General features: G+C 38.4%; 2 protein-coding genes across 2 annotated transcripts; both read right to left on the minus strand.

The window, feature by feature from the left end:
- Nucleotides 1–29093: 29093 nt before the first annotated feature.
- Nucleotides 29094–31397, minus strand: LOC110895042 (polygalacturonase 1 beta-like protein 3). Its single transcript, XM_022142300.2, has 2 exons — nt 31237–31397; nt 29094–31129 (listed from the first exon to the last, which is right to left on the minus strand). Exons 1-2 carry the CDS (start codon nt 31303–31305, stop codon nt 29294–29296), a joined length of 1905 nt encoding a protein of 634 aa, XP_021997992.1. The 5' UTR covers nt 31306–31397; the 3' UTR covers nt 29094–29293.
- Nucleotides 31398–60418: 29021 nt separating this feature from the next.
- Nucleotides 60419–62889, minus strand: LOC110892936. The gene is made up of 3 exons (XM_022140067.1): nt 62753–62889; nt 61402–62636; nt 60419–61293 (listed from the first exon to the last, which is right to left on the minus strand). The coding sequence occupies exons 1-3, from the start codon at nt 62887–62889 to the stop codon at nt 60419–60421; spliced, it is 2247 nt and encodes a 748-aa protein (XP_021995759.1).
- Between the last annotated feature and the right edge of the window lie 9200 nt (nt 62890–72089).

Genomic DNA, 72089 nt, shown 5'->3' on the forward strand with positions numbered 1-72089 from the left:
GCATGCTAGTGATTCCATTGCTTTGACTGTTGTTAGTGTAAAACTTAAAGGGACAGAAAACTATACGGTTTGGTCTAATGCCATGAGTCTGGCTTTGAGAGTCAAAAACAAAACTGGGTTTATTGATGGTACTTTTGCTAAACCTGAGGGAAATGCAATTCTTGAAACACAGTGGGAAAGATGTAACTCAGTTGTGTTAACTTGGATTTTAAACTCTGTTTCAGAAGACCTTTATTTAGGTCATGTCTATTCCAAATCTGCTGCTGATGTTTGGAAAGAATTAAGAGATACATATGACAAAGTAGATGGGTCTGTAGTGTTTGATCTTTATCAAAGAATTAATTCATTTAATTAGAGTGGTCTAAATGTGGCTGAGTATTATCACAAGTTAAATATTATGTGGATGAAACTTGATCAAATTGTTCAGATTCCTACGTGTACTTGTAATGCTGCTACACAATATAACAATTTTAGTCATTTAGTTAAACTCATGCAATTCTTAATGGGGCTTGATAGTGCTTATCATACTGTTAGAACAAGTTTGCTTATTCGTGAACCTCTTCCTAGTGTAAAAGAGGCCTTCTCTATTGTGTCAAGGGAGGAGTCTCATAGGAACTCGAATGTTAATGTGTCTCAAGATCAATTTATTGGTTTTTTTTACTAAAACTGTATCTAATTTTGATAACAAGAGGAAGTTTTGTTAAAGGTCAAAATTCAAACTTAAAATGTTCTAACTTTAATAAAGTGGGTCATTCCATTGATAAGTGCTTTGAGCTTATAGGATATCCCTCTTAGATGAAACCACCAAGAGGGAATCCAGGAAAGAAAGCAGGGTCTAGTAACGATGTTTGTGTTGAAGAGTCTAGTGTTCCTGTTACTTCTCTTTCTACTGATCAGTTGTCTAAGTTGTTAAGTTTACTAAAGTGGTGTTTGTTTTTTCAGAGGTAAAACGTCTGCATTCTGCGGACCACATCTGCAGACGTCTGTAGAAGAAGAGGTGGACCAAACCTCTATAGTCTGTAGGGAGAAGACTGTTTGTTTTTTAACTTCTGCAAAATACCACCTAAAATTTAATAACTAAAATCAGTAAAATACCACCAAATACTGAAATTTAACACCTAAAATTAGCAAAATAGTGTCAAATTTCTGAAATTTAACCCCAAAAATCATCAAAATACCACCAAATCATCTTAATATTCGGATTATGACCAAGTTATATTGGAACCTGATTGTATAGGCAATCTAAAAATAAACAAAATTCAACACAAAAACAATCAAATATTACAAACCAACAAGTTAAATCACATGGGTCTATGCAAAATCAAACATTAAATTCTTGAAAAAACAACCTGGATCTGGAGAATAGTCGGAGTACCGGAGATCACACGACGAAAGACCCATGGTTGAACAAAGGATCGAACTTTGTGGGTGACATGAAACATTGAAGAAGCAACGATCCATGTGAAAACCCCTGACAAAAACACATTTGTTATTCTCCTCTGGATATTATGCTCTCCATTTTCTCCTCTGGTTATTTGTTATTCTGTTCCTTTCAGGGAATTAAAGGATCATTGAGGGTGAATCATGGTGGATTTTGGTGATGAAAACTTGGGGATGAACGTAAGGGGCGGTGGAGGTGGGTGTCGACTGGAGATGGGTCCGGTGGGTTCGATGGAGATGGAGGTCGACGTGGGCGGCAGCAGAGGAAGAGGTGGAGCTCGACGTGGGCGACGGCGGAGGTGGAGATGCGGCTGGAGAAGGTGAACATTCGCTGGAGAAGGAAGCTAGGGTTTGAAGAATGTGTTTTGAAGAGTTTTGAAAAGGTAAGGCCATGTCTGCCCGAGGAAGTGCTTCAGCAGACATTTTTTAATGAATTCTCTTCTAAAAAACAAACAGGCTGCAGGCCTCAACATCTGCGCGTGGTCTGCGTGGGGCAGAAGAGGTTCTAAAGTACTTTTCGACAAAAACAAACACCACCTAAGGGATAGGACACCTGAAACTCCACAAAGCTGCAATGTTTCAGGTGGGTTATTTTGTTCAAATGTGAAACCTGTTTATCAGTTTAGAAAAGGAACAGGTTGGATTATTGATTCAGGAGCCAACAATCATATGGTTAACTCTGAAAAATGTATGTCTGACTTTGTTGATGTAGCAGATTTAAAAATACAGGTCAAACATCCAAATGGAACTAGTGCTTTTGTAACTATAATAGGAACTCTAAACGTTGTTAGTGGAGTAGTATTACATGATGTGTTTGTGGTTCCTGAGTACAGTGTCAACTTGATTTCTGTTCGTAAACTGGTGAAAGATAATAAGTTGTTTGTAGGATTTGATGAACGCAAATGTTATATACAGGACTTGTTAACAAAGAAAGTCCTGGTGACTGGTAAGCAGCTTGAAGGATTGTATGTGTATGGTAATGTTGTTGTGAGTGATAAGGTGTGTTATAGTAGTGTCAATTTGTTCAAATTGTGGCATGCTAGGTTAGGTCACCATGCTCATCAAGCTGTTAGAGCTATTGATGATTCATTTAAGATTAGTGTTAAGTCTGGGCCTTGTGATGTGTGTCACAGGGCTAAGCAACATAGGGATCCTTTTCCACTAAGTGAAAACAAAAGTTCACATATTGGAGAACTGGTTCACCTGGATGTTTGGGGTACTTATAGAGTTGCTAGTAGAGAGGGACACAAGTTTTTTCTTACTATAGTTGATGACTATTCCATGGCTGTGTGGGTTTGTTTAATGAAAACCAAAACAGAAGTTTTTGAAAATATTCAAGACTTTATTAATATAATTGAGACTAAGTTTAAACAAACTGTCAAATGTTTTAGAAGTGATATGGTTCAGAATTTATTAATGGTCAAATGAAAATGTTATGTAAAACAAAGGAATAGTTCATCAAACCTCTTGTGTCTATACCCCTCAACAAAATGTAATTGTTTAGAGGAAACATAGACACTTGTTGAATGTTACTAGAGCTTTGCTGTTTCAAAGCAATTTACCTGTGAGATTTTCGCATGAATGTGTTCTTACTGCTGCTTATCTTATAAATAAGACTCCTTATTCCGTGTTGGGTGGTAAAACTCCTTATGAGCTTATTTTTGGTTTTAAACCCTTCTTGAATCATTTAAGGGTGTTTGGATGTCTGAGTTTTTGTACAGTTCTGAATGAAAGTGATAAGCTTAATAGTAGGGCTGAAAATGTGTTTTTATAGGATATTCTCATGAAAAAAGGGGTATAGACTGTTTAGTCTTGATTCTAAAACAATATTGTTTTCAAGAGATGTTAAATTTTATGAAGATGTATTTCCATTTAAACAACAACCTTTTTCGAAATGTACGATGCAAATCAAGATAAAATGGTTATTGCTCTAATTTTTTTTTACCTGTATGAAGAATCAGTATCCAAATAAAAACCTGTGGATGAACCCGATGATGATAGAAGGGGTTCAGGTGAGGTTGATATGGGAACACATGAATCTCAGCAATCTGAGATACATGGTACCCCCACTATCGGGGCTGATGTTCAGCAGACAAGTGAGTTAACTGTATCTGCAGATAAGGCTGATCATGTGAGTACTATAAATGAAACTATTGACACTTCTGAGGGATACACAGGTGGATTTGAGTCTGTTTTTGTGCCTAGAAGAACTTCTAGAACTACTGTTTTACCTAGAAAACTTGGTGATTATGTAGTTAATAGTAAAGTTAAGTTTGGAATTGACAAAGTAGTATTTTTTTTCTAATTTGTCTATTGATTCCAAATGTTTTGCTTCTACTTTAACTAAAAGTTTTGAACCTAAACATTATAAAGAGGCTATTACTGATCCCAAGTGGATTGATGCTATGAATAATGAGATTCAAGCGTTACATAGAAATAATACTTGGAATGTTGTTAATAGACCTAAGGACAGGAGTATAGTTAGTTGTAAATGGATCTATAAAGTCAAGTATAGATCAAATGGAGAGATTGAAAGATATAAAGCTAGGTTAGTAGCTAAAGGTTTTAGTCAAAAGGAGGGAATAGACTATGAAGAAACATTTTCCCCTGTTGTTAAGCTTGTCACGGTTAGGCGTATTGTGTCTTTAGCTATAAAGAATAACTGGAAACTTTTTCAGTTAGATGTGAATAATGCTTTTCTATATGGTGACTTAAATGAAGAAGTTTATATGAGTTTGCCTGAAGGTTACGGTGTAAATGATAACTCTAAAGTGTGTAAGTTGAATAAGTCTTTATATGGGTTTAAGCAAGCCCCTCGAATGTGGAATGAAAAATTAGTAAGTGCTTTACATGAATTTGGATTTGTGTAAGTAATTGTGATACATGTTTATTTGTTAAAAATGTTAAGGATGCTTTTGTTGTGTTGTTGGTTTCTGTTGATGACATAGTGTTGACTGGAAATTCACTGGATGAAATTAACAAAGTCAAAGAATGTTTTAAATCCAAACTTATGATTAAAGATCTTGGTGTTTTGCAATATTTTTTAGGCATTGAAGTCTTTTGTAGTGATAAAGGTATTTGTATGTCACAAAGAAAATATTGCACTGATCCATTGGCTGAATATGGAATGCTGGCGTGTAAGCCTGTTAATTATCCAATAGAACAGAGTCATAGTGTAAGGGGCCGTTTGGCAACCTCTGAATGGGTAAGTGTTGAACCAGTAAGAGGTCTGAATGGGTAAGAGACTCTGAACCAGGAAGTGCTGAACCAAAAAGTGCTGTTTGGTTGGACCTCTGAATGACTATGCACAATGACTACTTTACCCCTCTGAACTATTTTATGCTGAATGAAATGTATCTGTTTGGTCAGTGCTCTGAATGACGGTTCTGGAAGATTAATAATAATAAAATGAAAACACATAACATTATAGAAAATCCAAATTACATATAAATCCTTCAAAATTCTTAAAAACATACTAAAATTCAACTAGAAATTAATAATTTGCGTAGAATTTTAATTTTAAATATTTCAAATTAGTTGACTAGCTATCTGGTTACACAAAGTAGTCATATACTCAATGTCTTGTGAACCCCATTCTATGTCGTGAACGAACTGCCCAACATTTTCTCCACCTTGTATTTCAGAAAACACAGAGTTCTCGCCATACTCCACAAATAATTGATCACGAATATTGCATTTCCTTATAAAATTATGGACGGCGAAACAGGCGATCACTATGCCCCTTTGGATTGGAAAAGAAAAGGGAGCCATTTGCTTTAGGATTGGGAATCTCGCCTTCAAAACACCATATGAGCGCTCAATAACATTTCTGAGTTGTGCATGGGCATGATTGAATTTTTCTTCCTTAGTTAACGCACGTTGTCGTCGAAAATCGGCTAACCAATATCTCATATTACGGTAGGGAGTCATAAATCCACGAGTGTTGGTGTATGCAGCGTCACAAATATAATATTTATCTGTAAACACCAGTATCAAAACTGTTACATAAACAATAGGTAATTTATAAATAATTAAAGTTAAAATGATTAAAAACCTAGTGGGCGGAAGGAAAACCTGGAAGTCGGGTTAAATGCTACTTCTTTTAAAACTCGTGAATCATGTGCAATCCCCTCCCATCCGGCCCATACAAACGTGAATATCATATCAAAATCACAAATTGCTAAGACATAACAATTATCCACAGAATCATCTAAAAAACATGTAACACCCGTCTAATCACTACTTGAATTCATTATAAATTTAGCGATTTAAGCTAAAGGGTGTCTAATTAAAACATAAATTCCAAAACATAGTTTAAAAGTAATCCACACATTAGTCAACCACTGACTAATTCAGAAATTCATAAGTTGTTTAACAAGAGTTTACATTCCAAAACATTGTTTATCAAAGTTAATTTAACGCGGAAGCTCAAAAGTGAGTGTTCGGTTCTTCGACATCTAGCTTGACCGCCATCCGTACGATCCAGTTCATCACCTGGGGTCATATCCACTAAAAACATTAGTTTTGACCTTAATATAATACATAAAAACAAGTTCCGACATCAAGATGTGAAAAAGAATAAACATTCAAAGTTTTCTGGGCTCCACCGTAACTTACGGTACCCACCGTAAGTTACGGTGGATTCTGAATGATTCTGTCTGCCGTAAGGCAGTAGTGAATCACCGTAATGATTTGTTCTCTACCGTAAGTTACGGTAGGTACCGTAACTTACGGTAGCTCCTGTAACTTTGCTATTTTGACTATTTTGATGATTTTACCCGAATCCGCATGTCGTTTTAAGTGATTCTTTCTCCTATATGCCTGTAAATTAGTTATCAATGTGCCTATTTCAATCTTCATACCAAAGGTTTAACCTACGGGCCGAACAACTAAAAGTCGCTTATGAAATTATTCGACCCATTTCAACTTCACACATTTAACTACCATTTGGCTAGTAAATTTATGGAACTTTATACCCAACATCCGGGGCTTATTATCACCTGCATTTCTTTACCAATCAGATGGTTTAATGCTCTTGTGATTGCCATCGCCATTTTGACTCTCAAGATCACTAGTACAACAATTTACACAACAATTCGACCCGTTTGGCTCATCTTGTGGAATCCTCCTATATGATGACTGATGTGTGTAAAATGCAACATATAAATCACATCAATTAAGGCATAAAACTAACCCTTTTTAAGTACTAATGTTGGAAAAAGAGTGTTTTTGTCTTTCTTTTGTATTTTCAGGATGAAATGAGCTCAAAATCACAAAAGAAGCAAAAAGACAACTAATTCTAGCATAAATACAAGAAAAGGAATAAAAGTAGACCGCCCGGACCCTCAACGGCACCTCCCAAGGCAAAGAAGAGAAAACAGAAGACTGAACACGCCCCCTGTCCAGCGAACACGGGGCCGTGCCCAAGAAGCAGCAGAAAAGACAAGCCAGTAGAAGCTTCCATTGCCCACCACGGGGCCGTGTCCAGCGGGCACGGGGGCGTGGTGAAAGTACAGCAGGCGCATTAATTGTAATTGCGAATTACAATTAATGAAGAGAGAGAATGTCAGACGGGCACGGGGGCGTGTCCAGCGGACACGGGGCCGTGCCCAGCCTTCTGTTCAGCCTATAAATAGGGGTGCTTGGTTTCATTCCATCTCATCCCTTGGCACACCACCTCTCTCACACTTCATCCACCACCCACCACCACCATAACACCATCATCCACCTCCATCATCCATTGTCCATCATAGAGTGTGTGAGTCGTCTCGGGATCCAAGATTGATCGTAAGAGTTCTTGACAATCAAGGCCATGTTTGCCTAAGTCTCTTACATCACTTGGTGAAGACAAGTGTTTAGTATAATACTTTTTATTTTTAATCTTTTGCACTTTTTATTTGGTTTTGTATTAATGACTTTAATAACTAGTTACTTATGTTGAAGGTGATCTTTCCTTATCGTTTGTCCGTGGTGTCTTGGCATTATTTTACTGTCTATATAAAATAAAAGATTTTCACCATTCATATCTCCACGGTCTATATGGAGGTATGTTGGCTACCTGGTCGGGGGTTAAGGGAACGGTTTGGTAAGGGTCTTGCCCTTGTTCAGCGTTTAGAGGTCCTGCTTGGGACCTGGGTCAAATTTAGTAGGATCTCCTTCAATGCCCATAGGTATTGGATGGCGGGGATCCAAACTCTTTGACCCCCTCATAAGTTAACTACTATTAATACTATAACCCGGCTATTTAGGACTGTATCCCTGCTGACTCAGACTACTTAGCCGAGGGTAACGTCACCGCCGAAAGCTGGGCCTACCACAATTTGCATTAATAACTTAATTCATTATCTTTCAATAATCCGACCCTTTAGGATTGTATCCTTGCTGACTCAAACTACTGGGTTGAGGGTAACGTCGCCTTCAAAAGAGGGGCCTACTACAATAACTAAGATAATCTCTTAAACAAGTGCAAAAGTGCGAAAATAATCAAAGGTTATACTAACACACGTGTCGGATCCAAGTGATTCATCTTGTCTATCTGTTTTTATTTTATTTTATTTTTCAGCATTTAGTTAGTTTTTATTTTTCTTAGTTTAAAACATTTTTCTCACTTTTTGATTTGATTAGACGTTGAGGATAAACCGGTATTAAAAGCTCTTGTGTCCTTGGACGACCTCGGTATCTTACCAACACTATACTACGTCCACGATGGGTGCACTTGCCCATATGTGTGTTTAGTGTTAGTAAATATCGTGTTTTATAAATTTAAAACTTGGCTAAAAGTGTAAAAAGGGGCTTAAATATACATCTAAAATATATTACACTACACACGCATCAAGTTTTTGGCGCCGCTGCCGGGGACACAAGGATTTTAAGAAAGTTAGGAATCAACGGCCTAATCATATTTTTATTTTTTCTTTAATTTTTAGGATTTTTCTTAGATTTTCAGCTTCTGCAGAGCTCAACACGGGGCCGTGCCTGCTGAACACACCCCCGTGCTCAATCATTGGAACTGGCAATCCTGTTTTAAGTCAGACAGTAAGCTGAACACGGGGCCGTGTCCACTCAACACGCCCCCGTGCCCAAGATTCTCTTACTGAAAACAGAACCGTTAGATCCCGGCGGTTGGTAATTTCTGACACAAACATGAGTGATAGTAATTCTTTTTTCTTTCGGCACTCTTATGGTATGTGGTGTCGATTATGTGGAGGCGAACATGAGGAATTAAAATGTTATTTTCTCAATTATAGGCCCCACTATATAGACCCACCGATTCCTTGTAACCTTAAGAGGGGCGAAAGTAAAAATAAGCACTATCTCTCCTTCGAATGCGCCCAGCCAGATATTCTAGGAGAAATGCTCCTTGACGAGTTATTTCAACTAGAAGAGCTAATTCTCAATTGGTCAAAAGAACTTAGGAAGGATTTTATAGATCCATCCCAAGATAATGACCATGAGGAAATGTTGGAACCGCATTCCGACAACCTCGTTGCTCCCGAAAATACCTTCATACCTAGAAAAGACATGGACGATAGTCGTCCCTGTGTCGATTGTGCCGTGAAGGACTCCCCATCGACTTCGTTTGATGCATACATAGACCTGAGCGATTCGGCATACACCTTCTTTAACGAGAGCCCGGAAAAGGGTTGGACTTGTCCACCTAGAATGAAAATAGGAATTACCCTCACCGATAACCTCTTGCGTTCTCGCCTTAGTATAGGACAATTAAGGTATCTTAGGCACTTTGGGGTTGTTCCCACAAATCAAGAACCACCCGATATAAATAAGCTCCTTAGTAGCAACAAACAGCCTCCCAGCACGGGGCCGTGCCCGGTCAACACGCCCCCGTGTTCACTCAGAAGATTCTTTGCTGATTTTGTCAGAATACGGACAAAATGTGTCAGGATTTTCTCTGCACACGGGGCCGTGTCCAGCGGACACGGGGCCGTGTCCAGTGTGCTGTCGTTTTCTTTAAATGCAGCCTGATTCCTGCTCATTTTTGACCACTTCACTAAGCAGAGATTCCTGGGATCTTCACATATACCATCCTAGGTAAGTGCTAAAAGAAGGTTCCCAAGGACCATCTTGTCTTTTCCACTTTTGTTCATTTCTCCTTCTTCCAAAATTTTTCAAACATCTCCTCCATAAAAGCTTGGAAACCCCATGATTCCAATCTTCTATGTAAGGTTTGTAGGATTTTTGGCTACGGATTCTTGTTTAAAGTTAGTTCCATAACTTTGTTTTAAATTATCTAAGCTTAAACCACAGTAAAAGAATGTTAAAATAATTTAAAACCCAAGAATCGTTAGACAAAAATCCTGCAGACCACTGAACACGGGGCCGTGCTCAGTGAGCACGGGGCCGTGTTCAAGGTACTGTTCTGCAAAAGTTTAGTTATCTTCGGTTTCTTTCACAGAAAATGGCCAGCAGGAATAGCGGATCATCTTCACGAAATAACCGAAATGGAAGAAGGTCATCCACGGCAGAAGATTCCCTAGTAAACTATGTTTACGCTTTGAGGGAAGCCATAGACGAAATGACGGGAGTAGAAGAAGCATTAGTGGACCGTATTAATCATCTGACGGTAGGATTGGAGGGCTGTCTTCGAGAAGTAAACCTCCTGCACCAGAGGTTAAACCTTCTCGCTTCCCCACCTTTGGTTCCCGTGATAACCCAAAGAGCGTGGAATGTAGTACCCGAGGTCATCATTCCGGCCGAATGGCACACCATGCACCAAATGCCTCAACCAAGGGTGGTGCAAGGAATCCCGGTGAGCGTTCCGCCTCAAGACACCGAAGAGAATGAAGCTACCTTCTACCTCCCAAGGGAGATAGAAGAATGGCTTTGAACAAAAACCGAGGAGCCGTCGGCTAGAGAGTGTTACTACATCGGGAAGCTATTCCCGAAATTTTCCTAAATAAGTAGAACCCTTATGATAACCTCATGTATCCCCTAGTTATTTGGCTAAATTTATGTAATATCTCTCTATGTTTGCAATGTTATGATGGTTTTTAAGTTTGATGGTTGTTTAGCGAATAAAACACACTCATGGTGGTAATGGATGAAAAAGGGGAACGAGAAAAATGGACCCATGCACGAAGAACAGAGCAACCCGAAACAAATCTCCATCACAGAAGGCTCAACACGGGTCGTGCCCAACCAACACGACCCCGTGCTGAGCCACCTGCAGAAAAACACCCAGTTCAGGTAACTGGACACGGGCCGTGTTCAGCGGACACGCCCCCGTGTCCAGGCTTCTGTTTTAATTCTTTAATTTTCGTTACTGGCACCTGACCACGGGGCCGTGCCCGGTCACCACGGGGCCGTGTCCAGGATGCCAGTAACATAAATCTTTGCTTTTTAACCTACTTTTACACATTCTAATCAACCAAAAACCTTATTTTTGGACACATTGAGGACAATGTGTAATTTAAGTGTGGGGGGAATGCTAAAACCTTGAATTTTGCAAATCCTAAATACAAGCCTTACACAAAACTCTATTGGAACCGCTAAACACCCCAAATTTTTTCAAAAAACTTTTTCATTTTTTTATCATTTACTTGTCTTAGTTTAAGTTGGGAATAACAAGTTCTGAAAAGGTTATATTTTTACAAATTTACAACCGATAGCGTCGTGATAACAAAGAACCAACATAAGAAAATTACGAAACGGCATAACAAGTTTAGTTAAAAATTCGATTATATATACTTGATCACATTAAAAACCCATTCCCACAAAAGTGAGTTTTGAGCCTTTATTGAGCATAAAGATATACATATTTAGACTAAATGCTCATTTTTCGTTTCTTGTGTGAATAGCCGCTTGGTTCTTACAACTCTAGAACTTGCCACGACAATACATTCCCGGTCCTTACCAACTTAAACCCAAGTAAGTAAGTGATGGAGGCATTAGGACTAACCATATTTTTCTTTCTAAACCATTATTTTTCATTTTTTTTTACCACCTACCCAAAATCCCCCTAGATAGCCCCTTTGAGCCTAAACCTTTCATTTCATTACCCCAAAACCCTTTTTACCCATCAAAAACCCTTTTTATTTTTCACCCTTTATTTTAGTAACAAGCTCGGTTTTTCGTAAACTCGCCTTTTTTATGTGATGAAAAAAAAAACAATGATGAAGTCAAAAACAAACAAAAGCTATATAAAAGCTTGTTTGGAGAAATACTTCAAAATAAAAAGTCACTAAAAACAAGGTATGTCACGAAAACCGACGCTTTTTACGATTTTCGCCCTTTTTTCTAACTAACCCAACCAACCACCTTTAACCCAAGCCTAACCCTTCACCCCAAAAGTCCTCTTGATAATTACAAAGGTAAAAAGTTAAAAAGGAGGAGGATTGATTGCTCGGCAAGCCTATGGAAGGCGTAAGTTCCATGCCGCTCACGAGTGATTCACTAAAAATCTACACCTTCGGCCGAGTGTTGAGTGATCCCCCGCGAGGTATGTGAACTTGTATATAAATGGAATTTTAATAAGGCATGCTATGCCCAAATAAGTAATTTATCTAATGAAACGTTCAAAATAAATCATAACGAATAGGATTGTAAATAAATAAAAATAAAACTTACAAAGACCTTGGATTCCCGACACTCTAGGACAAGCTAAAAACTTTCTCTTCTACCTATTCCATTTGGGAGTGTAAGCCACATTTAAAAGAGTTTTGCTTGAGGACAAGCAAAAGTTCAAGTGTGGGGGTATTTGATGTGTGTAAAATGCAACATACAAATCACATCAATTAAGGCATAAAACTAACCCTTTTTAAGTACTAATGTTGGAAAAAGAGTATTTTTGTCTTTCTTTTGTATTTTCAGGATGAAATGAGCTCAAAATCACAAAAGAAGCAAAAAGACAACTAATTCTAGCATAAATACAAGAAAAGGAATAAAAGTAGACCGCCCGGACCCTCAACGGCACCTCCCAAGGCAAAGAAGAGAAAACAGAAGACTGAACACGCCCCGTGTCCAGCGAACACGGGGCCGTGCCCAAGAAGCAGCAGAAAAGACAAACCAGTAGAAGCTTCCATTGCCCACCACGGGGCCGTGTCCAGCGGGCACGGGGGCGTGGTGAAAGTACAGCAGGCGCATTAATTGTAATTGCGAATTACAATTAATGAAGAGAGAGAATGTCAGACGGGCACGGGGGCGTGTCCAGCGGATACGGGGCCGTGCCCAGCCTTCTGTTCAGCCTATAAATAGGGGTGCTTGGTTTCATTCCATCTCATCCCTTGGCACACCACTCTCTCACAATTCATCCACCACCCACCACCACCATAACACCATCATCCACCACCATCATCCATTGTCCATCATAGAGTGTGTGAGTCGTCTCGGGATCCAAGATTGATCGTAAGAGTTCTTGACAATCAAGGCCATGTTTGCCTAAGTCTCTTACATCACTTGGTGAAGACAAGTGTTTAGTATAATACTTTTTATTTTTAATCTTTTGCACTTTTTATTTGGTTTTGTATTAATGACTTTAATAACTAGTTACTTATGTTGAAGGTGATCTTTCCTTATCGTTTGTCCGTGGTGTCTTGGCATTATTTTACTGTCTATATAAAATAAAAGATTTTCACCATTCATATCTCCACGGTCTATATGGAGGTATGTTGGCTACCTGGTCGGGGGTTAAGGGAACGGTTTGGTAAGGGTCTTGCCCTTGTTCAGCGTTTAGAGGTCCTGCTTGGGACCTGGGTCAAATTTAGTAGGATCTCCTTCAATGCCCATAGGTATTGGATGGCGGGGATCCAAACTCTTTGACCCCCTCATAAGTTAACTACTATTAATACTATAACCCGGCTATTTAGGACTGTATCCCTGCTGACTCAGACTACTTAGCCAAGGGTAACGTCACCGCCGAAAGCGGGGCCTACCACAATTTGCATTAATAACTTAATTCATTATCTTTCAATAATCCGACCCTTTAGGATTGTATCCTTGCTGACTCAAACTACTGGGTTGAGGGTAACGTCGCCTTCAAAAGAGGGGCCTACTACAATAACTAAGATAATCTCTTAAACAAGTGCAAAAGTGCAAAAATAATCAAAGGTTATACTAACACACGTGTCGGATCCAAGTGATTCATCTTGTCTATCTGTTTTTATTTTATTTTATTTTTCAGCATTTAGTTAGTTTTTATTTTTCTTAGTTTAAAACATTTTTCTCACTTTTTGATTTGATTAGACGTTGAGGATAAACCGGTATTAAAAGCTCTTGTGTCCTTGGACGACCTCGGTATCTTACCAACACTATACTACGTACACGATGGGTGCACTTGCCCATATGTGTGTTTAGTGTTAGTAAATATCGTGTTTTATAAATTTAAAACTTGGCTAAAAGTGTAAAAAGGGGCTTAAATATACATCTAAAATATATTACACTACACACGCATCAATGACTACCAAACGGTTTCTTGTCACTCTTAGCCTATTAATTCAAGAAACGATCTTGGTCGCTACAATCGACACCATAACTACCCTACAACGAGACTTCGCATAATTTAACAATAGTTTGTTTAACGTAACGAGTCAAGTTACATACCTTCAAAGTGGACCCTTCAAACGCAAGTTGCCACTGGCTTGTCCGCTTGATGCTCCGGTGTCCTTTCCTATAGAGTTCAATTATGGCATATTTAGAACTCTCTTTAAATCACATGTCGTATAATTTGCCGAAACATCGTAATTATGCGTTTTAACTTAAATTCTCAGTTTTAAGCCTTCTTTGAGGCATTTATGCAAACACTTTATGGGCAGAATTTTACATGATTTATTAACAAGTTCATAGCTTGTCATATAGCCCCGATTTTCAACAATCTAACTATCAATCATGAATATTAACTTCTATAATTCTGGATTCACTTAACAAAGTTTCAATTACACTAGAACAACCACTATAATCCTAGTGTTTATCAAGTTTCACAAAACCCACTTATCACTTTAGGTGGTGATTATGAATTTTACACAAAATAAGCACAATTTCATCAAGTAATCGACTAGGGTTTGTCCTTTGACACTATGGGGTTCTTAATTCATCATAAAACCAACATGCAACCATAAATTTCAGAAATTCTCAATTTCATGAGAATTTCAAGTTGAGAGTTTTCATCAAATTTTACATACCTTGTAATCCTCTTGTGATGAGGATCACTAATCTCAGCTTGAATTTCGATTTAGGACAGATCTTGACCTTTAATTTGTATGATTTAAGGGAGTTTAGGGTTTGAAGGGGAGCTTGGGTTCGCCCCTGTCTCCTGGTCGATCTCAACAACACCAGACAATGGTGTTGTGAGTTAATTGTTATGTTTTAGTATTCTTAGTTTACATCTAAACACAATTGGTCCCTCAACTTTAGTTTTTTTTCCTCATGTTTTAACCCTTACTACTCATAGGTAATTAACTAACTAGGTTAGTCCCATCCCTAGTTATTTTATTTTACTAATTTATTAGTAATATGATTGGAATTTAAGAGTTTTGTATTTTCGGGATGTTACAAGTCCACCCCCCTTAAAAAGGGTTTCGTCCCCGAAACCAAGGTACGTACAAAACAATGTAGGGTAGAGACGTCTCATTTCTTCTTCGGACTCCCATGTAGTGTCCGAACCTTTCCGATGCTCCTACTTGACCTTGACTTGATCGATTTGTTTGTTTCGCAGATGTTTGACCTTTCGATCTAAAATCTCCACCGGTCTCACTGCATAATTTAGGCTATTGTCCACCTCGATATCGTCATAATGAACATAAGCTGTTTCGTCCGCTAGACACTTTCGCAACTGCGACACGTGAAACGTGCCATGTATTCCATTCAATTCTTCCGGTAATTCTAGGCAATAAGCCACCTTGCCAACCCGTTCGATGATTTTAAATGGCCCAATAAACCTCGGGATTAGTTTTCCCCTTTTTCTAAATCTGATAACGCCCTTCCATGGGGAAACCTTTAGCATAACCATTTCACCTAACTGAAACTCAATCGGTCTTCGTCTTTTATCGGCATAAGACTTTTGTCTATCTTGGGCCGCTTTCAAATGGGCTCGCACCACTTCAATTTTCTCATTAGTGCTTCGGATTATATCCGTAGGTGCTAGTCCTCGTGGACCCACTTCTCCCCAACATACCGGAGTTCGACACTTTCTTCCATATAACATCTCATACAGGGCCATTTTAATGCTCGCGTATAGCTATTGTTATTTGAAAATTCGACCAAGGGTAGATAGACATCCCAACTACCCCCGAAGTCAATAATGCAAGCCCGCAGCATATCCTCCAACGTTTGTATTGTTCTTTCACTCTGCCCATCCGTTTGTGGATGGTAAGCGGTGCTAATGAACAGTTTAGTTCCCATTTGTTCTTGGAATTCACGCCAAAAATTTGAAGTAAATCGAGTATCTCTGTCTGACACAATGGATATCGGTACCCCATGACGAGCTATGATTTCATTGGTGTATACCTCCGACATCTTCTCGGATGTACAAGTCTCACGAATCGGAATGAAGTGAGCACTTTTCGTCAATCTATCCACGACTACCCATATAGCATCAAACCCGCGGTTGGTTTTGGGCAATTTGGTCAACAAATCCATGGTGATTTGTTCCCATTTCCAGACTGGGATGTCCAATGGTTGCAACTTACCGTATGGCTTCTGGTGCTCCGCTTTGACTTGCGAGCAGGTCAAACACTTTTCCACATATTTCACAATGTCTCTTTTCATCCCGGACCACCAATAGTTTTGCTTTAAATCATTATACATCTTGGTCGCCCCCGGATGGATGGAATAACGGGACTTGTGAGCTTCATCTAATAGAAGCTTTTTAACTCCACATGTGTTAGGAACCCAAATTCTACTGAAACGTGTTTTTAAATCGTGGTTGCCTATTTCGAGATTTTTAACTTGGCCAACAATCCTCTCCTTTCTCCAGTTTTCCGTCTTTACTGCTTCATCTTGTGCCACTCGGATTTGTTCAAGTAAGCCCGAGGTCACAATGAGTTGCAATGATCGTACTCGTATCGGGAGATAATCTGCCTTCCTGCTTAGGGCATCCGCCACCACGTTTGCCCTTCCGGGGTGATAGTGTATTTCACAGTCGAAATCTTTCACCGTTTCTAACCATCGCCTTTGTCGCATATTTAACTCCTTCTGATCGAAGAAGTATTTCAAGCTCTTGTGATCGGTGAATATGGTGCACTTTACCCCATATAAGTAGTGCCTCCATATTTTTAATGCAAATACCACCGCAGCCAATTCGAGATCATGCGTGGGATATTTCTTCTCGTGTATCTTCAATTGTCTCGAGGCATAAGCTATAACTTTGCCCCGTTGCATCAAAACACACCCGAGCCCGACAAGGAGGCATCTGAATAGACCACTAAGTCCTCAACTCCGTCAGGCAACGTTAATACAGGAGCTTGAGTTAACTTCTCTTTTAGCATCCGAAACGCTCTCTCTTGTTCAACACCCCAAATGAACTTTTCCTCCTTCCGGGTTAACTTCGTTAATGGCGACGCAATCTTGGAGAAATCTTGAATGAATCTCCTATAGTATCCCGCAAGCGCCAAAAAGCTTCTAATTTCCGAAGGGTTCTTCGGGGGATTCCATTTTGACACGGCCTCGATCTTTGATGGGTCTACTAGTACTCCATCGGCACTTATGATATGGCCAAGAAATTGCACCTCTCGTAACCAAAAGGCACACTTAGAGAATTTCGCATACAACTTCTCTCGTCTAAGTGTCTCTAGCACCTCTTGTAAGTGGTGCGCATGTTCGGCTTCACTTTTTGAGTACACCAAAATATCATCGATAAACACGATGACGGACTTATCCAACATCGGTTTGCAAACCCGGTTCATGAGGTTCATGAAAGCCGCGGGTGCATTTGTTAGCCCAAACGACATCACGAGGAATTCGTAATGTTCGTATCGCGTGCGGAAAGCCGTCTTCGACACATCTTCCTCCTTGACCTTTAGTTGGTGATACCCCGATCTAAGGTCAATTTTTGAAAACCAGTTCGCACCTTGTAATTGGTCAAATAAATCATCTATCCTCGGAAGCGGGTATCGATTCTTTACCGTGAGTTTGTTTAATTCCCGGTAATCGATACACATGCGCATGCTTCCGTCTTTCTTTTTCACGAATAGTACCGGTGCGCCCCAAGGAGACACACTCGGCCTTATGAATCCCTTGTCAAGTAGGTCTTGAATTTGGGACATCAACTCTTGTAGTTCCGACGGTGCGAGTCGGTATGGTGCTTTTGCTACGGGTTTTGCGCCCGGAATCAATTCGATCCCGAACTCTACTTCCCGTTCAGGCGGTATCCCTGGTAAATCCTCCGGAAACACATCTTCATAGTCTCGTACTACCGGTACATCTTCAATCTTCAGTGGTTTTTTCTCGGGCTCATTTGCGTATATCATGAATGCCTTGCATCCTTGCTTCATTAGCTTGTGAGCTTTCAACATTGAGCATGTTATGGGGTTGCCTCCTTTTTCGCCATAGATTGTAATGTGTTTTCCGCTAGGAGATATTAGCTTTATCTCCCTACGAAAACACACGACCTTTGCGTGGTGCTGAGATAGCCAATCCATCCCAACAACTATTTGAAATTCTCCCATTGACATCGGGATTAGGTCTATCAAATATTCCTCATCATCAATATTTAGTTTACAGTCTCGACAAATATCACAAACTATAAAGCTTTTGTTGTCCCCTATTTCAACTTCTAAGGGCACAGATAATTTCGTCAATACAAATGAAGGATGTCGAATAAATCCATGCGAAATGAAGGATTTATTCGCACCCGTATCAAACAATACACGTGCTGGAATTGAGTTAATTGTGAATATACCTGAGACCACATCGCGTTCTGCTTTTGCTTCAGCCGCTGTAAGTTGGAAGGACCTAGCCTTCGCTTTTGGAGCTTCCGTTGGAGACTCTTTTGTGTCTCTCTTTCCAACCAACTCGGGGCATTCAGACTTTTTGTGACCGGGTTGATAACATTTGTAACAGACGGAAACTTTTCCGGGACATAGCGATGCGGTGTGCCCCGTCTTCTCACATATCGGACACGGCTTATCTTTGAAGCGGCACTCACCTTTATGCCCCTTTCCACATACCTTGCAACTTGGCGACCCGCCTTTAACATCCGCTTTCTTTCCCGACTCTCCAGTTCGGGCTTTCTTTGTAGGGCTTGGGTTCACATCTTGCGCCCGCTCACCTCTTTCAACTTGTTTCTTCAACTCAATTTCTCGTTCCCGAGCAACGTTTATGATTTCGGTAAGGGTCTCGTATTTTGAAGGTGTCATAAACTCCCTATATTCAGCGCTCAACATGTTATAGTAGTAGTATATTTTTTGTTCTTCATTCATCACCAACTCACTACTAAACTTCATCTTGTCCATAAACATCGCCGTGATCTTGTCTATGGTCTCGCCCTTATGCCTCAGTTGCATGAACTTTTCCTTGATTTTATTAATGACCGCCTTGGGGCTATGATGTTTAAGAAACGGCGTCTTAAACTCTTCCCATGTCATGGTTTTTGCCGCTTCGGCTCCTATTTCATTCTTTTTGTTGTCCCACCAATCTTTGGCTTGACATCTCAACTGACCCGTTCCGTAAGCAACAAAGTCGCTTTCATCCCAATGGGTCCTTTCAAACACTCCTTCGATGTCGCCCAACCATCTTTGGCAAATTATCGGGTCAACCTCCCCGTTATAGATTGGCGGTTTACACGCCATGAATTCTTTGTACGAACACCCCTTGCGTTCTCTCGATTTTTCTTTTATTAGGTTGACACTATCCTCCAACCTTTTAACGACAAGCGACAACACCGTGCATTGAATTTTGTCTATAAACCCAAATAGACTAACTTCAATTGCCTTCCCTATTTCTTCGGCAATCATCTCCTTTATTTGTTCGGTGCTTGTTTGCACCGGATCATCGTCGTTTCCTTCAGACATCTTGAAACTAAAATGTTTACATTAAACGTTAAACATTTCATTCATAACATTGCTTCATTTGTTTCGGTTTAGCCAAGTTCTCAACTTGCTTTAATCGTTCACATTTAATGCACTTTCCGGGTTTGAGTGTGTTAACACACTCTTCCCATGCACATCAATTCCTTTCTCATTCTTACATAAGACATAATTTATTAACATAATAAGTTAATTCTTACCGGACGATCGATCAAGCTTGAACCGAACACTTTGTTGACAACCTTAAGCTCTGATTACCAACTTGTAACACCCGTCTAATCACTACTTGAATTCATTATAAATTTAGCGATTTAAGCTAAAGGGTGTCTAATTAAAACATAAATTCCAAAACATAGTTTAAAAGTAATCCACACATTAGTCAACCACTGACTAATTCAGAAATTCATAAGTTGTTTAACAAGAGTTTACATTCCAAAACATTGTTTATCAAAGTTAATTTAACGCGGAAGCTCAAAAGTGAGTGTTCGGTTCTTCGACATCTAGCTTGACCGCCATCCGTACGATCCAGTTCATCACCTGGGGTCATATCCACTAAAAACATTAGTTTTGACCTTAATATAATACATAAAAACAAGTTCCGACATCAAGATGTGAAAAAGAATAAACATTCAAAGTTTTCTGGGCTCCACCGTAACTTACGGTACCCACCGTAAGTTACGGTGGATTCTGAATGATTCTGTCTGCCGTAAGGCAGTAGTGAATCACCGTAATGATTTGTTCTCTACCGTAAGTTACGGTAGGTACCGTAACTTACGGTAGCTCCTGTAACTTTGCTATTTTGACTATTTTGATGATTTTACCCGAATCCGCATGTCGTTTTAAGTGATTCTTTCTGCTATATGCCTGTAAATTAGTTATCAATGTGCCTATTTCAATCTTCATACCAAAGGTTTAACCTACGGGCCGAACAACTAAAAGTCGCTTATGAAATTATTCGACCCATTTCAACTTCACACATTTAACTACCATTTGGCTAGTAAATTTATGGAACTTTATACCCAACATCCGGGGCTTATTATCACCTGCATTTCTTTACCAATCAGATGGTTTAATGCTCTTGTGATTGTCATCGCCATTTTGACTCTCAAGATCACTAGTACAACAATTTACACAACAATTCGACCCGTTTGGCTCATCTTGTGGAATCCTCCTATATGATGACTACCAAACGGTTTCTTGTCACTCTTAGCCTATTAATTCAAGAAACAATCTTGGTCGCTACAATCGACACCATAACTACCCTACAACGAGACTTCGCATAATTTAACAATAGTTTGTTTAACGTAACGAGTCAAGTTACATACCTTCAAAGTGGACCCTTCAAACGCAAGTTGCCACTGGCTTGTCCGCTTGATGCTCCGGTGTCCTTTCCTATAGAGTTCAATTATGGCATATTTAGAACTCTCTTTAAATCACATGTCGTATAATTTGCCGAAACATCGTAATTATGCGTTTTAACTTAAATTCTCAGTTTTAAGCCTTCTTTGAGGCATTTATGCAAACACTTTATGGGCAGAATTTTACATGATTTATTAACAAGTTCATAGCTTGTCATATAGCCCCGATTTTCAACAATCTAACTATCAATCATGAATATTAACTTCTATAATTCTGGATTCACTTAACAAAGTTTCAATTACACTAGAACAACCACTATAATCCTAGTGTTTATCAAGTTTCACAAAACCCACTTATCACTTTAGGTGGTGATTATGAATTTTACACAAAATAAGCACAATTTCATCAAGTAATCGACTAGGGTTTGTCCTTTGACACTATGGGGTTCTTAATTCATCATAAAACCAACATGCAACCATAAATTTCAGAAATTCTCAATTTCATGAGAATTTCAAGTTGAGAGTTTTCATCAAATTTTACATACCTTGTAATCCTCTTGTGATGAGGATCACTAATCTCAGCTTGAATTTCGATTTGGGATATATCTTGACCTTCAATTTGTATGATTTAAGGGAGTTTAGGGTTTGAAGGGGAGCTTGGGTTCGCCCCTGTCTCCTGGTCGATCTCAACAACACCAGACAATGGTGTTATGAGTTAATTGTTATGTTTTAGTATTCTTAGTTTACATTTAAACACAATTGGTCCCTCAACTTTAGTTTTTTTTCCTCATGTTTTAACCCTTACTACTCATAGGTAATTAACTAACTAGGTTAGTCCCATCCCTAGTTATTTTATTTTACTAATTTATTAGTAATATGATTGGAATTTAAGAGTTTTGTATTTTCGGGATGTTACAAAACATCCATAACAATTTGTGCAACAAAACCCTATGCATAAAACATCCATAACATGACACCCATAAAACCCTTTCCGCTCAATCCGTAGCAGGTCTCCATTTGTTTTTGATCCGCTATGAAATTGTGTTCGGTTTTCAACTTTTCCGCCACATTCTTCCATGAGCTTTGTTTAAGGTTGCTTCCTTCACGGCCATGGAGTGTTACTTCTACAATACATGCTTCAAGAAATGTTTTGTCAACCCTCTCTTGCTTCCAACTAATCTTACCCCTTTTATGTGCCATTTCTTTGAACATATCAAAACAAAATAAAAGCAAGATTCAATAACGTCAAACATCAAGTACCATACAAGCACATCAATAATTAAGCATATGATCTCAAGTAGCTCGCGAGCTTTATTTTAGGCTGAAGCTCGGCTCGGGCTCGATAAGGCTCGACTAGTTTCGAGTTTTTTCTCGAGCCGATCTCGAGTAGCTCGCGAGCCGCGGCTCGTTTGCACCCCTAGTAAATGATACTGCTGATCTGGTGCTTAATTATTTATAAATGATTTTTTTATTTATACATAGAGGAGGCTAAAAATGAGTTCAACATGGTTATCCGAAAAATGAGTTCAACATAGTAAATGATACTCTTGATCTGGTGCTTAATTACTTTTCCTAATGAACCACATTTGTGGTATATTTTAAAGTTTTAAGGCTAGTCGACCCAATGACAAGCTTGATATTGCCATTCCTTCTTGTCAAAAGCAAAAAATTGTTCTTATAAACTTAAAATCATCATACAATCACGTATGTGGTTTTTATGTTCAGTTAGGACAGTAGCTCTTCACTCATAAGCAGGATAGTATGAGTTTTGTTAAGAATCTGTAAAACACAGAGATTGGGTTGATAAAAAGTGTTTTTTTTGTTCTATTGTTTTTATTTTTTATAGTAATTTCTTGTCTAACATTTGAGCAACATGAATGAGTTTATAACTGCCAAACGTCATTGATTATTTTTTCCACAATTATTGAAAGTATTTGGTAAACAAAGCCTCAAAGGGACAGAGTTATTGAAGAGACATCTATAGTTCTACTTCTATTTATTGTATATAGGCCAGTTTAATCAGGCTATAGGTCAGGTACACACATATGTTGCCCAAAATCATAATAACACAAATCAACATAAGAGAAAGAAGCACCAGCCAAAGTACGTTTCTAACAGAAAGTACCTAAACAAGACATGATTTTAAAGATGCCCTAGCGCACCATATAGCCTAATATGCATCAATCACTGATTCATGCCCTAAACATCAAATTGGTGAAGAAGTCCCCTGAATTTCGATTTCTAAGTATCATATTCGCATCTTATCATATTTAATTCATGATTTAGCAGTTGCTCATAACATAGAAAACCAAAACAGACCTCTTTCACAGACATCAAAACGCACACATAGCGATCGAAGAAAGATTACCTGGTTGTGAGAGAAGATTTGCTTGGAATCTGCAATTGACGTGCTTGTATGGTGGTGTCCAGAAGAGGAGAGAAGTATAGATGGAAGGAACGTGTGTTACATACGTGGGTATTTGTGGGTATTTAGGTCTTTGCTTCTCATTCAGCGATGTTTCAAAACTGAATCGGTCAGAGGCCCATGGAACCATTAAGAGGTGTCCACTTAACAAACCAAACACACTTAACTTTATCCCATTCAGATGTAGCCTCTTAATGGAATCATTAAGAGGCTACCAAACAGCCCCTAAATGTTATTCTTAATAGTAATAATGGTCCTTTAGAAAACATTACAGGATATCAACAGTTAATAGGAAAATTAATTTACTTGTCTCATACTAGACCAGACATTGCATATGTTGTACATTTTTTTAGTCAATACATGCATAGCCCAACTGAAGATCACTTAAAAATTGCTTTCCATCTGTTAAGGTGTCTCAAATCTACTCCTGGTAAAGGAATTTTATTTACCAAGTCAAATGTATTTAATTTAGCAACCTATGCTGATGCTGATTGGGCTAAATGTTTAAGTACCAGGAGGTCTATTACTGGGTTTTGTGTGTTTCTTGGTAATTTTCTTGTGTCCTGGAAAAGTAAAAAACAGTCCACAGTGTCGAGGTCATCAGCTGAGCTGAGTTTAGGGCTATGTGTGCTGCAGCATGCGAGGTCATTTGGTTAAAAAATTTGTTGAATGAGCTTAATATCGTAGTTAATGTTCTTATTATCTGTACTGTGATAACATGGCTGCACTTGCTATTGTAGCCAATCATGTGTTTCATGATCGGACCAAACATTTTGAACTAGATTTATTTTCTTAAGAGATTGTATTGCTAACGGGATAGTTAAGTGTTTGGGAATAGAATCTGTGAATCAGCTTGCAGATATATTTACCAAAGGTCTGTTAGTGAAAACACATGTTGAGTTGTGTAAAAAATTAAAGTTGTTTGTTTGTTCCAATAATGAAATTGTGGGGGGGGGGGTGTTAAAAGTATGTCGTTAACTACAATTTCATTATTTATTATTTTTATTATCTTTTATTTTTCTTTTTTTACTTGTTACGTGTCTTTTATAAATAGGTACTGGGCCAAGGAGATAAAAGAGATACACTGCTGGGCTAAAGAGAAAAATTGCTGGGCTAATGAGGATTCGCCTGGGCTTTCTTTGACTGAAGACTGAATTGTGACTTATTATATAAAAGAACTATATCACAGATCACAGCTCACAACTCAGATATTTTCTATTGCTCTCTCTCTCTCTCTCTCTCTCTCTCTCTCTCCTAGGGTTTGTTACTCAATATAGATTTCTTTGATCTGTTGAAGATCTCTGATTGAGATCTTGTTTGTTATAACAAATTTAGTCTTTGAGTGTTGCAGATCATCATGTTGATGATCTGCTTGTGAGGAGTTTATCAGATCAGTTGTTATCTTACTATTTCTTCTTAATATTGTTCGCTGAATAAAGTTTGAAGTGTCTTTGATCTGTGTAATTTGACAACAACCCTTAATGTCCTTCAAGTTACCCGTCTACGAATTCATTATTGCTAGTTTTTTCACATTATATAATTAAAATTTAAAAGGGTTATTTGTCATTGTGATTTTGTATTTATGAGATCGCATATTAAAAAGTGTCGCATATTGAAAAGTGGTTATCTGTATATGTATGTCGCTTCTTTTAACATGTGTTGAAATTAAAGATGTTTGCAGTTTGGTTTGACAAATTTTTACCAATATTATGAGCCAAACTTAGTTTTTTCAGAAGGCAAATCAAACCAGACAAGTTGGGTAGTGTAACAACCCTAAAAAATATTCCCGACGATAACCCGTAATCAAAACCAGAAGTGCGCGCGACGAAACTTGTATACCCAACTTAGCGGTTAAGAAAACTTGACGATTGATGAACCAACCCGCACAAATGTACCCTTATTTAGGATCGAGACCCGAGCATACGAGATAAGTATCGGCACGAAAATCAAGAAAAACGCTTGATTGGACGAAAAATGTGGTCAGGGACACGTGTCGCGACGTCGCGGCACATGTCAGACCTATTCTGGACACGTGGCAATCTAGGCCATGCTATAATGTCTATACACCAATTCAGTAGGAAATGCAATAAATCTGAGAAAAACTTTCTTATGGAATTGAATATAGGACTTAATGATTTCTAAGTCTTATCTAACTCCTAATATGCCACTAGGCTATAATGGCATGGCATACGTGATACGTGTTTAGATAGGCTTGGTAGTTATCGCTATTATCCTTTTTATCATTGTAAACACCTATAAATAGTGTTTAGATAGGCTTGGTAGTTATCATTGTTATCTTTTTTACCATTGTAAACACCTATATTAAGGTGAACCATTATCTAATTTAGTATAGAAAAACCGGACTTGCTTATCATTAACCACCCTGCATTCCAAAACATGGCCTTCATTTAAAACCAACTAAACGAACACTGAAAATATCATAATCTTTCATTTTTTTTAAACAACAAATTTCTTTTTATTCTCTGCTGTTTATGGGACTTGAACCCAAGACCTTCTCCTCCTAAGGTGTTTAAAAGCCTTTATCTTTGCCAATGGACCACCACCCCATTGATCATAATCTCTCATTTAAAACAACTAAACGAACACCGAAATTATCGTAATTCATAATATTGATTTATTAATAACAAGCATTTATAAAATACTATCTACTTATTTAAATTTCAATATATGATCATTCAAAACAGAAAAAAACTACAGCTTCCACATGTTAGCTTCAACTTTAACAAAACATACCCGAACCAAACTGGACCCGAGCGGTACGGGTGTCGAATCAAACCCAAGTTGGTATCTTGGACAAGACTTGTAGCATAAAAAATGGGATACGATACAGTTTTAATTCACTTAATCAGGGATCCGTACTAGAATCATTCCATATATATAGTCGTTTTGCACTTTTTACTTATTTGTAGTTTTGTACGTTGTAGGTGAGTATGTAAAGTAATATGATGTGTTGATTACTTCATTACTTGTATCATAATTTCTAGAAAGATAATCCACTAGGGGAATAACAAAACGCAGGCATCTACAATTACTATAATGAACTAATGATGCCTGAATATCTTCTAGAAAACGGATCCCATTACAAACTATAATATTAATAATATCATCATTATTAATATTTAACTTCTATGATAAAAAATAGATAACGATTAAAAATAGTTAGAAAACAAAATCAATAATTAAAACACTAGTTTTTTTTTTTTATTTATTGAAAAGGAGAGGAGTTGGTTTGAAATCATTTGAGAGTAGTGGAATTCCACAAATAAAGATTTTGGTGCTAGACACACAAACATTTAATAAACAAAATAAATACATATTACTTTGATACCATGTGCCCAATAATTAAACAAGGTTGTTTTAATTTGTAGTTTAGTTTCTTTTTATTTGTATATGTATATTTTTATATTGGTCATGTTTTCACCTCATGCGAAATATTTTAATAAGGTTGGCACTTCTTTTTATTGTTTATGTCATGTGACAGTCGAAATGTTTGTAAATTTGGAATTTTTTAATTAGTTTATTTGAACTTTTTGTTAATAAAAGTTGATGTATTTTTTACATAACTCTAGAATAAAACATCAGAATTGACAAAAATAAACATATGACACAAGAGTTGACTAACATGCAAGAAAAAACACGACCATGGACAATTCAAGCTTTAGTAGTTACTTTTCTTGATCAACTAAACATAATGACCTATCGAAATATTTTCACATTGTTGTAGTTTAGTGAAAAATATATGAATATATTAAGATTTTGGTCATTGTTACTAGTGACCACCATTATCAACTTATATTCTTATACAGATTATAGGTGACAAATATTGTTTTTAAAGCCAAATACAACTTGCCAATCGGATGAAATTGATGGAAAACGACTGTAGATAGAGCTATAACAACAATTAGTTTAAGTTGTGTGAACTCTAGTTGTGTAAGCATATTTGAATTAAGGAATTGTAGCTAACAAAATTCACATACAAATAAAAATTAATTAATTATTATTGTGAAAAGGAAATTGACATATATTTACCACTAAAGTTTAATATCAAACTTTGTCACTCAAACAAGGTTATTTTATTTAATACGTTCTTTTTATGTTACACGATTAATCTGTTAAAAGTTAAACATCATTAAGGGTAACATGAAAAACATGTAAGGGTCGTTTGTTTCAGCTTTTAATGAGTTTTTAATGGTTTATAATTGAGTAAATTGTCATTTTAGTCTCTTAGTTTTGACTAAAATTGTCACTTTAGTACAAATAGTTTTTTTCTTACCATTTTAGTCTAAATAGTTTTGTTTTCTGTCATTTTAGTCCCTGACTTTTGTCGTTTTTTGCCATTTTCATCGACCACCACCACCACTCACCCACCCCATCACAACCTTCTATCATCGCCACCACCTGCCTGCACCCTCACCACCCACCCCACCACCACCATCACCACCCACCATTTCCACCACCACCGGCCACTTTTCCGCCACCCACGTCATCAACCAACAACACTGTCATCATCGTAAACCCAACAACCACCACCATCATCATCATCATCACTGTAAACAGGCACAACACCATCCACATACCATTGCACCTGCAAAAAAAGAAAGAAAAATGTGGTTTGACCAAAATTCATCTAAGTTAACTAAATTTTTTGAATGGAGTTAGTGGGTTGGATGAAAATGGCAAAAAATGACAAAAGTCAGGGACTAAAATGACAGAAAACAAAACTATTTGGACTGAAATGGTAAGAAAAAAACTATTTGAACTAAAGTGGCAATTTTGGTCAAATCTCAAGGACTAAAATGGCAATTTACTCTTTATAACTCTTTTTATTGATTCAACACTTAATGAACTGTTTGTTTCACGAGCAGATGTCTGAATGGTTCAGACATTTGCCTCTGAATGGTTAGGTATTATACTGAGTTTGAATGGTTAAGACCTCTTATCTGAATTGGTCAGAGATTTGTCTCTGAATGATTAAGTACTATATTGGCTCTTAATTGTTCAGATCTGTTTTAGTGGTTCAACATTATTCATTCAAAAGTTGCTAAACAACCCTAAGTATTCTATAAACATCCCAAACGAGAACTACAATGATCAGATTATTCGAGGAACACAAAAATACAATTTTAAAATAATAATAATAATAATAATAATAATAATAATTATTATTATTATTATTATTATTATTATTATTTTTATTATTATTATTATTATTATTATAATAATAATATATTCCGTGTATATTTTGAGGCTAACATGATAAGGAATATTTTAGATTTTGGTGAGGGGGCAATTTAAGCAACAGGAAAAATGATAAAAATATATATTGCGAACAAAAACCAATTTATCAAATTACAAGACGACAATCATATAATTCTAGCTACATTGGTCAGATATAGTTATCACCAATTGTTTATTCTATTCATTCACAGTACTTCACTTAAATGACTAATTCAACCGAAGTCACTATAATATATTAATAAAAAGTACCTATGTACATAAATACACAACTAAGTTTTGACATCAACCGGACCTTTTGTTGAACCAACAACTATAATAGTTTATCAATTTAACCGGTTTTATCTGGACCGTCAAAACAAGGTGGTTCATAGGTCCAGTTTTCAAAACACTGTTTTAACAATCTTTAAGCGGTCGATGATAATAGTTCATTAATTTAACTGGTTTTATCTGAATCGCCAAAACAAGGTGGGTCATAGGTCCGGTTTTCAAAACAATGTTTTAACAATCTTTAAGTGGTCGATGATAATAGTTTATCAATTTAACCGGTTTTATCTGGACCGCCAAAACCAGATGGTTCATAGGTCCAGTTTTCAAAACACTGTTTTAACGATTGATGAAACAGAATTAAACAACCAGTAAAAGAAACACGTGTGTATTTAAATCATGTTGATTCTTAACTTCTTAAAATAACAAACAGGTCATCATTACAATATTAAAAACAAAAAAAAAATTGAAAATGATATAAGCGAATAGAATCGAAATTTCTACTGTTCGAACAAGCGGTTCACTTTTGCACCCGACACAGCCCGACCAGGATTTCAGCCCAATAGGCCCCATCAATCAGCAACAGCCCAAGTCATATCATTCTCAAAGATCCAATGGCAAACTTCAATCTTCCCAGGCTCCGACCCGAGAGAAAGAAAAGCTCCATGGGTCGCGCTCCAAGCTGATGTGTCAATGTGACATATAGCAACCCCATGGTTAATCTTCGAACCGGTATTCGGGTCAAGTAGATCCGCTTCGTAAACCCGAACCTTAGGAACCGAGTGACAATAATAAAGCAAATAGGGAAACAAACTCTGATGACAAGACACCGATTTGGTAATTTTGCCACCGTTTATTTTTTTAACCGCACCAATTTTAACCGTCTTACCCGACCCGTTCGTGTTCTCAGTAGTCCGAACCACGACATTCCGCCCCAGCACAGAAGTCGCGAAATCGATCATATCCTCAACCGACCCGACACACCGCTTCGACTCACCCGCACTCGGCTTCCTCTCACACTCATTCAAAGAATCAGTGATGAATTTCGCCATACCCGACTCATCCCCAGCGTGAAAAATCCTTTTCAAGTCACCAATCTTGGAGGACGAAAATGGTAATTTCGACAAAATCACCCGGGGCAAAAACGACCTTTTGGGCATCTTATCACGAATATCAGGCATGGGCATTATCGTCCCGGATTTTAGCATACTCTCTCTAAAAAATTTACCCGGCTCAATCCACTTATTTACACCTTTGCCACTCGCCGTTTTCTTCTCCATCTTCATTTCTTCCAACTCCGCCGCCGTTGCCCGCGCTGCATACGTGGCAAAAGTAGCCCTTTTCTTATCCGCATAATCCTTAAACGTGTTGTTCACACCGTAGGTTTTAAACCCAAACTTCTGGTTATTTACCGTTCCGCCACCGTAACCGGAGAAAGTATCCGTACCTTCATTAAAAGAATTACCGTAATTACTAAACTTCTCCTCAGCCGCATTTGAACTTTTAGCGTACGATTTGAAATTATCGTCACCAACATTCGACTGATCTCGATAATTAGCAAACGACCCAACGGCGCCGTTACCGTTTTCATCGTAACTCTTAAAATTATTCTGCGGTACATTCCCATTTTCACCGTACGAGGTGAAAGTATCATTAGCACCGTTACCATTCTCACCATAACCCGAAAACCCCGACCCGATAACATTCGAATTGTTACCGTAACCTTTAAACTCATTAGCCGCAGCATTACCGTGTTTACCGTAACTAGCAAACGACTGATCACCGGCGTTAGCGTTTTCAGAATAAGATTTAAACGTCTGCACACGGCCGTTAACGTCGTCGGAATATGACGTAAACCTCATTGTGGGAACATTGACGTCTTGTGCATAAGCGGTGAAATCACCGGTGCCGCCGGTGGCTTTAGTGCCGTAAGTGTTGAAACTCTGGTCCGGCACGTTGGTGTTACGCGCGTAGGTTGAAAACTTATCCCCATGGCCCACTGAGTCACGTGAATACCGGCGGAACGTGTTAAGAGCCTCATTACCATCATTGGAATAATTTTTAAACGAATCGGATCCACCCAACCGACCCGACCCGTAGTTGGTAAAGTTTTTTTCTGAATACTCTTTGAAGTTAACATCGCCGGAATGTTTTTCCAGACTGGGCCCCACCTCCGGGAAACATAACAGGTTTCCGGCGGAGCAGAACGACGGGAGGTTGGAGGAAAGCGCGTTTTGGTCGCCGGCGAGTTTGGAAAACGCCGCCGACTGTACGGCGGTCATCGGCGATGCTTTCTCGATTAAAAACGAGGGTTTGGGTAAATCGTTTGAGATCTGTTTCTTCCAGTATCGGATTAGATACGCCTTTGGGGTAAAGGGGTCTTCCGCCGCTCCGGCGACCAGGAAAACCTACAAAATCAAACATTATGGTTGAGTGATGAACAAATTAACAATGTGGGAAATGAAATCGAAGATGAATACATTGTGGGGGTTGGTTGAATTTTGGAAATACTTACATTGATCGATGAGAAGATGAGAATCAAGATAGGTGTGAGTGTGTGTGTGAGGTTATTGAATTTGTGCATTTTGGATGTGTGTGGATGATGGAGGATTTGGTTTTTTTTGGTTGGAGGTGGAGGAGAGTTTTATAGTGGAGTTTTTGAAATCATAATTTTTTATTTTCTAGAATTCTTTCTATAAATAAACAGTACACACACAGGTGACAGGCCTTCCTACTACAGTAGTAAAAGTAAATAATAAATAATAATAATAATGCAGGTTTTTAATTAAAGTTAGGATTATCTGTTACATATTTAGAAAACCATAAAATGGCTTCGTTATATTTTTATGGTATGTGTCTGGCTGGCATTTGGTAAAAAAAATGTAGTAAATAATACCAAAAGGTTTTACTTTTTTTACGGTTTAACAGACATGGTTGATTGTTCAGTAGTACGAAGATTGACTGGTTTTTTTACATTCTTTTTTATTTTATGGATGCATTAATTACAAAAATATTTGTAGGGGTTATTGAAATAAAAGTACATTCTTTATCTTTTTTGCCATGGTATAAAGGTAAAAAGAACTTATTAAAGTATTAACATATTATTTTATGTTGCGTTTTCCTTTTACTAACGTTCTAAAGGTACTTTAATTTGAAACTAAACGATTATCCAAATATACAGAATATTATCTAATGCTCTTTCTGCACACTTGCTCATGGATCATGTGTGAGAAAAATACATTGCTTGAGCATTTATTGATTAAAAAAGAAAAAGCACTTATAAGATCAACATTTTGCACCAAACAAAACTTTTAGTTTATTTTCATTTTTAACGTTAAACTAGACTTATACCTAGGTTGATTGATCACAAACTAATCATTTGAGCCGACTCAAATGATTACAATTATCGCATAAAGTAACGTTGAGCCTCGTTATTTACCTCCATTTACGTTTTGCCAATGAGCTAATGATGGAGTGGCAAGAGAGACATAGTGTTCCAAGTGACTCCTGTTCAATTCCTCTGCCCTCAGCATTTAGTTTTTGCGGCACCTGGTGATGATGGGAGACTAGGCGAGTAGGCGGCGATCGCTAATTCGATCCTTGAACTGAGAGGGTTTTACCTCACCGCACTGTCGTGCATTCGGGCGAGTGTGAACAGGCTTCGGCCCTAGGTGAGGGTTTCCCCCTGTTCGAAAGGCGAGTGTATCCGATATGCTGAATTTCACCAATAACCCATTTAAAGAATTCGTTGGACGTTCAAAAAAAACTCCATTTACGTTTAGAAATAGATTTCTTTGAAATCTTTTTCAAACTTTTGTAATCTTACATTCCTACACTTTTTAACATTTTCAAGGAACTTAATTATTTTCAAATCCACAGAATAATTTCATAAGGTTTGAGCATATGAAGATTATAAGATTATGGTTACTTTTTGATTCACAAACTCAAAAAACACGAACTTTATTTAACCCGTCAAAAACACCAGAATGAATATGGCGCAACATAGTAGGGGCGAGAGGGGGCGGCCGACCCCGATCGAAATTTTTGGGTATATACGTTTTCGACCCTCCGTTTTATAGAAAATTTTGGGTATATACGTTTTCAACCTCCGATCGAAAATCTCAAGCTTCACCACTAAATATAGTATTTGTTGGAACTTTGAGCTTAAGTATTCAACCTCATAGTGGATTTTGAGTTGATCTGGCTAGGGTCGTATATTTTTGAGTTCGGGCAAACCATGACTCGGCTCGAAATGTCTCATGAAGGCCACCCTGGGGGCGACAGACTGCAAAAAGCTATGCAAGAAGCTACATTGTGTGGGTATGTTCGTGGTTAGACTACATGGTATGGTGATAGACCATCCTTGGAGGATGATCCGCCACGTAGGCGACACATCATAGTCCTCCCAAGGATGGATCATCCTCCAAAACTAGGGGGCATGGGAGAATGGTCCTACTCATCATCCTCCACCACTTTTATATTTTTTTTACTTTTTTTAATCTTCAACTTTTTTTAAACATTTAACAAATAAAGTAACAAAATATTTTCATTAATATTAAAAAACATTACATAAACTTAAAAAAAAAATTAAACTTAAAAAAAATAAACTAAAAAAAACATAAACTTAAAAACCTAAAGTTAAAAAAAAAAACTTAAAAATATCCTAACATATTAAAATAAGCTACTAGTCGTCGTCTTCCATGTGGTGGGCGGGTTCGTTTTGAGAGTTGTTCCAAATGTACTCCACCAAGTCCGCTTGTAGGTTGTGATGTGTGTACTCGTTACGTAGAGCGAAGGCGTTCAAATCTTGTTGTTCCTCACTAACTGGAACAGAATTTCCAGTAGACGCGTTTTCGTCGTAATCGCATATCGCTCTCCCTTCGTCTTCAATGATCATGTTATGAAGGATGATACAAGCGTACATAATGTGTCGTAACCTCCTTGGTGTTTGCGAACGTGCTGGAATAGAAATGATGTGCCATTTTTTTTTGTAGAACACCAAAAGCCCGTTCAATATCTTTTCTTGCGCCCTCTTGAAACTTTGCAAACTTTTTCCTTTTTCGTCGGTCGGGTGCGGGACAGTTTTAACGATTGTCGAGTACGTTGGATATATCCCATCGGCTAGGTAGTAACCTCGCCTGTACTCCACCCCTGAAACCGTAAAGCTTGTGTCTGGACCTGTACCCGCCACTACATCATCAAAAATCTGTGACTGGTATATGATGTTGAGGTCATTGAGTGAACCAGGTAGACCAAAAAAAGCATGCCATATCCAGAGATCCTGTGACGCAACAGCCTCTAGAATGATAGTCGGATGTCCCTGATCTCCCCTAGTATACTGACCTTGCCATGCAACGGGGCAGTTCTGCCACTGCCAGTGCATGCAATCAATGCTCCCGAGCATTCCTGGGAAACCATGTCTCTGTTCGTGTGCTTGATATAATTTTTGAACGTCATTTGCGTTCGGTTTCCGCAGGTATCGCTTGCTATACAATTTGACAACCCATTGGCAAAACTTGTACAAACATCGACGTGCGGTTCTTTCAGACATCCTAATGTACTCGTCTAATGCATCTGGTGCGTAACCGTACGCAAGTTGGCGAATGGCCGACGTACATTTTTGTAAATTACTGAAACCCCTTTGCCCCCTAGCATCGTTTTGCAATGTAAAAAACGGATCAGACTGGGCCATGTCGCCTGCAATACGTAAGAACAGTTGACGACTCATGCGGAAACGACGTCGAAAAATCTCGGCTGGGTACACGGGTTCGTCGGCAAAATAATCGGCTACTAGTTTATCGTGGCCGGCTATAAATTTAGAACAAAACATAAATGAAATTAATTAAAACATACATTTTAAAATCTATATAAAACATAAGGAAAAAAAATAAAATACCTTCTTGGTCTCGGTTATATTTTGCTCGTCTGGTTAGCGGTTGGGACGACCCTTCAGCGGCCGCCATGAACACCTGAGCCGCGTTCATAATCATGTTGTGCATAATAACATCCTCTTCCGAAGATGATGAATACCACTCGGACGAAGACGATGAAGACATAGAAGAAATTGAAGAAATGGAAGAAACGGGTGAAGCCATGATAATTTTTTAGCGAGAGATGGGGTGGTAGCGGGTAAAAAATGGTACAAAATATGATGATTTTTTATAAAAAGGGAAGAGTGGTTTATAAAATGTGAGAGAGATGGGGTGGTAGTGGGTGAAAAGTTGTGAAAATAGGGGTTAAAGATGTGAGTATTTATAAAAATGGAAGTGAAATGGGGGTTTTATTTGAATATAGCCGTTTGAAAAAATCTTTTTTTTTTTATTTCTAACGGTCAAAAGGTGGGAGACCCACCTCATTTGCATCGTCGCAAACAGCTAATTTGGGACAGAGAGGACGGGGACGGTAGGGGGCGGCACGGTGTTTGGACCGTCGCCGACCCGCGACGGGCCGGGGCCGACCCCCATAGCGTGTAGCCTTAAGGGAAGAGCGAAAATTCATGGCTATGAAGAAGCTTTGTCCGAAGTGTAGGCCCATTTTATTTAGTTTTCTAAATTTTTATTTCTTTTCTTAATAAGACTTGTAAACTTATTAGACTCTTATTATATGAATCTATTAATTTAAAGCAATAATGAATATTTAAAAAAACTAAAAAAATGGTATATATTTTTACACACTTGTAAATAGGTCAAACTTCCTTTATATAATTAAATGCTTTCTAATACTTGTTTATAATATATGAATATCTGAAAAGATTTTAAAATAACAAATAATATGATTATAAGAAATAAAAGTAAAATATGATGATTACACAGTATGTTAAGGCTAATAAGTCTTTTTTACTTGTATTAATTAATTTGTGTTATTTCATTTATACCTTTTATAATGTTTTATAAAAAAACAAAAATAATAATGCGATCTGTTTATTTTTATTTTTATTTGTACCACCAATATCAGATAAATTTTTAATCCGTTATAAGGGTGGAGATATAATAGGAAGTTTATTTGGCTAGGAAGGATAGGAAGTGATCTTGACCATCCATTAAGTTAATCAAGGGCTAAGATTAAATCAGGGAAATTGAAAGAAAGAAAAGAGGCGCGTGAGTTTGTTCAAGGGCATTCTAGTCAATCCAAGCCAATAGTTTCTCTCTCCTCCAATTCCCTCCCCCCCCATTTTTTAAACATTAATAACTCTTTCATACGACATTATTTTTTTATAAAAATTGCACCAAAAAAACGAGCGTTTTTTTATCTTTAAAACGAGTATACTATTGCTATATTTAAAAAAAAAATTTAAACCCAGTTGCGTAAAACGCAATAGAAAAACCACCAGTTACGTAAAACGCAATGAAAAAAAAAACCTAAAAAATGACATTTTTCTAAAACGCAATGCACCAAAAACACAAAGAAATGACTTATTTGTAAAACGCAATGGCTAGAAAACACACAGAAATGTCTTATTTGTAAAACGCAATGGCCAGAAAACACATAAAAATGTATTTTACCTAAAACGCAATGCACCAAAAACACAAAGAAATGACTTATTTGTAAAACGCAATGGCCAGAATACACTTAAAATGTGTGTTTTCTAAAACGCAATGGACTGAAAACACATAAAAAGTGCTTTACCTAAAACGCAATGCACCAAAAACACAAAGAAATGTCTTATATGTAAAACGCAATGGCCAGAAAACACTTAAAAATGACTCATTCTAAAACGCAATGGACTGAAAACACCTAAAAAATGTGTTTTACCAAAAACGCAATGACTAAAAACACTTAAAAATGTGTTTTTTTCTAAAGCGCAATAGACAGAAACGACATAAAACTTTCTTATTTCTAAAACGCAATGGACACATAAAACTGTCTGGCTCTGCCCCTTGGACCCCGCCAGGGGCTGCCGCCCCTGGGACCCCGCTACCGGGGGCTGCCGCCCCCGGACCCCCGCAAAGATCGTAAAACGCAATGAATAAATCAAAAATCCAGATCGTGAAAATGAAATTAAAGAATTTCTTACATGGATCGAAGCCGATTTCTTCATCAATTGACGAAATTTGAATGATAGAAACACTTATCAACGCTCGAATCGAACGAATCGAGTGATTATATCCAAAATCACCGGAAAAAAAACGAGATTTTTTTATGAAATTAAACTGGGTTTTCTTCAAAAAAAAGCTGAAGAACACGTTGATCGGGTTCTGAATCATTGATTGGTGATGAAAATCGCACTATAATGTAGTGATTATTGAGATAGAAAGTGAAGAAATAGTTGAAGATGGTGGGTTTTGAAAATGATGGGTTTTTGAATTTACTGGGTTTTGAAAAAGGAAGAAGAAGGAGTTGGATTGACTAAAATACCCTTTCTCTTTATTTTAAAATTTGTCACATGTCATTATCCTATGGCTTCCTATCCTTCCTAGCGAAAATTAACTTCCTATTTGATCTTTTCCCTCCGTTATAAATCTATATATATTTGAACCGACTCCGTTTTTTATATCTAATACTAATATAGATAAAACTAAGTTGATTGCAACATCATATTCATTTTTTGTATTGAACTTTATGTATTAAAGTGATAAAAGGTTTAAACATAAATGAACTAATTAATGTAACATCATTTTATGCAAGAAGTGAATAGATTCATCTTTGAAGGATGAAAGGTGATAACATGTTTTAAGTAAAAGATAACCACTTCGTGCATTGATCCCGTCTATGCATCAACTATAGGTATGAAACTATGTAGCACATCACTAAGTGCACTCCCCACGGCAAATTCATATGATAATGCATTCACAATAATCACTTCTGTAATTAAATTGTGTCGGTTACCTCAAGTGTAAAAGATTGGTTTGACCATTAACCAAATCTCATTGCGCAATTGCATTCAATAACAAACATTATTTTTCTTCGACTATTAACCAAATCTAATTGCGCGATTCCATTCAATAATCAGATGGCTGATGATAGTTATATATATATTTAAGTCTTTAACAAACTTGATCGAATACAAATGAACTTATAGTTTGACTCTATGTGTTTATAAGAAAATGGTCGCTAAAGAATATTAAAAGACGTCGTAGTTTATTCAAAATTTTCAAATAAAGAACATAGATGTCAACATCTATAATAACTATTAAGTGTTATCCTGGATTATATTTTAAAATCATTGTGCGTAGAAATTATTGCAAATTAATGTTTGAAAGCAAAATATATTGTGGTCCCATTTATGCAAAACTGTTATTGTTGTAGTAATCTAAAATCAAATATAGTAATCATAAACGTTCATAATATTCAATACTAATATAACTAAAGGGTAACAATGTATAACTTTTTTTTTAACGGCAACACAACTTTATAATATAAATATAAAAAGTCCAGCAAGAAGCTAGGGAAAAACAACATACAACAAAGTGAAACATAACAGTATATAACTAAAAGGTTGTTTGGTAGTCTTGATAATTCCATTAAGAGGCATCATCTGATTCGGTAAAAATTAAGGGGCTGTTTAACAATTTCTGAATGGTTAAGTGCTGAACTAGTAAGAAGTCTGAACTAGTAAGAGGTCTGAACCATTAATAGCCAGTATAATGCTTAACCGTTAGAGGGAAATGTCTGACCAATTCAGAATAGAGTTAATAACATTGTCAAAAATGTATGCAACTGATTGATCATTGAAAAACTAGGTGTAACATTTGTAAGCGTTGAACACACAATTCTAATCTTTATCCATCATCATCTGATCATCATTTGATTGATTAGTGTAAAGAACCTCAATATATGTTAGCATAGATAACATTTACTTATGTAACAACCCCTACACTTGCTTACCCCAAATTGATCAAGAAAAACGTCTAACGTTGACTAGTGCTTTTAAGACAATCAAAACTAAAATTGTTCAAGTGTAAACACCTAGCACTGACTAGCATCTAAACCGACCATTTGTTTAAGTTGACCATTGAAGTGACATCCCTTGCATAAAATAGACCGGTTAAAATTGTCATGATTCAACTTATTAATAGACAGTAATTGTATTTTAAAATAGTGTTTGTATAGACTTGTACAAATATAATTACTTCTGTAAAGAAATCCATTGATAATTATATCAAACCACATAGCATTGCAAACACATAGGGTCGTATCTTTAGTATTTTATGTCTAGGCAGGAGTCTAGGGCCTCAAATTTCTTTTTTTTTTTAAAAAAAATCTTTTATATAATATATGTGTCTTAGTGTAGTAGGACCAAATAAACCGAACAAAAACTATATTTATTGAAAGTTCCAACTAATGTACCAATTTTAGAATGAAAAATGCCCAATTTCAACTTCAAGCAATATGCAATTCATTTTTAATTTAGGTCGTCATGTCATTCTCGCTAATTGTAATGCCACGTGTGCCCAATGTCACAAATCAAGGAGAAATTATAGGCGAAATTAGAGAAACTAATGGCGTCCCAAGGGTAATACAGGTTGGTTAACGACTATGTAATTTTTACTCAATCACCGTTTGCCATAAATCCATAATTGATACTTTGGGTATTTGAATTTCAATATTGTGCTTGCGATTGACAATGTGCTTGCAAATTTCGAATTAGGACTTGAAAGGCAGAAAAAACCCCGAAGTTTTTTTATACCAATTCAAAAGAGCCCCGACTTTATAGTTTGCTTAGGCTATAGGGTGTGGGGATCATGGTTGGGACATGATTTACCACCTAGGAACATGAATGGAAGACTACACCACCCCCTTGATTGATCCACCATGGTTTGCATGGATTAAACCATGGCAACCATGGTCCTCCTTTCCATTTTTCAACAAATCATTTCCTTTTTGTTTAGGCAAAGATAATAAATAAGGGGCTAATGGTTTGGGTCATGACCATACCCTTAGGGTAGTGGTTTTGGATGGTGGATTAAAGATGAGTTACATGGCACTAACATAGAGGGTCATGATGGTCATGACCACACCCTATAGCCTTAGGGTCTCCAAAAATGTTGGACGAGCCTGCAAACACATACCTTAATTACACAATATCATCTCAATAAAATAACAACTTGTTAACTAGATGGGACTTTTGATATTTTTGTTTTTGGTCACAACTTTTTGTGGGTTTTTGCTTTTGAAAATAATAAGACCCTTTTTTAGTTTCATTGTTAGCATTATAGTTCACCATTTATCCAATTGTCAAAAGATGCAAGTATTTCGTAAATTCAAATATACATTTTTCAAAATCAATACACTGTCCCGTTTTCTCTATTTCATTTGACACTATCATTGCATGTCGTTTTCATTCTATACGGTACTCAATATTTGTATAAATGTTGCGTATGGTTTCTTGGCCAAATTAAATGCTTAATTGTCCTCGTGGTTGATGCAACATATGCCTTCTAGTTTTCTTCTTATTCAAATTATTTATCATTGTGGGGCTAGTTTATCTGATACACGTATATATCTATTAAAGGAGAAGTGTCAGGTGCAAACCTCGGCAGGCAAAGGTGTTATTTAAATAAATTGTGTACAATAGTGTAAGAACAAGCTTTGTTGTAGAAAGAAAATTATAAGAACATATTTTTTTCTTAAACATGCGTTATAACAGCATCGCTGTTTTGGGAACTAGATTTTCAAGTAGGAAAATTCTTTTTGCCGTAGAAAGAAAATTATAAAAACATAATTTTTCTTAAACATGCATTATAACAGCATCGTTGTTTTGGGAACTAGATTTTCAAGTTGGAAAATTTTTTTATGACAACTACATACGAATCCGATGGAGCTACCATAGTTTATTTAACCTTTTTATAACAATCCTTTTTGATAATATCAAAAGGGGAGTGGTTTGTACAACATTGGTTGTTGTATATGGTTGCAATGCCAATGGAGTCGTTATACATCCATGTACGACTGCTATTTTTGTTGGGCGTTTGGAACGATCCTATAACATGGATCATTGTTAGCCTCGTCACATGTGTGTATCAATAACTCCGACATACATGTAAACAAAGTGTTTTTAGTGAGTCAAACAGAGATAATCTTTATAGTTAATGAGGGAACTTAATGTACTTGTCTAGCAAGATGGTCTCGTCTCTTTATAGTCTTAGTTGAGACTCTTATGGCAAGTACTTTATTGTTAACTTCATTTATCTTGTCTGGTTGTGTTATATCGTTTCTATTGTAGAACTCCGTGTAATACATATTTAATACAACATGCTTGATTTAATACAACATGCTTCTGAGGGGAAATGTGGTTGCTTTTGTGGGTTGAGATAGTTTATGTAAATTGTACTAATGTATATGTGTTGGTTATGTTTAACGCGTTTCAGGGGCGCATCATAGTGGGAGCGGGAGGGAGCAGTCGACCCTCTGAACTTTTCGTTCAGTAGTGGAGAGTATGTAGTTTTCGTATAGAAATTTTTGGGTATAACCGTTCCCCCCCCCTCCGGTTTTATAGAAATTTTTTGGTATATACGTTTTCGATCCCCCGGTCGAAAATCGCAAGGTTCGCCACTGATGCGTTTTGCCTAACTTCGACAGAGTGATGTTAGGTTGTTGTCGGAACTTGGTTGTTCCAAATTATAATATGAGTTTTATCCGAGTGGTATTAATATTTGTTGTTGCTACGTTTATCCATACATACATAAGGTGTGAACCACTTTGTCGAAATAGTTTATGTAATTTGAATCGATAGCTTTTGTTTCAAAAAAAAAAATAAAAAAAAAAATAACAAAGCAATCTTAAAAAATAATGCAAATAAGATACGGTGGAAGAAACAAAAAATTGGCACCATTTTCAGTTAGTGGTCTTATTGTAGAACCACACTTATTATCCTCATGAGAATTTATATTTTATTTAATGTAATGAAATTTTAGTTGTATTTTAATAATAGGATAAATCACAAATATATTAGTTTTCTTTAAGTATGTTTATAGTTTAATTTATACTTGTTTTAACTTTATAGTCATTTCATATGGAAAGATAAATGGGAACAAAAATTGTTTGTGATTTAGTATATTCAGGCATTACTTGAGACCAAAAGGAAATAAGAACTAATGTTATGAGATAAGAGGTGTGAAGTACACATTCGTTTAGAACTATTCCTATTTCATTTACCAACGAACTCGAGGCGTAACGCGTCCTTAGTGGAGTTGGGGGACAAGTGGACAACAGCTGGTCATAGCCATCAGTAGTAAATTATACTGTTTAATGGCAACTGACCGTAAGTAGCAACTAATAATCAGTAGTAACAATTTTTCAAAGGGAACTGAGCATCAACGGTAACTTGGTCTTTAGCGCTAATAAGTTAGTGTTGATAGATTTCACATTGATGGTTTTCTCACTAATGTAATTGTAACACTTTGAAAATTTTGGGGCTCTTCACCGTGGGTAATCACCGCCAGGCAGCTATGGGGCTAAGCTAGCTTGCGGAGTTGCAATACTCCGGCGGATGGGAGGTCCGTGCAACTACCCCCCCCCCCCCAAACACTTTGAAAATTTTTATGGTCCGAATAATAAACATTAAACTTTAAGGTCTAGGATGTAATGTAGTCATACTTAAAGTCCAGGGTTTAAAGTGAAAATCTATTAAAATTGTTTCTAGCGGACCCCAGGAGCTGCTATTCTAGATGTTATGGTCTAATCAAAAGTAAGTTAATTATGATGTCGTAACTACATATGCACGCACGGGTAATTAAGGGCGTCCCTCAAAGAATTTAAGTGATCAATTAATTATCTAATTTAAATAAGTACCGAAGCAAATCTGGTTTTTGAGTTGGTTTTGAGAATTTGATTGCAAAGCAAAGAACTTGTTTGATAAGAGTTTATCAGTTCTTAGGAAAAGCAACCCCCTCTGGATTTTAGGTTCTAGGCTTCACACAAACTTGTTTTATTAATTGGGTACCACATAGACACGGTTTTGGAATTAATTAGTTGAAGTGATAAATCAGAGACAAGCTTTTAATACTAACTCATACATCAGTTCACCAATCATAGATGCCAAACACCCTTAGTTACCAAACCGCTCACGATGCTAGAAAAGCGAATACGAATGATAAAAGACAGAAATTTGAAACACAAAAAAAAATCGTTTAAATCAACCAAACATAAGTTGTTCCATAGACCATAATATATAATAAGAAACAATCCATAAACCTAAGTTAAACAAAGTTTTATGTTTATCCTAAATGAATCGTTCACCCGGAGGAAGTTATAGAGAGATTAGTCGCTTATTGTCATCAGACACTCTTCAGTTCTTGATTTGGGTGGAAAACTATGATCGGGAATGAACTGGAACGTTTAAAAACTATGATTGGATTGATCTTGTGAGTTCTAATGTCCTATATAAGAACTTGTTTGTTGCTAGTTCATTTGCACCTTTCAAAATTTATTCAAAACACATTCTCTGGAGCTCTCTGGACTTCAAGCAAGATTCCACAAGCTCCTAATTCGTGCGAAGGGCCTTTGTAAGCAATCTTAGCCTCTCTAGTTCATGTTTTATTAGTCTAATGACCAAAAGTCAAAGCCGTCGTAATTAAGCTTTGACTTAGTGATTAATCACTAATGGTCCAGTCATTTTTCGAATTGAAAGTGGCTATGAGTTGGTAATTATGTGGGTAATAAGTCCTTAAAAGGGCACCCCCTGATTATCACTCTAACTTGGTAAATTGTCGGGTCAAACTTAATATTAAAAAGTCAAAAGAAGCTATTTTTGCAATTAAATTCATAATTAGCAATGTAGAAGTTATGGAACCTGTTTTAACACTAAAATAACTTGGTAAATAATGTAAGAACATGTCTAAGCATGTTCAACCCGACAATTCTGAGTTTAGGCTCGGTTCAGAACCGAAAGTTGCAAAAGTAGACTTTTGCTTTGACTTTCAGTTCTGACCCGATTTAGATTGTTTTAGAAATGCCTTAGGGTTCCATTAGGACCATGTTACATGTTAGTATAACCCTCTGAGTTTATACAATGTGGTTCCTTTGTAATCCTAGTTCGTTGCATGTTTCCGTTAAATGCCTAAAATTGACCATTATGCCCTTTTAATGTAAGAACGAGATTTTTGAAAAGGTGAGAGGACAAAAACCTTTATTACTGATTTATAAACTTGTCCTAAAAATTTGACATCAGTTTGAGGTCTAAATTAGGAGTTATGCTCAATATAGTAATTTGAAAGCTTTTTATTAATTAAACGGCATATTTGGCCCAAAGCCTATTTAAACCGAAATTTCGACACCAAACTTTTTACCCACTGATATAATATAATATTTTAATATTTTTGAAGATTTTTAATTATTTTTAAACTGATCATAACATAGGGTTCTTGCTTTGATTCCGTAATTGACGGTTATACCCTTTTTGCTAATAAAATGAGTTTTACATAACATTTTGGTACCAAACCTTTTGCTACTGATTTTATCTGATAAATTAAATATTTTAAGCCTTCTGGACTAAGAAAAATCTCAGCTTTTCTTATATAACCTGAAAATCGCTTAAAACCGACTTTTACGCGTTTTAAACGCATAGTATGGGTTAAAACTATTTTTAACATATAAGACTTAATACCTACTGATGTTTTAAGTAAATTTTTATACTTTAACAGTAAGCAAAAGTTTTGAACTCAGATTTCCAGTTTTGACCTTTAAACCTTATGTGAAATGACCAAAATGCCCCTACGGTGCATAGTTTGGTTAAAAATGATAAATTTCACATATATGCAATACCCTACTGTTATGACTTACAAACATAAATATTTTTACTGATAAATTTAGACCAGAACCTCAGATTATTATTTAATCTCTTTTATAAGCTTTAAAATGACCAAAATACCCCTACGGGGCATAAATTGATTTTGAATTCGTGGACTCATGTGTATTTCTCGTAAGACTGAGAGTAATAAAAAAAATCAAATCGTAAATGAATTGGCTTATTCGAAAAAGGCCTTGTTTTGGGCATAATGGAAGGTATCCTACTGATATCACAACATATTTAAGGCATATTAACTTGGGAAACATGTAGATGACTCATTTGGTTACCTGTTATGCATTTTTTGCGTTCGGTACGGTTTATGTAACTAGATTGCATAAATTGACCGAAACGGGTCAAACCTTATCATTTTTGCCTCAAAATCCAGAATGTGTTTAGTTTACCCATATTATACAAGTCTTCAAACTTGTCGGGTCTAAACCACATTCTAATCCGGTCTTCGCTTAATCTTGCGTTATGAACCATATATCTTCCTTTAAAACTAACCGGTCTAAGTTTAAACTTAAGTAAGACCCATTAGGAATCTAATAGGTTATTAAAACCTTCGTTCCAGATTTAGGAGCTAAGTAAAAGATATCTGCACTTGCCAATTGTATACGGCTGGGATAAATTTGTATAATTTGCTTAGGTAAATACTTTTAACTTATTTTCCCTTATACGGGCTTGGGGTACGGTATATAAAATACCGCTTGGTCGGGTATCGAATTTTAATCATATGAAGAGTAAATCATTGAGATAACCCGTTTAATATGTTTTGTTTGTTTTAAGCCTTTGGGGGGTTAATGGCCATGTCCTGGATATCCTCGGCTCATTCATTGAAATGGCCACGACTTAAGTACGGGGTGTAGGCATACACCTACCGGTGCGTATGTAAAAATAATATACCCGCCTGATCGAGAATAACTCGCCGTGGGATATATTATGTGGTGTGTCTATTAATCTTTAACCCGGTATTCAGCCCGGGCTACTGAACGTATAACGAACATATAATTATTTTACAAGTTTATTTTTAAATAATTATCCCAAGTTATAAAAGATTATATGTGCCTTGTGCATTCAAATCAATTTTCTTAAAACATTTTCAAAAGTGTCAGTTAATTGTATTTACCAGTGTAAACTGACGTATTTTCCAAAAGGTTAAGTGCAGGTACTAGGCGGAATAGGCTGGTTTCTCCCGAGTGACTTAAATAAAGAATCATGCAAGCTTTATCACTTGAAAAATCTTTTGAACAATATTTTTCTTTATTTTGATCCGCCTTTGGATCCTTTACATACCGTTATAATACTTTGTTACTTTCGATTCGGTTTGCAATATTTTACTTTTAGACTTCCGCTGTGCATTAAACTGTGATTATTGACTATGATGATATCAACTACGTCACGATACCCCCCACCGGTAATACGTGGAAATATTGGGGCGTGACAGGTTGGTATCAGAGCCAACATTGAGTGAATTAAACAGTAGCCTTTTGTGTTTAATCTCAATGACATAGTTGCACATTCCTTGACTTCCGAGTCTAGGCAAAAAGACTTAGGACTAATTCTAATCTTTTATTTTGTCCTTTATTGTTTTCTTGGTTGTTTTCTTTGTTGTTTGACAGGAACAGAAGATGCCACCACGTGTTCGAGGATGAGGAAGAGGCGGCAAGGCCCCAATATTCACCAGCCACGACCATGAAGCCGGGCCATCTCACCGGCGAACTCCATCAGTGATGATGAGCACGAGTCCCCAAGAGGATTGGAGGACATACTTAGAGCCTGCGAGGCGTTCTGTCTCGCTCAGTTCCTCACCTTCGTACCATGACTCTTGCGGGCTCCATCAAGGCAACGAGTCTGATCATTCTCGCCACTCCTTTTTGCCATTGCAGCGGTCGAGTTCACACCGTGCTTTCGAGGACCCTACCCCGTATTTTCAGAGCCGGTTCAATCTGGCATATCAGGTGCAAGAACCAATGGGTTTTAACCCATTGGGACCAGAAGATCACTTCTCCGGTGACCACGCTATGGATATGGATGATGACCCCGATCCGAAGATGCCACCAAGTGGGACGCCGACGCATCCCATTGAAATTTCGGACGGATCTTCTTTTCACGGTTCACCGTATCGAGGTCCAGACAACTACAAAGCAAGGTTTGCTTCATACCCTTGGGAGTTTACTCCCCCTTTTAACCCAGCACCTCAGCAGCAGCAGGATCCCTCTGAGGATTCTCGTTTTCAGGCGGTCACTCCGCCGCCGCCGCTGCCAGAGCAGAAGCCGCCTCCGGAGCCACCGAGGAGGAGAAGATCAAACGCACGGATGTCCGTGCAAGGGGGATTCCGTTTCAGCACCCCTCAACACTCAAGTTGCAGTCACTACCCGCCACTATATGAAGACCCGCAGATGGGAGGGCCTTCAAATCTTGTTTCCGAGGTGAACTCCGCACCAGTTGCACCACCATCACCACCACAAATGGGTTTTGATAACCCAATACCTTCATACGCTGGTGCAGCGGCGTATAACCCCTTTGAGCAGCCAGGCCATTCTGGCTATAACTACTACAATGCCCCCGATGTTGACCCATACCTGGTAGCGGCAAACTACAATGCTCTTCATCCTGAAGGGCCCTATGGAGCCCCATATCAGACTTGGTACCCGGCCTATGGGTACCAATACCCGCCACCTCCTCAACCTCCGCAGCAAACAGCAGCCGCAGCCGCCGCAGATCCAACCACCGCAGCAGCAGGAGATTCTTCAAAGGTTGAGTCAGGTGGAGCGTGAGGTTCGAGAAGAATGTAGAAGCCACCGGGGATTTCTTAAGGGTTGGACAAGTTTAATCAAGGGGAAGAGCAAGAGGGATTTTTGAATTCCTTGTTTGTTTGTTTGTTTTGTATTTTAATTTTAATTAAGTCCCTGCGTGGACATCTATTTATATACCTAGTCCCTGCGAGGACTTGTATTTTCAGTTTAGCCCCTGCGTGGGCAAGTTATTTCTGTTAAAGTCCCGTTTAGGGCAATTATGTACTCTTTTAATCATTAGTGGAATGTTTGAATCTAAAATTTCATTTTGTCATCATATGTATGAATATAATATATGAAAAAATAAAAATATCATTCCTTTTATATGATCTGCCATTATTAAACAAATTCTTAGAGGCAAAACCTAGCCCATGTGTCATTTTAAGACAGGGCCATGATGGTAGTTTCTTATTAAGATTCAGATCCTAGTTAACATCTGAAAACATGTTAACACTCCTGACAAATGTGATTCGATAAAATCGCATAAGTCATCCTTATATTGGATTCTTCCAATTCCTTTTTCTTAATTATCATTTAATCATCCATTAGTGGTGAAGTGCCTACGGGCCATAATTAATGTCCTTTGAGACTAAAAACAGTTGTAGTCTACGACTCCCTGTCAAGAAAAGGTGATGAACTGTGATTCAAGCCTCAATGCCTCGATCCTATAAAATCTTGGCTTGTAATTTAAATTTGTCCTTGTGACTTGGCCCTTTGTGCCATTATTATATTTTAATTTTAACTGATGATTATTATAATCCTGAATGAATATGCTTAACAAATTAACCAATATGGTTTATTAATACCATGGTTAATAAATTATCAAGGCGACAATTCTGTTATAAACCTCTAAATAAATCATTGTCATCATTTTATGTAGCAATCAAGCTACATGGCAGAGTCTGAAGAAGTCAACAGTCACCCTCTGGAAAATCATGAAACTACCAGGATCAACATGACTGAGGAGGAACTTCGAGCATTAATTAATGATGTTGTTTCTAAAGCCGTGGACAGACAGTTTAGGGAATCAAGTGGTACACATAGCAAGACCTCATATGTACCCCATTCCAAATCACACCCTAAGACTCATTCTGAGGCTCATAGTAAGCCACCTTCTAAACATCATGAGTCAAAGAAGGATGATGCTCAACACTCCTCAAATCAGCATAGTGTTGCGTCTAAGAAGATTGTATTTGATCAAGAGCCACGTACAAAGACCTGCTCCTATAAGTATTTCGTCTCCTGCAAACCCAGGGATTTCACTGGGGAAAAAGGAGCCATTGATTGCATGACGTGGCTAGACGAGATGGATACCGTGGTTGATATCAGTGGTTGCGCTGATAGGGATATTGTGAAGTTTGTGTCTCAGTCGTTTAAAGGTGAAGCTCTAGCTTGGTGGAGGTCTCTAATCCAAGCTACTGGAAAGATCCCTTTGTACAATCTGTCTTGGGATCAGTTTGTTGCTTTGATCAAGGAGAATTTATGTCCTCAACATGAAGTTGAGAAGACCGAGACTGACTTTCTAACACTGGTTATGAAGAATTTGGACTGTCAGGCATATCTTACAAGTTTTAATACCATGTCTCGATTGGTTCCTTACTTGGTGACGCCGGAACCAAAACATATAGCCCGTTTCATTGGGGGTTTAGCCCTAGATATCAAAGCTAGTGTGAAAGCGTCTCGACCTACTACCTTTAGGTTTGTAGCTGATCTGTCACTATCTCTTACCCTTGATGCGGTCAGGCAGAGATCGCTCAGGAATTTTGATGAGGGAAAGAGGAAGCGTGAGAATGAAAACTCACACCGTTCAGACAAGAAACATAAAGGGAATTCTGACCACAAGAAGAGTTTAGGGTTCAAGAAAGATGATCCACAGTCGGGTGAGAAGCCCAAATGCAAGATCTGCAAGAAACGCCATCTGGGAAAGTCCAGATATGAATCAAAATCCCAATCACAGCCTAGGGCTTGTGGGATTTGTAAGTCTACTGAGCATAAGACGTTGGAGTGTAAAAAGATAAAGGATGAAACTTGTTACAACCGTAACGAGAAAGGGCCTATCAAGTCTAACTGCCCAAAGTATGCCAAGAAACTAGAGGAAGTCAAAAAGACCAATGCTCGGGTCTTTCAGATGAACGCTCAGGAAGCGATCCAGAATGATAACGTGATAACAGGTACCTTTCTTATTAATGATGTTTATGCAAGGGTATTATTTGATTCGGGTGCGGATAAATCGTTTGTTGATGATAAATTTTGTAAGTTGTTGAATCTACCTGTTAAAACCCTAAGCATAAAATATGAAGTAGAATTGGCCGATGGTACCATAGAAACTGCTTCGACTATGTTAGATGGATGTTTTATATCCATTAGGAACCACTCCTTTCCCTTATCTTTGCTTCCTTTGAAATTATGTTGGTGCATACGTCTGTCGACTTCGTCTTGTATCGAGTCTTGTATGTATTTAGATAGATCAGGGCACGTAGTACGAGAAAACTGTCAAATATGGGTATGGATGTAATTTCGCACGAAATAACCACTGGTGATTTCGCACGAAATCTGATTTCGTGTGGAATCTAATTTCGCATGAGTTGATTCCGTGCGAAATCACATGCCTATAAATACCCAAGGTGTCTTGTCATTTGTAACTTTCCGGCTTGAGTACCAAACTGCTGCCGAAGTGTCGTCTCGCTGTAAAACTTTGTCAAATCAATCAAAAGACAGTTTAAAGTGTATTTCCAGCTGAATTACCTCAATACGTTTGTTTCCGCCTCTCGTATTGAGCGAAAACTCTTCTGATCGACTCGTTTGGGTCTGAAAACAATCCTACAAGTGGTATCAGAGCTCAGGAGGAAGAGTTCTTACCAATTCAGCTGCAAATTCTGATTTCTACACCTTCTTTTTCATAATTAACAAGTTTTCACGGTCAAAATTCTTTGAATTTCACATATCATGTGCGCAATAGTGATTTAATAAATCCTTGAAAGTTTCAGACTTAAAATCGGCTTAAAACTTGATCAATTTGACAAAATTCAGCTCGAGATGATGACATCAGCATAATTTCGCACGAAATTACCTTATTTCGCTTCAGAGTGTAATTTCGTTTGGAAGTTCCACACGAAATTAGTAATTTCGCATCAAGTTGTGATTTCGTTTGACAATTTCGTACGAAATTAGGATAATTTCGTACCAAAGCTGTTATTTCGTTTGAATAGGGTGATTTCGTTTGAAAGGGAATTTCGCTTCAAGCGATTTCGTTTGAAGAAAGTTAAATTCATTTGAACTGATTGTTTGTGAAATTCTTGAAAACCGAAACATGGAAGAGGAATTCTACAACGCATTTGCTACCCCGATTACCATTACTCAGCAAACAATGTTGGAAAATGAAACGGGCACTATGCAAAAACCGCCAAAGCTCATGAATATCGAGGAATATAAAGGATGGGAAGAACGATTTGAGAATTGGGTACAAGCAAACTATTTGGATGCTTGGGAATGCGTGGAAACAAAATATGTTAGACCAATGAGTGATGACGAAGAGGAGATTGCTATTAAAGATCTTAGTGTGGATGAGAAAAAGAAATACAAAAACGAGAAAATGATGATCAGTTACTACAACAAGCTGTTAAAGAAGATATCTTGGTTTTGTTGCAGCACAATGGAAGTGCATGCTCAATTTGGAAAGCATTAAAATCAAAGTTTGTTGGAAGTCAAGAGATAGTTAAAAACAAAAAATCACTTCTGAAAAAAGAGTTCGATTTATTTCGGGGATTAAGAACTGGAAGTACTAAGCAGATCATCGAAAGATATTGCAATCTAGTAATGAACATGAAGAGATTGAGCATCACAAAAGACAATGAGGAGTTGATTGAAAAGTTGGCTGATGCGTTGCCACGTGAAACTTGGGGCACGTACCTTATGATGTTAAGGAATAAAAGAGGTTTTAACTCGTTAACATTGAGCAAATTCATTGAAAAGCTTGAAGCTCAAGAAATGGAGCAAAGAAAGATTTCAAGAATGAAAGATTTTGATGGTGAACAAGATATTGGGTTGTATTACAAAGCAGGGTTAAATGATAAAACCACCAACATGTCACCAAAGGTTGAAACTGCATTTAATGCAAAGAGTTCATCAGGAGGTTCATCTAAAGGATCAAACAACAAAACAAGTTTTTCATCATATCCATCATTTGATCCAAACTTGTCAGCAACCAAGAATGGCAAGAAGTTACAATGCAACATTGTATTGAATCTTGAGAATGATCAGGATTATTCAGAAGAAGTTGCAAAAAGTCACATGTCTTTGTTGGGAACTGTGCTAGAGTCATATGGGAGTTTAGTTGCAGGAAAGATCGGGAATCCAATGTTGACAAAAGAAGATTACGATCAAATCGATGCTGAAGAGATGGAATTGATGGATATAAAATGGTGTTTAGCGAGTGTGTTAAGAAGAGCTGAGAAATTTAAAAAAATTACGGGAAGAAATGATTTCCGTGATGCACATGTTTCTACTTTAGGTTTTGATAAGTCTAAAGTTACTTGTTTTCGTTGCAGGGAAAAAGGACACTTCAAGAGGGAGTGCACAAACCGCGAAGAAAGTGGAGCTCAAAATCCATTCAACAACAATGACTACTACCGAAAAGCGATTTATCATCAAGTTGCTCAACAATCACATCAACAAGAACCACAAGTGGCACATGGCAAAAAAGCAATCGAGGAATCTTCAAAGAGAGCGTGTTTGGTGAATCAAGATGATAAAAAATCATCAAAAGGATTCAGTTGGGACAAATATGTTTCAGCCGATGGTAAAGTGTGTCTGATAGATCAAGATGATGAAAAGTTACCAGAAGGTTTTAGCTAGGAAAATTTCAGTTGGGATGACTATAATCCTAACAAAACTTTAGATCACAAAGCTTTTGTTGCTAGAGTTGCTGAAGATAGTGATAATGATGATGATTATTATGCAAGAAGAATGGAAGAGCATTTAAAGTTGATGGAGGAGAGTGACAGTGATGATGAAAAAGCTAAAAAGAAAAAGAAGAAAACTAAAAAACCAGTCAGTAGTGATGATGAAGAAGTTCCAGTGATAAAGAGAAAGGTTAAAGAAGTTCTAGTTTTCAAAGTTGATGCAGAAGCTGATGCACAAAAGAGTCCAGTGACATGTGAAAATTATGAAGCAGTGAAGAAGCAAAACAGTACTTTGATTCACAACTTGAACAGACTGAAAGAATCATATAATGTTCTAAACAAAGCCATGAATATGTACAATGAAACAAGCAGTGAACAAGCAACAGCAATGAAAACACTTCAAGGAGCTTTCATGACAAAGCAGAGAGTTGTCAACAATTACATTGAGAAATGTGTTGTTTTGGAACAAAAACTGGAAAACCAAAGAATTGAAACAGAAAGCGTAAATAGGTTGTTGAAAAGTTACTCATGTACTTCTTATATCATTGACAGGATTTATCCAACAGTTGAAGGCATGAAGGCATTTGAAGAAGAAACATCTGAAGAAAAGACTTCTGAAAAGAAAAAGGATACTAAAGTGAAGATATGTGGTAAGAAACAAAGTGTCAGTTACAACAAGTGTCCACCCCCGCTTGAAAATGGATATTCGCCACGAAATCCAAATTCAGAAAGAGTCGAAAAGGCAACCAACTTACAGTGGGAGTCTGAGTCTTCAGAAAATTTGCCAGACAACATCGATGTCACGTTCACATCGTCTGACACTGATCATGAGTCTGAATTAATAAAGAAAGAGGTCGATCAAGTGTTGGATAATGATGAAACTGAGAAGTCAAAGTCGGAGTCAAAACCAGAGTCAAAGTCTGAATCTGATACGTCAAGTTCAAAAGTCAAACAGGGCAAAAGAATTTACAATAAAGAATTCTTGTTATCAAAATCTAATTTGAATGATGAAACGTTCAAAGTGGCATATACTTTGAATGATTCTGACAAATTATATTCTGATGAAGAATTTCCAATAAGAGGTGTCAAATCCGAAATGATCAAAAAGGTTTTCAAACTAACAGAAATCAATATTTCTGAAATAAAAGATGTAAATCTTTCTGAAAAACCTAAAAAATACACCTCAAGAGTTAAACAAAGAGAAAACCAGAAAAAGGGTTACAGTTCTGGTTCAGGTTATCAAAAGAAACCAAACCATAACGGTAATTTCAAAAAGAAAGGTCTTGGTTTTATTCCACTAGAAAATCATAAAAATGAGAAAAATTTTAAAATAAACACAAATATTTGTTTCAGGAGCAAGCTCGGAAGAAGAGGAGAAAAGTTCATTCTGGAAGCAGACAAACAGAGAATTCCTTGCGAAGAAGCAAGATGAAATGAAGAATGAAGCTGTTCAACAGAAAGAGACAAGAACTTGTTTTCAATGCAAAACAGTTGGTCATATTGCCAAGAATTGTTCAAAGGCAATTCAATCAAAACAGGGAGTGTCTCTTAAAATGAAAGAAAAGATGATTGAAAATGAACCACCAACTAAACCGTTTATAGTTTTCAAAAACTCAAAATTTGAGGTTGGTGAGTGTTCAAAAAGGTTTTACAAGAGGAGAGCTAATCTTGACAATCAAAAATGGGTTGTTAAGAAATTTGATGATAGTTCTAGCGATGATTCTGGTTCATCAAAATCAGAGGAGCTATCTTCGGGCGATGAGTCTGATTCCATAAAGTCAGAGGAGCCATAGGTTGAATCGAAAGATGAAAAATCAGTTCCTCTAATGGATGATGCAAATTTTCCACCATTGAGGGCTGAAAATTTTAAACAAAAAGTTGGCAAAGTTGAGATTTCAAATCAATTCTTTTCTGAAACGAAAGAATTTGATATTGAAAAAGCCTTTAACCCCAAAGTGAAACATATTTTTTGAAAAATGATTGATGGGAAGGTCAAAGGGGTAAAGGAATATTATGAGAAGAAGATGAAAGGAAAGAAACCGAGTGTTGGTAACTCGGAATCTCCCAAGGTCTGTCAGGCTTGGGAGGATCTCTTTAACTGAAAAACCTGACTTGCCGGAACTCCCAGGTTGGTAATTGGGGAATAGGAATCGGCATCTTTTTTGAGAAATTCACAGGTTGGTAACTATGATATTTCGATCTTTCAAGTGGTAAATCAGGGACATTAAGTTATACTTGATTTTCTACAAGTGATTGTGTTGATGAAACCTAAAATTGTTAAAATTGTTCCAAGTGGTTGAAAGAGCAATGTGATGAATTTACCCCAACCTACAAGTGGTAAAATTAACAAAACTTATTTTACGGAAAAACCATTTTGATTAAAACAAACTTAAGTGTTTTGAAATCATAATGGGAAAATAGTTTGTTGTAAGGGGGGGGGGGGGGGTTCTGATTGTTTATGCCTAGTGGATGGAGAATTGAAGCAATTCACATCAAGCTGTCATTTTACTTGTACAGTTTATTTTCAAGTTTTCTTTAAAGTTTTTGAATTTTAGGGGAAGTAAGAAATTTTGAAAAATCCAAAAACATTAGAAAATCTGAAAAAGCCAAAAACATCGAAAAATGAAAGAGTTTTTGTTGTAAAAAGAGGAAATGATAGTACATCAGTGGACTATCACAGCATGCTAATGATTTGAAAAATAAAAAATGTAATAAACAATCTCACTACGGATATGCCAATAGGTTTTTATACATTTAGTAGATTGTTTTCGGGATATAAACATAAAATAAAACTTACTTTTATCGTGGGGAACATCTCTCGGATATATGGGTAACCCCCGAAATCTTGATTGAAAGATTTTCTATTTCTGACATACTAGGTCTTTGTGCGTGGTGATATCTGGGGTATTATACCAGAACTTCTGATTTTGCGAGAGCAATAGCCCAGTAGTCGTATAATGCTTTGCATAAGCTTTAATCTTAAAGTCAGCCCTCAGTACAAAAAATGATGAAACATTGAAAATGCTAATCATGTGTTGTTGAAGAAAAGATCCCCAAACGGAACACACCTAAAGACGAGCCGTCATCTCTCTGCACGAGCAGAAGTTCTGACCTGAGCTCTCACGGTTTCACATTTACCCGTTTACAGATATCATTAGTGTACATTCACCTGTAAGACTGAATATAGAGGTCTGGATACGGGAGTATATTCTGAGGTGGGACACGCGAATAAGTTTAAGTCATTAAAACATTAATCTCGTATCTCGAAACAGTTGAACTTTGTGTGAAAATTTAAGTGGACAAGTATACTGACAATCTAAGTGAATTGTTTAGAACTTAAAATGTTATAAAGCTTAACGGTGTCAGTGATTTGTCTCAAAAACCGATATGATCCTCTTACACAAACTCACAAAAAGATTATTTGTAAATATTTCTTTACTGCATTTCATTAAAATAAAAAATTCAAAAAGATTTTAGTGTGTTTTAGCATAAAATTTTGAAAAATCCAAAAAGATTTTCAACAACTGATGTTGAAGAGCTGATTTTCAAAATTTCAAGTGCTAGACATGATGAACATTTTGTGAGGGGGAGTTTGTGTGTGTTTGCCTACAAGTGGTGATCAGAAGCTTTTAAATGTTAAATCATTCTATTTTTACAAGTGGTTCATCAGTGATTAAATTTGTTAAATCATATTCTGATTTGTCTTCTACAAGTGGTAAACAGAAATCATAAATGTGCCAAATTTTAAATTTGTGAAATTTATTGTGAGGTAGAGATTGTGCAGGTATGAAATTTGAGAAGAGCCAGGTTCCGACTCCTGAGGATTCTGTGTTTAGAGAGAGCCAGGTTTCGATTCCTGAACAAAGCGTATGCCAGGTCACGATCATGATACTGAAAGAGCCAAGTGACGATCCTAGAGCTCAAGTTCATGCAAGTTGATGATGCTGATGAATTTAAGGAATCAAGAGATCTGATCAAGTGAATGTAAGAGCCAGCTACAGATCTTGGGATGATAGAGTGAAGACAAAGCCAGGTTGAGATTCTGGAAATGAAGAGAAGAGAGAGATTGAGGATGCTTTACATTGTTAGATACTTCAAAAGAGTTCGAGAAGACTGATAAAGACTGAAGATTGAAGACTCGACATACTGAAGACTTCGTCAACATCCAGGGGGAGTCTGTTGGTGCATACGTCTGTCGACTTCGTCTTGTATCGAGTCTTGTATGTATTTAGATAGATCAGGGCACGTAGTACGAGAAAACTGTCAAATATGGGTATGGATGTAATTTCGCACGAAATAACCACTGGTGATTTCGCACGAAATAACCATTGGTGATTTCGCACGAAATCACTAGGTGATCTCGCACGAAATCTGATTTCGTGTGGAATCTGATTTCGCATGAGTTGATTCCGTGCGAAATCACATGCCTATAAATACCCAAGGTGTCTTGTCATTTGTAACTTTCCGGCTTGAGTACCGAACTGCTGCCGAAGTGTCATCTCGCTGTAAAACTTTGTCAAATCAATCCAAAGACAGTTTAAAGTGTATTTCCAGCTGAATTACCTCAATACGTTTGTTTCCACCTCTCGTATTGAGTGAAAAATCTTCTGATCGACTCGTTTGGGTCTGAAAACGATCCTACAAGCTGGTTTCGATATAGTGATAGGCATGGATTAGTTATCTCACAACCAAGCCTAGATAGTTTGTGACAAGAAACAAGTGGTTATCAAGACTCCGTATGGTGAGCCACTTACCATACAAGGAGATACTCAGTATGGGTGATCGGAGTGTCGCGCTCCGGTCAAAGATAAGATTTAGAAGCCCAAATTACCCTTAACAATGTGTTAGTGGTAGTAAGGGGTCGAACCACGAAGAGTATGTGGTTTGTGTGTGGATTCGAATGAATTAAAACAATTGTCACAACTTATGAAGCTTGCTAAAGTATTTTTGTATTTTCGTTTAATGGAGAGATATGATTTTTAACTAAATGAATTGATGCGAATGATTAACAACTACTAATTAACAATTGCAAGAAAAATGGTTACTAGAACAATAATGATAAAAAGGAATCACACCCGGTTTCGGTAATTGTTAACCTAGGATTTCTACAAGTTTTAGTTTCAACTCAAATGCATTCGATTAACGGATTTAGTGTACCGTGACTTAGGTGCTACTAGCTATCGACGTCCCGAAGAACGGACAAAAAGACACTTTGTAATCAACACAAGTAAATCCTAACAACGACAACGTACAATTACATATCACCGTTTCGCAAAGTCATAACTTTTAACATCGTTCGACAATTTACGAATTCGTAACAAATGTAATACTATTGTCAAAAGTTTCAAAAACCAAATACAAATTGTCACTAAGATGAAACACGAACAAATTGAAACCCTAAAATTAACAACTACCTACACCAGGGTGAAACCGAGATGATTAGCCGCTCATGGTTGATGCAACTTGATCACCGAATGTTTGGAATGCGGATGGAGTCATCTTGAAGCTTGTAGGATGAAGGAATGGTGGAGAATTAGGGTTTATGGAATGATTGATGATGGTGAAGTGGTGAATGGATGAAGAACCAGGGTTATGGAGGTGAATTGGGGAAGATGAAGAATCAAGATGGTGATTCGGATGTTGTGATGATTCTTGATGATAGAGATGGAATGGTAGGTGATGGTTTTGTGATTGTGGCTCCCAACACAAGATTCAAACCTTCCAAGGAGTGTAACTCCCGAGTTGAATGCCCCAAGACCAATTAGAATCGTTCCTATATCAAAGATACCCAATTTTTCGCGTTTCAGGAAACCACAACCCGTCGCCGACGGCCTGGGACCCGTCGGCGACGGCCTCCCCATTTGCTGAAATCACCCGACGGCTTGTTTGGCTGTTTACGGGCATTTTTTCACGACGGAACTTTCTAGAGCCCATCGGCGATGGCCTAGAGCCCGTCCCCGACGCCCTCTAGTTTTTACTGTTTCGTCCGAAACTGTTTTCTTCATAACTTCTTCGTTATAGCTCCGTTTTACTCACCGTTTTCGCCCACGTACTCGTAATTCAGCCCTCTATCATGCCATCTTCCAATGTATTCATTTTAAATCCATTAACATTCCCAAAACACATCCAATCTTCGTGATTAACCGGGTTTTGTTCATTTCACATCCCCGGTTGATCCGATTCACGTCCCGGTGCTCCATTTAGCTCCCCATTAGCTCCTTAAACTCTTTTAGACCTGTAAAACACAAATCCCATTAAAAGTAGGCTATTCAAGATTAAAAGCTATGTAAAAACATCAACTTAAGCACAAACGATAACAAGTTTTCGACCACGTATCACATCCCTACACTTGTCTTTTGCTTGCCCTCAAGCAAATCTGTTTTTTTCACTTTCACGTGGGTTGAACAACGAATACACTCCCCATTCCCGAGACGAAGGTTAAGGTCAATTGTCATACTAAAGTTCAAACTGTTTACAATTTTCAACATATTTAACGGTGAAGTGACTAATCACAAAAAAAATGGTTATCCAAGATTAACCCGCCCATAAAACTAACAAGTCATGCACATCCCTCACAATGTTCTCTCCACTCGGCTTATAACTTGGCTAATGTGTATAATGTATTAGCACTTCAATCAATTAATCGCTCAAAACCGATTAGAACACGTACCCGCATAGGCTTGCGACTCAATCATTCTCCACCACCGAGCACGAATATCAAGCACAAGTCATAAGGTCTTTGAACGGGTTGTAACAGGGCTAGGCTAAGGGTAGGAAATAGGATATTTTAAAGTGGCTAAGGTGATGCAAATTCGATTTTTATTACAAAACAACTAATCTACGCACAACTAACTACCAATATCAAACTAGAAGGCAACAAGCTTTCGCCTTTTATTTCTCAACTAAGAACACATATTTTTGTTCTTTTCTCAACAATTTTCTCGTCTTTTTCATAACATTTTCTGATTTTTCTCCTTTTTTTATATGCAAACAAACAAACAACTATACAAACTTGACTCCTATAATCGAATTTCCATCACACGGGTTAAAAACAAAAAGGTTTAAGGTTATGGGCTAAAGGGTGGTCAAACGAAAGGGTTAGGCTCAAAATTGGCTACTAAGGGATATTTTTTTTTTTTGGTAAGGATATATAAATGGTGTAAACGGAAAAGGTTTACCTAATGCCTTAATCATTCTCGTGCTTGTATTCGGTCTATGGTCTCAAACGTATCAAAAGTCGCAAGTTCTACAATACGTGGCTAATGGTCCACTCAAACAAAGAAACATGTATATGTAAATCTATGATATAAAAGTGGCTCAAAACCTCACGTATAAGGGTATGGTATGTGATATGCATAAAATGCTAGTTCTTTAGGCGAATTATTCCCAAATAACCACCCGCTAAATACCCGTCATGCTATTAATTTGAGCTTGACCATGACAAAAGACCAAATGGGTTGTGCCATCCCCTGTTAACTTAGTTACTTGTGCTTTTAAGATCGCTTTTGAAACAAGAAATTTTTGAAAATTTTTTGAAATTTTCCCCCATCCCCACACTTGAGGTAAACATTGTCCTCAATGTGTAGTGTTTAAATGAACGGGTCAAAATCGAAAACTTTTACTACTCCCCCATCCCCACACTTGAGGTAAACATTGTCCTCAATGTGTAAGAACTAGAGTTTTAAAAATGCACAAGGGATGTGACACGGCTAACCTTCCCAAAATTTCACCCCGGAAAAATAAAATACAAAATACAATCCCTTGTTACTAAACTAAGAATCAAGGTAAAAAGGAAACGCATGCACCTGATTTTTGTCGCTTGATGCCCATGTCTTCTTCTTCTCTTCATAAAACGGTTGTTCCGCGAACATAATGTACCTACAAATTTTAACCCTTGTGTAGAAGCATGCTTCTCACAACCATTGAAATTTGTTAGCTACTTAGTTCTACCATTTTTATGAAAGTGTTACCAAATCATGCGTTAAATTACCTTGATTTTTGTGGAAAAAAATGTACAACAATAACAGCCCTAACTCATTTTCGTAGGAATCACGGTTGCATTTAGCGTATGCAACAAGCCCTTTTAAACCTCCCAATAGCTTGGGAGGACGAGTAGGTCTCGTGAGGGTTATATAGGGAACACACCCACAACGTTCATTTAACTACTAAAACGAAAAAACAAAATTATACAACAACAACAATACTAACTAAACTACGGATAACAACTAAAACGAAATGCGAAATAAAATATACAACAACAATTGACTTACCACCTCATGGTGGTCGAATGGCATGCTTGCTGCCTACAAACTCCTCAAAATCAACCACCGGTGATTCATACCATTTGTTGCCAAACGGTCCAAATTTCCTCACCTCATCTTCCTTCTTCTTTTCTAGAGGTGACTTTTTCGCCTTCTTTTTCTTGACTGTTTTCTTCCTTGCTTCTTCAAACCTACCAACCATAGCACACACCTTTTTGTTTGGATTCATGTTCTTTTTAGGACACTTATCCTCACCGAGCGGGTTAGTGAAATTTGGAAAAACATTTAAATTTAATTCCCGGTCCCCAAACTTCATGCTTACCATTCCCGTTGCACAATTTATTATGGCATTAGCAGTTGCCAAGAACGATCTACCCAAGATAACTACCGGTTGGGTATCCTCAACACACCCAACATAGTCTACTACCAAAAAGTCAACTGGGTAGTACCAATCATCCACCTTAACAATCACATCCTCCACCATCCCCCTTGGATGCGTGGGAGTCTGATCGGCCAATACCACGGGAGTATCAAAATTTTTTAATGGACCAAAATCGTATTGGTCATACAAACTCCCGGGTAAAATGCTCACACAAGCTCCAAGATCGAGGAGCGCCCTCTCAATTTTGAAGGTTCCAATTTGAATTGGAATAAGAGGATCTCCCGGATCTTGAGCTTTTTGAGGAATGGCACTCGATAGAACGGCACTAACATGTGATATCAAATCAACCGGTTCGGGTAATTTGTTGTGCCGTTTTTCGATGCTTAACTCCTTTAAGCATTCCACATGAGCCGGAACCTTTTTAATGTCATCGAGTAACGGTAAATTAATTTTTGCTTGTTTAAAATTTTCCCACCACTCATCCTTCGGTGGGTACCGTTCCTCAACTTTTGATGCATTAATCGGTTTAATTTGATTTAAACAATTTTCACAAAAAGAATTTTTATTCATTTTTTCAATTTTAATTTGTGAAATCGTTTCTTGTTCATTTTTACTTTCCAACTCATCTGTTGTATTTCCCACTACACCATCAACGCATTGTGGTGGAATGCTTTCAACACCACTACAAACCTCATCATTTGAAAGAAGACTTACCGCGCTAATGTGCACATTCCTCACATTGCCCGTGCTTGAACTTTGATGCTTAGGGTTCACCGTGGTGTCACTTGGGAGCTTTCCCATGCTCCCCCTCATTTGTGCCATTTCCTCCGCAAGTTGGCCCACTTGTTTTGCTAATGCTTCATGCGATTTGTCCCAAATTTCATTCTCTTTCTTGGACTCTTGCACCATCGAAAGCATTGCATCCATCTTTGCATTCAAATCACCACCACCTCCTTGATTATTCGTCAACCCGTGACCATCTTGGTTGTAACCTCTTTGGCGAGTTTGGTGCGAATACCCGCCTTGATTTCCAGATTGGAAATTCGGATTCATTTGGTTAGAGGCATTACCATACCTAAAGTTAGGATGGTTCCTCAACCCGGGGTGGTAAGTGTTAGAGTTCATATCATATTGCCTTCGGTCCCCATACACTTGATTCACCTCCACGGTGGCTTGACAATTCTCGGTCCGGTGACCGATGTCACCACATTCTTCACATACGCTATATTGTACCGCACCCACTTCCTTCTTCTTCATGCGGGCCAATTCCCGCTCCAACGTATCAATCCGATCCTTAGAACTTGCATCACGATCGGGCCATGACCTTGATGTAGGTTGCTTTTTGGCTCGGTCGGCCGATTCCTTTTCCTTTGACCGTTTGCTCATCCGCTCCAAAAACTCCCAATCATCATCTTCATGGTTGCTTAGAAGGGTCCCATTGCTCGTTGATTCAAGTCGGTTCCATGTGTTGTCGTCCAAACCCCGTACAAAGCATTTGACCAATTCCCACTTTTCTATTTGATGATGTGGGCACTTTCGCATCAACTCCCTTAATCTTGTGAAGGCTTCATGCAACGGTTCACCCGAAAATTGGCGAAAAGACCTAATTTCATCACGAGCATCGTCGGTCTTTGCCATTGAATAATACTCATCCAGAAAAGCTTGTTGCATTTCTCCCCATGTGCGAATGCTATTGGCCGGAAGTGTATGGAACCATTCCTTCGCTTTGTCTTTCAATGAAAATTGGAACAAGCGAAGTTTGACCTCCTCTAGTGCGAAGTTATGCCCCCCAATAGTGTTGCAAATGGAAGAAAACTCCGCCAAATGTGTGTACGGTTCGTCGTTAGACCTTCCATTAAAATGAGGAAGTATGTTGATGTAATGTGGTTTACAATCAAACATCCTCCTCTCACAAACGATTGGTGAATCATTTTCGGTGACCACCGGCCTAAAACGATCATTCACTCCCCATGGAGGTTGTTGACGACGATAGGGACCGTTAACTTCTTGATCATCCATTCTCCGGTTATCCCTTCTATCATCTCTTTGATCATTTCTACTTTCATCTCGTCTCTCATCCCTTCTCTCACCCCTTCCAACATCTCTTCTATCGTCTCTCCGATTTCCACCTCGATTACCCCCTTGATGACCACCTCCCACGAAACGAGGAATCCGGTTAGGGTTAGCATTGTTGTTGTTGTAAAACCCATCATTCTGGTTCCGTTGGTGGTTGTTTCGTGGTTGGCGGTTATTTTCGTAACCGTCATTCCTTCTATTTCCGTAACCATAATCATCCTCCCCAACGTAATTGGCATTTTGATTGCCAAACTCTTCATCTTCGTACTCTCTTGCATTGTAGACATTACCCCTATTAATGTATCCCCAATCTTCATCGTCATCCACTCGATCATCAAAGTAACCCCCATCATCCGAATTTTCTGTATGAATGCTTACATGTTCCGGGGATTGATAACCGGGAACACTATAAGGTTCATCATCGGGGATTGCATTTCTCAAGTCGTCGATGTTGAAAAATGGGTCTTCATTCGCGGGATTGCCGCGATCACGATTACCTCTACGATCGGAATTGAAATTCCGATCATTAAGGTTGATGGGTAACGACGCTTGTCGATGAAGGGTTTGTTGTTGGGGTGTTCGTTGGGTGTTATTGGGATTTTGGTTTCGGAAAGGTGGAGTGGGTGGTCTAGCGTTGGTGTTACCACCCGGTTGTTCTTGAGGTATAGGTTGAACATTTTGGGTGGGATGAAAGTTTCCTCGGGATTGGAATTGATTTTGATTGAGGTTTTGGTTTGAATTGAAGTTTTGATTGGAATTGTGGTTCGCCATTGAATCGGTTTCAATGGTCGGTGTGAATGGTGGTGTTTGGTTGGTTTGATTAGAAGCAAGAGTTGCTTCTAACCGGCTTGCTAGGTTCCTTCTTGCGAATCTTTCAATTTCCGGTTCGTAGACTAAAGGTGAAGTCCTCCCGGAGTTCCGCGTATGCATGCACTACCTGTAACCTGCACAAGTAACACACCCCGCGTAACAAGGAAAAAGACAAGTACAAAAAGAAAGCTACACACTTTAAACAGTTAATCACGCAAATTCAAACAATATCCAACACAAAGCGCACGCACTCCCCGACAACGGCGCCAAAATTTGATCGGAGTGTCGCGCTCCGGTCAAAGATAAGATTTAGAAGCCCAAATTACCCTTAACAATGTGTTAGTGGTAGTAAGGGGTCGAACCACAAAGAGTATGTGGTTTGTGTGTGTATTCGAATGAATTAAAACAATTGTCACAACTTATGAAGCTTGCTAAAGTATTTTTGTATTTTCGTTTAATGGAGAGATATGATTTTTAACTAAATGAATTGATGCGAATGATTAACAACTACTAATTAACAATTGCAAGAAAAATGGTTACTAGAACAATAATGATAAAAAGGAATCACACCCGGTTTCGGTAATTGTTAACCTAGGATTTCTACAAGTTTTAGTTTCAACTCAAATGCATTCGATTAACGGATTTAGTGTACCGTGACTTAGGTGCTACTAGCTATCGACGTCCCGAAGAACGGACAAAAAGACACTTTGTAATCAACACAAGTAAATCCTAACAACGACAACGTACAATTACATATCACCATTTCGCAAAGTCATAACTTTTAACATCGTTCGACAATTTACGAATTCGTAACAAATGTAATACTATTGTCAAAAGTTTCAAAAACCAAATACAAATTGTCACTAAGATGAAACAAGAACAAATTGAAACCCTAAAATTAACAACTACCTACACCGGGGTGAAACCGAGATGATTAACCGCTCATGGTTGATGCAACTTGATCACCGAATGTTTGGAATGCGGATGGAGTCATCTTGAAGCTTGTAGGATGAAGGAATGGTGGAGAATTAGGGTTTATGGAATGATTGATGATGGTGAAGTGGTGAATGGATGAAGAACTAGGGTTATGGAGGTGAATTGGGGAAGATGAAGAATCAAGATGGTGATTCGGATGTTGTGATGATTCTTGATGATAGAGATGGAATGGTAGGTGATGGTTTTGTGATTGTGGCTCCCAGCACAAGATTCAAACCTTCCAAGGAGTGTAACTCCCGAGTTGAATGCCCCAAGACCAATTAGAATCGTTCCTATATCAAAGATACCCAATTTTTCGCGTTTCAGGAAACCACAACCCGTCGGTGACGGCCTGGGACCCGTCGGCGACGGCCTCCCCATTTGCTGAAATCACCCGACGGCTTGTTTGGCTGTTTACGGGCATTTTTTCACGACGGAACTTTCTAGAGCCCGTCGGCGACGGCCTAGAGCCCGTCCCCGACGCCCTCTAGTTTTTACTGTTTCGTCCGAAACTGTTTTCTTCATAACTTCTTCGTTATAGCTCCGTTTTACTCACCGTTTTCGCCCACGTACACGTAATTCAGCCCTCTATCATGCCATCTTCCAATATATTCATTTTAAATCCATTAACATTCCCAAAACACATCCAATCTTCGTGATTAACCTGGTTTTGTTCATTTCACATCCCCGGTTGATCCGATTCACGTCCCGGTGCTCCGTTTAGCTCCCGATTAGCTCCTTAAACTCTTTTAGACCTGTAAAACATAAATCCCATTAAAAGTAGGCTATTCAAGATTAAAAGCTATGTAAAAACATCAATTTAAGCACAAACGATAACAAGTTTTCGACCACGTATCAATGGGTTGCCTAAGCAAGTGTCTATGCTTAAGGCGTCAAGGTGTTTGAAGAAGGCTTATGTCATTTACATGGCACAGGTGACTATTGATGAACAAAAGCCCAAGGTTGAAGACACCCCTGTCATTTCTGAATATCCAGACGTATTCCCTGAAGAACTACCTGGTTTACCCCCAGATAGGCAAGTGGAGTTCAGAATCGACATTATTCCTGGAGCAGCGCCAGTTGCAAGAGCACCTTACAGGCTAGCACCGACTGAAATGAAAGAATTAAGAACTCAACTGGATGATTTGTTGGCAAAGGGATTTATTAGACCTAGTTCATCACCCTGGGGAGCACCGATTCTGTTTGTAAAGAAGAAGGATGGATCGATGCGTCTATGTATCGATTATCGCGAGCTTAACAAGGTCACAATCAAGAACATATATCCATTACCCAGGATCGACGACCTGTTCGATCAACTACAAGGGGTAAGTTACTTCTCCAAGATTGATTTAAGGTCAGGTTACCATCAGCTGAAGGTTAGAGATGAAGATGTGCATAAGACTGCCTTTAGAACTCGTTATGGCCACTACGAGTTCTTAGTGATGCCTTTTGGGCTCACTAATGCACCAGCAGCGTTCATGGATCTCATGAATCGCGTTTGCAAACCCTACTTGGACAAGTTTGTCATCGTCTTGTTTGATGACATTCTTATTTATTCAAAGAGTCAAGCTGACCATGAAAAGCACCTTCGTTGTATTCTTAAAATTCTTCAGCATGAGAAGCTCTACGCCAAGTTTTTAAAATGTGAGTTTTGGCTTCTTGAAGTCCAATTTCTTGGACATGTGATTAGTGAGCATGGTATCCAGGTGGATCCCGCTAAGGTTGAAGCTATCATGAATTAGCAAGAGCCGAAGACGCCCACAGAGATTCGCAGCTTCTTGGGTCTGGCAGGATATTATAGGCGTTTTATTGAGAATTTCTCAAGGATTGCAGCACCCCTAACTTCATTGACTCGCAAGAATATCAAGTTTGACTGGGGCCCTAAGCAACAAGAATCCTTTGATATTCTTAAACAGAAGTTAAGCAACGCACCTGCGTTGACATTGCCTTATGGAATAGAGGAATTTGTGGTATACTGCGACGCATCGCACACTGGTATGGGATGTGTGCTCATGCAGAAAGGCAAGGTTATTGCCTATGCTTCTCGATAATTAAAGGTGCACGAAAAGAATTACACCACCCACGACTTGGAATTGGGTGCCGTTGTGTTTGCACTAAAACTTTGGAGGCATTATTTATATGGTACCAAGTGTGTGATCTATTCTGATCACAAGAGCCTTCAACATCTGTTTAATCAGAAGGATTTGAACATGAGACAACGTCGATGGATGGAGACACTGTGACAACTCGAAACTTGGAACCTTTCGTTGTATCTTGATGTAACTTGCTTGAAACACCTTGTGACTAATTAACTTGTTATTCTAGTGATATATGTGAACATCTTATGTGATTACGTGTTACGTTTATGTGTCGTAATTGTATGTATGCGTGTATGTATATGAACCGAGACAACAAGGACCCGACTCGAGACCATGTGGTCTCGAGTGAACAGTAACCGGTTGGGCCGGTTGGGCCGTGCACCTCATCCGAAACCCATTAGGGTGCACCTCCTTAACTCACTAGTATATAACCTTGGTGGATAGCCAACTTTGCCATTCTTTGGGCAACCCACACTCACTCTCACACACACTCTCCTACTTCCTCTCCCACTAAAACCCTAGAACACAAACACACTCCCTCATTCTCGGATTTGGACCCTTGGATCGGCTCACACACACACCCGGTTGGAAGCTTCATACACACCTTTGAAACCCATCACCCGGTTAGTGTTTCTTGATGTTTATTGTTAATGTTAGTGTTTCATGATGTTGTTGTATAGTCAAAAGTGCCTTGATTCATATGATTTTTACATGAACTTGTAAGCAAGACATGATGAGTTGGTGTTCAAGTAATCGGTTCATAAGTTCCCATGTTATGTTGATGATGATTATAAGTTAGTGCATTGTTATGTTAAGATGTGTAATATGCTTGAATATGAATGGTGTTATCGGTTTTACTTGGGTTTGGATCCGAAGGGGTTTGGGTGTTTATACAAGTTGGATTGATTGATGAATGGAAACCGAATGCTTGTCATAATAGGATGCATGCTAGTGATCAAGAACAAAGATCCGGTTCATGATTGTGTTTAAATAAGGGTTGTTTATGTTATGAATATTGATGAACATGACTTGAATATGTGAAGAACTAGTTGAATGTGCTATGAAGATGCTTTGAATATTTGAATTCTGCTATGTTTGATCCATTTTGAGTAATTGTTAGAAAACAAAACATGTTTAAGTGGATAGTACACATTAGGGTGCATGGAATTGAAATTCTATTGGATAGTACAACTGTGCAGAATCAGCAACTGCTGGGGAGTCGAGACCCCTGGTTTCGACTCGAGACCATAGCATGACAAGCCGAGACCGCATGATTGCGACCCCCGTTGCGAGTCGAGAATCCCTAGTCTCGACTCGAGACCACATATGATCAACACAAACAGCACGACTTGAGACCCTACTTGCGAGTCCGGTTGCGACTCGAGACCAATACGTGCATGACCCGAGACCTCCTCAGATTGCGACTCGAGACCCTGTCAGCTACACTCGAGACCGCACAGTCTCGACTAGAGACCGCACAGTCTCGACTCGAGACCACGCTTGTTGGACTTGCATAATTACGGGCCTAAGTTAATGGGCCGGACCTATGGACTTCTTGCGTTACTGATTAATGCATGAATGTTACTGTGGAACTTGTTGTGAACTGTTGATGCACTGCCATGTTAAGAACATGTATGCCCTGATCGTTACATGCGTATGAATACGTGTAGTTATACGTGCAATACTTGGATACAACCTGACTTGAATGATATCCATGTTAGGACATAGTTGACCACTTGCAACTTGATTGACTTTCTGTGTATCTGCCGAGCAAATCAAGGTGAGTTCACACCCTCTACAAAGCATGGGATTCCCTGGGTTGGGAACGGGGTTAAGGAACGTGGATTCCTCGTCCTCCTTGGGTAGGACAGCAATGGTTCAGGAATGTGATTCCTCGTCCTTACGGACAGACAACTCGTACTAGACCAAAACTCTATCACGAAGTCCCTCCTGTTTATATCGACTTAATCGTCGGGCCAATGGCGAGCGGGTCATTAGTTAGATAGCGCTATTTAGGTCTGACAAACCTCAGACCGTGCCGCAGAGGACGGGCGTGAACTAATGGATCTGGGGCACGTCAATGATGATAGACATTGACAGTTTCAGAGCACATAAACATGACTACAGTCAGCAGTCGATATGGTAACGAGTCTAGTGGATACATGGGGTAGCCCCCACGGCCGAAATGCCAGATAACTAACACGGGGTAGCCCCCACGGCTGGAATGCCAGAGTAACCGGGAATAAACAAGTCACGTTTTCAACTATGGGGTAACCCCCACGGCAGGATGCCAGATAAAGAAAACTGTTTTCGAAACAACTTAAAATGAACACCCAACCGTGAACTCACTCAGCTAGTTGTTGACTCGTTACTACATGCTTTGCAGGACCATAGGTACTCAGCTGGAGCTTGCATGGAGGAGAGTCGTTGTGGGACATGGATAGCTGTGTGCCATGTTAAATTTGAAAACAATTGAACTTATGTTTTAATTTTTAGACTTATGCTTCCGCTTGCAACTTAAACTATGTTTTGATTAAACACCAATTGTATTGGTTAGACTTTATAACTATTTATATGCTTGTTCAATATGATTGGTGGCTGGATCCTGGTCAATCACGCCTCCAAGCGGTGGTATTCCGCAGGTGGATTTTGGGGGTGTGACAGATTGGTATCAGAGCCATTGGTTATAGTGAACTAGGTTTTAATAAAGGAGAAATGTTTTTGTTAAAACCAGACTATAACCGGTGTAGTGCTCAACGGTCCACAACGACGCTACACTCCACATGCAAGGCTCGACAATCTAGGTGATATGATCTGTGTATATTGCCTACTTGTTAGTTACATAGTACATTGCTCATGGTATGCTTGATTAGTATAACTACTGTTGTTTGAACACGTGCGTGCTTACTCTATCCTACCGTCGTACTTTCGCGAACCTCTCTCACTCGTGTTACTCTTGATATGAAGATCATGTCTGGACGCGTTAACATGACTCAGGCCCAGTTGACGGCTCTGATCAACGATAGAGTTGCCGCAGCACTTGCAGCTGCATACGCAGGAGGTATATCCTGCAGTCCGAACTTATCCTAGGATCTTTAGGATCCTACTCTCGTGAACCAACCTTTGTGTTAAACTCTGTCTTTCTTTCACCTACATTAGGTCAACATGCTCAGCCTCCCGTGTGCACCTTTAAGACCTTTATGGACTGCCGACCCACTACTTTTAGCGGAACTGAAGGTGCAGTAGGTCTCCTCCACTGGTTTGAGAAACTAGAATCTGTCTTCGAAATGTGTGAATGCCCTGAAGCGCGCAGGGTGAAGTATGCTACTGGTACTCTCGAGGGTTTGGCCCTCACATGGTGGAACGCTCAAGTACAAATGCTGGGGTTGGTTGCTGCCAACGCCACCCCATGGGAAACTTTCAAGGAAATGATCAGGGAGGAATATTGCAGTCGCGATGACATCCATAAGTTGGAAGACGAGTTCTACAACCTCAAGATGACGGGGTCAGAGATTGAGGCGTATACCAAGAGATCACATGAGCTTGCCTTGTTATGTCCTACTATGGTGGACCCTCCGTATAAGCGAATTGAACTGTATCTCAAGGGCTTGGTGCCAGAGATCCAAAGTCATGTGACTTCAGCAAACTTGGCCACTATCCAGCAGGTTGTTCAGTTGGCTCACCGTCTTACTGATCAGGCGGTGGAGCAGAACAAGTTACCAAAGCGCATAGGTGCTGCAACTACTTCTGGTACCTCTAGTGATAACAAACGAAAATGGGATGGAACTTCAAGCAAGGGTTCAACTTCTGTGCAATCTCAGTCTCAGCAGAGAAAGACTGACGACCACAAGAGCCCCAGTCAGCAATCGTCTGGTGGTCAAAGTCATGGTGGGTACAAGGGGAATCACCCCAAATGCAATCGCTGCAACCTACACCACAGTGGTCCATGCACCAGGGGCAACTGTCATCGGTGCAACAAGCCGGGTCATGTTGCAAAGGATTGCAGGAGCTTATACCCCGCCAATCAGAATCGTCAGCAAACTCAACAGAACCAGCGGCAGCAACAGGGTAACAACAAAGGGTGCTTTCAGTGTGGAGCTGAAGGCCACTTCAAGAAAGATTGTCCCCAACTGAACCAGAACAACAACAACAACAATCAGGGGAATGGTAACAATGGGAACCACAACAACAACAATGGTGCCAGGGGGCGAGTGTTCGTGATTGGTCAAGGTGAAGCAAGGAATGACCCCAACGTGGTGACGGGTAAGTTCCTTCTCGACGACTTTTATGTTACAGTTTTATTTGATTCGGGTGTCGATACTAGCTATGTGTCACTAGAAGTTAGTCAAATGCTTAAGCGTATCCCAACACCCCTGAGCAACAAGCACACTGTAGAGCTAGCTAATGGTAAGAGTTTGGAGGCCTCGCACGTAGTCAAAGGTTGCAAACTTATTCTCGCTAACCAGACCTTCTCTATTGACCTTATTCCTATCATCTTGGGTAGTTTCGACGTTGTCATTGGGATGGATTGGTTATCCCAACACCGAGCAGAGATTCTTTGCAACGAGAAGATCGTTCGTATTCCTGGTTCCGGTAGTGAACCACTCATGATTCGTGGCGACAAGAGAAGTGCTGTTGAGAACATCATCTCTTTCCTTAAGGCCCAGAAGTGCTTACGAAAGGACCACACTGCAGTTTTGGCTCTAGTTACTGACACCACGGAGAAAGAGAAGAAGCTAGAAGATTTTCCAGTTGTACGTGACTATCCTGAGGTATTCCCTGAGGAATTACCAGGTCTTCCACCCCATCGCCAAGTCGAGTTTCAGATTGAACTAGCTCCTGGAGCTGCGCCTATAGCTCGTGCACCTTATCGTTTAGCTCCATCAGAGTTGGAAGAACTCTCTACGCAACTACAAGAACTCTTGGATAAGGGTTTTATTCGTCCTAGTTCATCGCCTTGGGGAGCTCCAGTACTATTTGTGAAGAAGAAGGACGGTACCTTCAGAATGTGTATCGACTATCGTGAACTCAACAAGGTGACTGTGAAGAACCGTTATCCTCTACCACGTATTGACGACTTGTTCGACCAGTTGCAGGGGTCGAGCTACTATTCAAAGATCGATCTGAGATCGGGATATCACCAGCTGAGAGTTCGAGAAGAGGATGTCTCTAAGACAGCCTTTAGGACTTGTTATGGGCACTATGAGTTTTTGGTCATGCCGTTTGGGCTGACAAACGCACCCGCAGTTTTCATGGACTTGATGAACCGAGTGTGCAAGCCTTATCTGGACAAATTCGTTATAGTCTTCATCGACGACATCCTGATCTATTCTAAGAATCAG

This window comes from Helianthus annuus, chromosome 12 (assembly GCF_002127325.2).
Source record: "Helianthus annuus cultivar XRQ/B chromosome 12, HanXRQr2.0-SUNRISE, whole genome shotgun sequence".
NCBI lineage: Eukaryota > Viridiplantae > Streptophyta > Magnoliopsida > Asterales > Asteraceae > Helianthus > Helianthus annuus.

What these genes read in the sequence shown, in the direction of transcription:
- LOC110895042 (XM_022142300.2), bottom strand. Translation starts at nt 31,305, where the DNA reads ATGCACAAATTCAATAACCTCACACACACACTCACACCTATCTTGATT. An exon ending in TCATCTTCTCATCGATCAAT is followed by an intron (nt 31,130 to 31,236) that starts GTAAGTATTTCC and finishes TTGATTTTGTAG; the next exon opens with GTTTTCCTGGTCGCCGGAGC.
- LOC110892936 (XM_022140067.1), bottom strand. Translation starts at nt 62,889, where the DNA reads ATGTTGGAAGGGGTGAGAGAAGGGATGAGAGACGAGATGAAAGTAGAA. An exon ending in GTCAACAACCTCCATGGGGA is followed by an intron (nt 62,637 to 62,752) that starts GTGAATGATCGT and finishes TTTTAATGGAAG; the next exon opens with GTCTAACGACGAACCGTACA. An exon ending in TACAACAGATGAGTTGGAAA is followed by an intron (nt 61,294 to 61,401) that starts GTAAAAATGAAC and finishes ATGCATCAAAAG; the next exon opens with TTGAGGAACGGTACCCACCG.